Source organism: Saimiri boliviensis, chromosome 12 (genome assembly GCF_048565385.1).
Source record: "Saimiri boliviensis isolate mSaiBol1 chromosome 12, mSaiBol1.pri, whole genome shotgun sequence".
Classification (NCBI taxonomy): domain Eukaryota; kingdom Metazoa; phylum Chordata; class Mammalia; order Primates; family Cebidae; genus Saimiri; species Saimiri boliviensis.
Genome location: NC_133460.1, coordinates 103830692 through 103893812, shown reverse-complemented (window position 1 = coordinate 103893812; position 63121 = coordinate 103830692). Strand labels below are relative to the sequence as shown.

The following is a 63121-nucleotide window of genomic DNA, read 5'->3' as shown; positions in this document are numbered from 1 at the left end:
AGGTATGGGAGTCCTCAGTAAAGTTTTCCTTTTTAATGAAAAGCAGCCCTAAAATCATTTCCTGACAAAGAGCAGCTGCAGAAATCAAGCTGCAGACATAGACAAGCAAGCTGGATGCTTGCACTGGTGAATGCCGGCAGGAAAAAAGCTACCTGGGACTACGTATGTCCACAATGGTGGCTCCACCCTCCCTTCTCTTTGCCAGCACATGTACAGTAAGAAGACAAGATGGTACCAGTCAAGTGGAAAACCCATTTGCATATTAAGATTAGGATAGGGTGGCCGGTCTTCCCTGTGCGCTGTGTAAATGTCACATCTGACTGAACCAATCTGTGGACCCTATGTAACTCAGACACCACCTTCTCAAGCCTGCTGATAAAATCCAGGAAACCCCATCACTGGCCAGTCTTTCCTTTTGGAAGCCCGTCTGTCTCACTAGAGAGAGAGCTGTTCTCCTTTCTCTTTCTTCTTTCTATTAAACTTTCTGCTCCTTAGCCCACAAAAAAAAAAAAAAAAAAAAAAAAAAAAGGTGGGAGTTCTGAGACAGGAAAAGGGTATTCAATATGAACTTTGGATGACAACCATGTGTCAGTGTAGGTTCCTCGATTGTATAACTGTACCTCTTTGGTGTGGGAGGTGGTATGCTGTGAGGCTATGTGTGTTTGGGGCAGGAGGCATGTGGAACTCTACTTTCTGTTCAGTTTTGCTGTGAACCTAAAATTGCTCTAAATATAAAATTTGCTTCTGCTGGGCGTGGTGGCTCATGCCTGTAATCCCAGCACTTTGGGAGGCCAAGGTGGATGGATCATGAGGTTAGGAGTTCGAGACTAGCCTGGCCAATGTGGTGAAACTCTGTTTCTACTAAAATACCAAAAATTAGCTGGGCATAATGGCTCATGCCTGTAGTCCCAGTTACTAGAGAGGCTGAGGCAGTGGAATCACTTGAACCTGGGAGACAGAGATTGTGCCACTGCACTCCAGCTTGGTGATAGAGAGAGACTCCATCTCAAAAATAAAATAAGATAAAATATACGTTTTCTTTTTTGAGACAGAGTCTCGTTCTCTTGCCTAGACTAGAGTGCAGTGGTGCAGTCTTGGCTCACTGCAACCTCTGCTTCCCGGGTTCAAGCAATTCTTCTGCCTCAGCCTCCCGAGTAGCTGGGACTACAGGTGCATTCCACCATGCCCAGCTAATTTTTGTATTTTTAGTAGAGATGGGGTTTCAGCTTGTTGGCCAAGATGGTCTCGATCTCTTGACCTTGTGATCCACCTGCCTCGGCCTCCCAAAGTGTTGGGATTACAGGTGTGGGCCACCACGCCCAGCAAATAAAATATACTTTAAAAAAATAGTATTAAAAAAACTAGCCAGCTAGGTGCAGTGGTTCATGCCTGTAATTCCAGCACTTTGGGAGGCTGAGGCAGGCAGATCACCTGACGTCGGGAGTTCGAGACCAGCCTGTCTGACATGGAGAAACCCCATCTCTACTAAAAAATATAAAATTAGCTGTGCATGGTGGTGCATGCCTGTAATCCCAGCTACTCGGGAGGCTGAGGTAGGAGAATCACTTGAACCTGGGAGGTAGAGGTTGCTGTGAACTGAGATTAGTACTTAGGTCTCTTAACTTCAAGTTGGGCACATGTTAATTTTACTATACCTTGTCTGCCTCAATTGGCCTAGAACAGTCTTGTTATATAAATTCTGGTTATGAGAGGCTCTAAAATGTATTCACAGCTTACCAATTTTTTAAAGTTCTGGTGAACGCCAAAGCCAGTAATCCTTCTGGAATCGTGTGTTATCAGAAGATATCTGAGCTCCTGCTTCTTGCCTGATGTGAACCTCCTTCAGCCAAAGGTGAGACTAGCAGGGAAAGAAAGGGACTAAACTCTCATCCTCTCTTCCCCAAATTTGTTACCGCAGTTTGTTTGTCAAGGTTTAACTTAGGAGGCTAAAGATGGAGGATCACTTGAGAGCTCAGAAGTTAGAAATCAGCCTTGGCAACATAGTGAGAACCTTGTCTGAAAAAAAAAAAAGTTTCAGAAAGTGCGTGCTGGACTTACAAGAGAAATACTATTTGGATGGTAAGTACCTTCAATCCAATACAAACCACCGTTGGAACTTAATCTTGAGTGTGTGTGTGTGTGTGTGTGTGTGTGTGTGTGTGTGTGTTTGCTAAGTTTTAGGAGTTAGGAGGCTTTATACTTTTATACTTGATCTTTTGCACAGTACACTTTGAAAACTGGCTTTTGAATCTTTAGACACTTAAAACAGGTATTTATAGTAATTTAATGAGGACAATCTTTCGATGTCCCAAACAAAAAATTTAAACTGTGTATATTAAACCTTAACTATGCATCTTTTTTTTTTTTTTTTTTTTTTTTTTTTTTTTTTTTTTTTTTTTTGAGATGGAGTTTCACTCTTGTTGCCCAGGCTGGAGTGCACTGGCAAGTGATCTCGGCTCACTGCAACATCCACCTCCCGGGATGAAGTGATTCTCCTGCCTCAGCCCCCCAAGCAGCTGGGATCATGGGTGCACACCACCATGCCCAGCTAATTTTTATATTTTTAGTAGAGATGCGGTTTCATCATGTTAGCCAGGCTGGTCTTGAACTCCTGGCCTCGGTCTCCCAAAGTGCTGGGATTACAGGCGTGAGCCACAGCACCTGGCCTTAACCATGCATCTTAATTTTTGTACTTCCTATCCAATGTGCTAACAGGACAGAAAAAATGACTTAAGGCTGTTATAGTTTCCTTTTATTTAAGAGAGGCTGAGGTTCTTAGCTCAGGAGAGATTCATAGCATGTCTTAAACCACATCAGTGTTTTTCAGGACACGCTAGGATGGACTTGGCAACTAGCATAACATTGCACTGCTGTGCCTAACTTTTACCCCCGAGTGCCAGTGCGCTTATTTCCTGTGCTAGGATTACTTGTAATTTGGTCTGGGGAAGTTTTCTGGGTGGGTGCGCTGCACAAATTCCCTTGTTATTGTTATGAGCATGCAGTGACCTCACTTGGATCCAGGACTCTGCCAGCATTTAAAATCCTGCTCTCTTGCCTAAATTTAAGTATCACAGCTTGATCCCATTACAATGAGGTGGAAGCCAGCAACAGAAGTTTTAAAATCAGAACTCACCCCGCTGGGTGTAACCCTGTTCCCGGCCACCGGTACCCTTCAGGAGCCTGGAAATCCTCTTTTGGCAGCAGAGGGGGAGAGTGCTTGGAAATGCTCCGAGGAAAACGACTTTTAGAGGGGAATAGTGGGGAGCGAAGCAAGAGGCAGCCACCGGACACACTTGGCGTGGAACTGGGGCTGTGGGGTGGGTAGAGGGACAGTGAGCAGAACTGGTAGCTCAGAATAGAAGATACAAAAGAAAGTGCCAACTAGTGAAAGAACTGCAAAAGGACGGGGGGATGGGGGGAGGGCAACTAAGGAACAGTGTAGAAAAATAGCAATTAGTACAGCTAAAAATAAAGACCAATTTAGAGACAAAGCCAGATCCACAAGAAGAAAAATAAAACTCGCCAGAAAGACAATTTCTTGCAAACCAAATGTTCAAGAAAATGGGGGCTAATGGCACCCCCGCTGGAGCTGCTCTGCAGAAGAAATGAAATAATAGGAGACCGTGGAGCGCGCAGCGCCCAGCAGGTGACGCCGTGGGGGCCCCAGTGGTTCCGCTTGTGGAGCCCGAAGGCCCTGCCGGAGACTGTGCCCACGTGTCCCCAAAGTTACAGAAGTGTCCGGAGCGCGCGATGTGCGGGACAGGGCACCGCCGGGGCTGGAACCGGGTGGTGGTGGTGGTGGTGGTGGGGTTCCTGCAGAAATCTCTCAGGTCTCCCAGAGTCCTGGCGCGCGCGCGGCACTGCCGGCGAGAGGGCGCCCACCCGCGGCGGCTCGGCTAGCTCAGCGCACGGGCCCTGGGGACGCCCCACCCTCATTCGCTGGGCTGGAAGGCGCAGCGCTCACGAAGTCGGGGAGCAGCCAGGCCCCGGCAGGCGGGGATCCTGAGGTCGAGAGGCAAAGGCCATGGGCCAGGCCACGCTCGGACTCTGCAGGACCGCGAGGCCTCGGCTTCCCCGCCTGTGACCCGGGAGAGGACCCCGCCTGCCACCCCCGAAGTCGCGCTGAGAGCCCCTAAGCTCGGTGAGCCAGCGGCGCCGTGCCCGTTTCTCCCGGGCTGTAGAAGGCGGGAGACAGCGATGGGCGCGGGAGCTCGAAGCTGGGCGGGGCGGCCGGGGCTGCATCTCAGGCGAGGGCCAGCGACCCCGGGACGCGCTAACCGCCTCGGCTGGGCTACTAAGGTCCGGGCGGCTCGGGCTCCCTCTGGGCCATTGCACCCCATCCCTGGCGCAGGGCGGACTCCGGGCCATCAGGGGTCACCCGGGGTCGTCCTGCTCCGCCCGGGCACCCCGGGGCGGAACCCCGAGCCCCCACCAGCGGGGGCGGGCAGGGCGCTTCAGGAGCGCGCCACGCGGCGTCTGACTGGGAGGAGGGCGGCGGGCGGAGGCCGAGCGCTCTGGGGCGGTGCTGAGCCCGCTCCTCCTCCTCGCCCTCCTCCTCCTCCTCGCCTTCCTCCCGCTCTGCCGCCGCGCCGCCGGGCTGCTCCAGCTTCCTCCCCGGGCGCCCGCTGCGATGTTCAACCGCGCCGTGAGCCGGCTGAGCAGGAAGCGGCCGCCGTCAGGTAAGCGGCTCCGGGGACCCGCGGGCTGGCGGTCGCGGCGCCGTGTCGCCTGCCCGGCCTCCTGCCCGCCCTCCTGGGCTCGGGCGCGGCTCTGCTGTACCTCCCAGATGGGAGCCCCGGCCCATCGCCCCACTTCTCTCCGTTCTGTCCCGCACCTCCGCGGTCCCAGCCGCGACGGGAGCGCAGAGCTCCTCCCGAGCGCCCCGGGGAGGAAGTTTGGTTGAAAGGGGGAACAGCAGCAGTTTTCTTTTTAGCGATGGTCTGGGAGAAAAAGGAGCCCCGAAACATCCCCAAACTTTGGAAGCGGCAAGGGCTCCAGATTCCGAAAGCAGAATGGCTCGCGGGCTTCCCCCTCCGTGGCGCTCTCCGCCTCCGCTGCGGGCGTGGGTGGAAGGATGCCCGAGCGCCCGGGGAGCACGGCTGGACCTGGGCATCCGACTGGGCGACAGGGCCTGGGACGCCGGGGGCTTCGCTTCTGCCGCGAGGAGCCGAAAGGTGGGGTCGTGAGGGTGGCAGAAACCCAAGATGGGGAAGGGCACCTGTGCGGTCCGTGCCAGCGAAGTTCGGACGTTACAAAGGATTCGCCTTTGCTGTCACTCCGAGCCAGCCTGAGCCACGATCTAGGGCAACTTGATAGGACAAAGGCCCCACGGTGAAGGTGAAGTTATGCCCTTGATTCCGGTCCTCCTACTCTTTTTGCTCATCACAATAGCTATGACCTGTGCAGGTATTCGGGTGCGCCAAGGGCCTTGTCCACCGCGTTCGGTGAACTCTCCCTTCATCCCTAGGACAACCCGGTGAGCAAGGAGGGAGCGGAAGCCAGGCGCTGTTAGGTGACTTGCCCCAGTCACACCCAGCAGGTGATGGGGAGGCCTTCAAACCCAGGTTCGCCTGCCGCTGGAGTTCAGAGGCTTTCCCGGGCTTCCTACGCCAAGATTCACTTCTGTTTGGTGCTCAGAGTTTATACGCGTTGGTGCATTTCCTTTCTGCTCCTGATATTTTATGAGGGACATTGTGGACTGGGACCAGACTGGCTGGATCCGAATCTCACCTTAACCATATTCACCAGCCGTGGGACCTCTCTGCAGAATGAGGGTCTGCAAAATGGGCACAACAGTAGCTACCCTCCTTTTCAGCACGTAAGTGGAGCCTGTCTCCCATCCATCAAGTTTTGCAAATAATTGCACTTAGTATGTAGGATTTCATAGGGTTGTTGTAATTATCTTACATTGTTGTCCCGCACGTACTAAGTGCTCCATTAGAGTTAGTGGTCATATAAAACTTTTTGTGCTGTGTGTGAGTCAAATAATTCCCTTGTGGGTGTTAATGTTAACCATTCTCAATGGTTGGCATAGGCCTGTGGAGCCTGCTCAGAGCCTGGACTCGAATTAAACTCTTGGTTCTAACCTTGACTCTGTCATTCAGCAACACTGGGCAAATTACTTGATCTCTCTGGGCCTCCGTTTCAATGATGTGCTGGAGCTGGCTCAAACTGGCTTGCAAAAGCTAGTTGCTAAATATTCAAGAAGTCTGGGAACTGGTTGTTAAACCATAGGTAGCTTGAAAGCAGTTATGATGGGATAGTTACATCATGAAAATCAACAAATGCTAAAAAAGAAGGCTTCCTCTTGACTCAGGAGAGCTGATGTACCAGCATACCTCTGAATCACTTTCTCCATCTGCAAAGTGGGTTTCATAGAGTTATGGGATTAAATACACAAAACCATATGAAACCCCTAGTACAATGCGTGGCACATAATAGATGTTTAATAATTATTAGCTTTTCTCCCTTTTGCCTGTTATAAATAGAGCTGCTATGAATAGCCCTGTACATGTTACTTGTTACTTTGACAAACAGAACCGTTGATTCCTGGGAGATAAATGGATTTAGGGTGATTTTGCATGTAGCCAGGTTGTACCCCAAAAAGACTGAAGGCAGTTTTAGGGAATAAATTGTTTCAGGGCAACAAAATTTTAAGCCTAATAAAACGTGGTTATATCACTTATAAAAAGGTCAGTCTCAGGCCGACCGCAGTGGCTCACACCTGTGATCCCAGCATTTTGGGAGGCTGAGGCAGGAGAATTGCTTGAGCTCAGGAGTTCCAGATAAAACTGGAAAACATGACGAAACCCCATCTCTACAAAATATACAAAAAATATTCAGGCATGATGGTGCGTGCCTGTAATCCCAGCTCCTTAGAAGGCTGAGGAGGATGACTTGAACCTGGGAGGTTGAGGCTGCAGTGAGCTTAGATCATGCAGCTGCACTCCAGTCTGGGTGACAGAGTGAGACTCTGTCTCAAAACAAACAAAAAAAGGAAAGAAAGAAAGATCAGCCACTAAACATCATGGTTGGGTACTGGATGCCTCAACTCCAATAGCCTGATTTTCTTTGGAATTGTAGGTGTAAGGTTTGCCCCCATTATGGGAAATAACCTGAGTTCTTGCCTGATTGGTCATCACCACCTAGCCATCGAAAAGCAGCGTAATGAGAAAGGGGTTATTTTAGCCAGGCACAGTGGCTCATGCCTGTAATCCTAGCACTTTGGGAGGCTGACGCAGATGCATCACCTGAAGTCAGGAGTTCAAGACCAGCCTGGCCAACATGGTGAAACCCTGTCTCTACTAAAATACAATAGTTAGCCGGGCATGATGGCAGGTGCCTGTAATTCCAGCTACTCAGGAGGCTCAGATGGGAGAATTGCTTGAATCTGGGAGATGATGGTTGCAGTGGGCTGAGATCGCGGCATTGCACTCCAGCCTGGACTGCTGAGCGAGACTCTGTCTTAAAAAAAAAAAAAATGAAAAAAAAAAATGAAAGAAAGGGGTCATTTGGGCCTGGGGACAGAGGTACTAAGTCAAAAAGCCAGCCAAGTGATCCTTGGGATCCTGTACTGATTTTTTTTTTTTTTTTTTTTGGTAATTTTGAGTTATTTTTTTCTTTTCTTTCCCTGCCCCCCTTTCTTTCTTTCTTTTTTTGATGGAGAAGTCTAGCTCTGTCACCCAGGCTGGAGTGGAGTGGCATGATGTTGGTTCACTGCAACCTCCACCTCCTGGGTTCAAGCGATTCTCCTTCCTCAGCCTCCCAAGTAGCTGGGATTACAGGTGCCTGCCACCATGCCCAGCTAATTTTTTAACTTTTAGTAGAAACGGGGTTTCACTGTATTGGCCAGGCTGGTCTTGAACTCCTGACCTCAGGATTCGCTCACCTTGGCCTCCCAAAGTGCTGGGATTACAGGCATGAGCTGCTGCCCCAACCTGAATTATTTTTCTTAAAGAGGCTCCTCAAATTCTATAAACTTCAGGCCCCACGAAAGCTGGAGCTGCCCCTGCAGGACCTCTGATTTGAAACTGGCTGTGGCCCTGCCTCCCCTAGCACCTTCTGTTTTACACCTTTCCTACCTTTCAGCAAAATCGCACTGGAGACACTGTCTTTCCGCGAAGGATTTTGAGTTCCTAACCCTCCTTCCAAGATTCAGAGTGGGGTTTCCTCATTCTCCTTCCTGAGGTTTCTCAAAGTGTGTTCTGCCAGTCGTGTGGGTTCAGGAGGGGCTTGATAAAGTGCAGCTTCTCAGGCCTCACTGAGACCCACTGATTATTCTTGGGGACTGTAGATGGGGCAAGAGGGTAGGCTGCATCTTCAACAAGCACCCTGGAGAATTCTCAGGCCAGTGAAATGTGAGGGTCCCCCAAAGGGATTCTGTCCACTCACCCTGCTTAGTTATCAACCTTGAATTGTTAATAACTGGGATATGCCCATCTGAGATGGGAAGCCGAAGCCACCCCACTCCCCACCCCTGCAGCTGCATCCAGGGGTGACCTCTCAGGGGAATTCCCACCCTGCCAGGCAGGCCTCAGCCGTCCCCTCAGGCCTGTCATACAGGATCCCATTAAACCCTTGGGAACAGTTTCAAGTTTATGGCTGGGCTTGTTTTATTTAAAGATGACAGTTTGCATAGCGATTTAATGTCTTTGTTTTAACAACCCTGAAGCAGGGTAGCCTTGGCCGCTGGGGAAACTTTCTCTGCAGAACATCATCTGCCCAGGGCTGCAGGGACAGAGGGGTCAGGCCGAGGGGCATTGTTTTCTACAGGTGTGATCAGCGGTGAGCCAGCTGAGCCTCTGGGACTTGCTCTGGCCACCACCAAGCGCAGCCCATAGCCTGGAGGGTGTGAGGTGCTCACTGTGTTTTATCCACCTTGGCTGATGTGTATTTGATCTGATGTCTCATTTCTTCATGGTTGGAAATGTAGATGTCTAGCCAGATGCTTGGCATGGCCACTTCCTAGGGCTTCCTGGGTGAACGGAGTCACTTCCCTCCCTGGGTTCAGTGAGTCCCTGGACACTGGGCTCTGGGAACCTGCTGCTTAAACTGCACTAAATTTATGCCCCTGAATTTCTTCTGCTTCCCCCAGATAGCTCTCTGCTGCAGCAGCCCTGGGGGTGGTGGAGCAGAGGGGGCCCCCCTGGCAGGCAGCAGTAGTGGTCCCTTGATAAGAGCTGTCAGGCGGCATCCGCTGGAATGAGACAGCCCTTTGCAGACTTGTGGGGACAAACTTCCCTTCCAAGCAAGTTCCCATCTGTCACGGGCCCTGCTAAGCACCCTCAGGTCTACCTTGCTGCCCTGCTGCCTGGTGGGGGGCCCCTTAGCTGACCGAGTCCTTCCCAGTCCCATTTTTCCTGCTCCCTACTCTACCCCTGAAGGGACTGGACAATACCCTCCTGTGCCTTTGCTCCCCCAGCTGTACTTTGTCCTGTCCCAAAGCCTGGGTCTCCCTGCTCCAGCAGCCCCACCCTTATAGGCCCCACTGCCTCCTACCCTCTGCACTTGACAGAGCAGCGAGCCTGAGCAGGAGGGAACCATTTCATTTCTGAGCAGGAGGGAACCATTTCGTCTGGAGAGCTGCAGAGGCCACTAAGGGGCAGGGACTTGTCCGGAGCCACCCATTTCAGAAGGGGCAGACCAGAGAACTCAAGTCCTGGACCCAAGTCCACAGCTACCTAAACACAACAGCCATTTAGAGTGTTTGCTAAAATGTGTTTAGAGAATGAATGTGGAGCTGATAACTCTCCTTCCTTCCTTCCTCCCTCCCTTCATTCCTCTCTTCCTCCCTCCCTCCCTTTCTCCCATCCTTCTTTTCTCTGGTCAGGACATTAGAAACAAACAAAGCCATCATCAAACACCTTTATCATTTCACACAGAAAAAGACATTTTAACACACCCAGTAGTAGGAAAGATACCATCTCAGGTAGAATCTTCTAGAGATTGTCACTCCTGGGGAGAGACACCGGGCACCTGAGGGACAGGAGTGTGAGGAAGACTCTGTGACACCGCACTCCCTTTTGTGTGTCCTGAACTGTGCCCATGTAAAGAAACAGTGATCTATTTAAAAGCAAAAACCAAACAAGCAACCCAAGCCTGTCCTTACTCCACCAGCACAGCTCGCTCGGTAAATATTTCCTGGTCTTCCTTCTCGTTTCTTCATGGACCAGTGAGGAAAACTTCCTACCAGCCTGTGGCACTGTGGGCAGGCGGCCACCTGGGAACTCCTGGCCTCCTCTCCTCAATTCTTTTTAAGTTCCGTGAGAAAATGGGCCCAACCTTTCATTTCTGGCATCTTTCTCTGTGTTTTTCTCTCCAGCCAGACACCCTGGGGTTGAATCCCAGCTCATTCACTTCCTCTTGTTTCTTTGTAGCAAGTTATTTATCCTTGCTGTGCCTCAGTTTCCTGATCTGTCAAATGGGGCCCAAACTTCCAAGGATAGTTGTAGAGTTTTGATGTGATATAGTAAGTGCTCAGTAAATGTCAGCTATTTTTAATAGCTATTTGTCCTCCTTTCTGTGCCCTCTGCTCTCAGCCTGGTGCCTGGCTTTGCTCATTCCTTAGAAAATATTTATTACGGGCCGGGCGCGGTGGCTCAAGCCTGTAATCCCAGCACTTTGGGAGGCCGAGGCGGGTGGATCACGAGGTCGAGAGATCGAGACCATCCTGGTCAACATGGTGAAACCCCGTCTCTACTAAAAATACAAAAAAAACTAGCTGGGCATGGTGGCACGTGCCTGTAATCCCAGCTACTCAGGAGGCTGAGGCAGGAGAATTGCCTGAACCCAGGAGGCGGAGGTTGCGGTGAGCCGAGATCGCGCCATTGCACTCCAGCCTGGGTAACAAGAGCGAAACTCCGTCTCAAAAAAAAAAAAAAAAAAAAAAAAAAGAAAATATTTATTACTATAAAATGTATACTTGAGTGCCAGACATCATGCTGACCCCGAAGAAGACACAGCCTTTGCTTTCAGGAAATGTGCCATCCACCTGACTGACCCTGGAGGAGAAAGTCACTTACTTTGCCTCAAGGGAGGGTACAGGACAGATTGAGGCCGAGCAGGAGAGTGAGGGCAGCTTTACGCATAAGTGTCAGGCCCCAGAGGACCCACAGGGGCTTCTGGAAGTGGAGAAAATCGATGGCAGGGTCTTTGTTTTCAGGCTAGGGCCGCTGGGTCATTTTCTTTTTTCTGGCCTTTGCCTGGAAAGTGGAGAGTCTAGGGAGGCTGCAAATAACAGTTGAGCGTTCTTGTTTCCTTCCCTCTGGTAGAAACTGGAAACCAGTGGCCAACTGTTGTTTAGTCCACTTAAAAGAGGATGTTGAGGCTTGTTTTTTTCTTTGGACCCAAGGGTGCTTGGGAGCCCTCCAGTCTCTGCCTTTCTCACACAAGTTGTCTCTGAGAAGGCAGTGGATTGTTGGACGCGTGGAACTTCTCAGGTGGACCCCAGAGCATGGAATGTAAGGAATGGCCCCCACCCCCTTTCAGTGTCTGCAGTTTGCCTGTCAACTTGGCCCTGGGTGGGGCGGGGGCTGGGAAGAGTGTGCTGTAAGGACACAGAGGTGCACAGGTGACTTTGGAAGGGCCACCGGGAGCACTTGACTTTCTGTGAGGCCCAAGCCCTCGTGTGAAAACACCACGATGCCCTTTCTGAGTGGAGCCAACCCTTTCCACCTGCTTTCTTGCTCCTGACTTGGATGCTGGCAATTATAATGATTATTGAAAAATATTTTTTCGCTTTTAACATTACTTCCTGTTAACTGCAGTTCAATCAAATCTCTCCAGCAGGGGAACTGCATGTAGGCAGGGTAGTTATTCTCAGCAGTTAGATACTGGAGCTGGTAAACACTTAAATAATATTTAGATACAATGTTTCCATGGCCCAGTTTCTCTGGAGCCTTACACAGATCACCAGTTGTAACAAAATGACTCTCTGATTCTAAATTGGGAGGACTTAAAAAAAAATGTAATACACTTGATGTGGTATAGGTGACAAGAGGTTTTAAATAAGTTTTGTGGTGTATGTACTTTCTTTGAAACTTCATTACAAAGTAAGAGTATTTTAAAGGAGTACAGTGTGTGTGCACACGTGTGCATGTGAGTTGTACCAAACCACTTTGGAATTTAGAGTTAGTAGCTCTGCCTTTTCCTGGACTCGAATGTTTAATAGCCTGTGAGATTGGGGGAGTACTTTGGGACAGACCTTCTGAGAATGTTAAGTTGGCTCTGCTGTTGAGGAAACTGAATAGTGAGATATTACTAAAATATTATTTGACTTGGAGAAATTGTCTACACAGGATAATTACACAGACCTTCCTGCAGATTAACAGCAGAAATCCATGCTGTGCGCATTCAGCTCCGTTGAGTGTGACAGATGCCTTTTGAGTATGGATTTCCAAGGAATTAATGTCTGGAGAAGGTCTCTGTGAGATATGACATCATAGCATCTATAAATAATGCATCATAAAAGAAGCTGCAAACAACCAGCCCCAGCCATCTGCACAGTGATGCTTTACCCACCCTTGAAATAATGGCTTTTACTGAAGCCGGAAGCCACATAGGACAGCATAAGCATAAATGGAAAATGCATATACATTGTGTTTGTGTGCTAGATGATTCCACCTGGTCTTATGTGACTTTTTTTTTTTCCTGCATGGATTGGACTCTTACCCAGTTTTCTGTTTTTTGTTTTGTTTTGTTTTTTTCCCCAAAGTGTGATTGTTATTGGTTTCTTAAAGGCTGTTGTGTTCTGGTCTCTGTGAATATAAAGATCAGCAGGTATAAAAACTAAAAATGGCAATAGAGCCTTTGGTAAAGAGCATGTACTCTGGAGCAGGGGTGCCTGGGTTTGGGTTATGATTTTCCACTTTTTAGCCGGGACCCTTATAAGTTACTGTGCCTCAGTTTCTTCATCTGCAAAGTGGGGATAATACTAACCAAATCAGTAGGTTACTATGAGAAGTGAATGATTTAATTCAGGTAAAACTTGAAATAGTATCTAGTACATTGTAAATAATTTGCAAGTTTTTTTTTTTTTTTTTTTTTAAACGGATTCTTGTTCTGTTGTCCAAGCTGGAGTGCAGTGGTATGATGATCTTGGCTCACTGCAACCTCCGACTCCTGGGTCCAAGTGATTCTCCTGCCTCAGCCTCCCAAGAAGCTGGGGATTACAGGAGTGTACCATCACACCCGGCTAACTTTTGTATTTTTAGTAGAAACACAGTTTTGCCATGTTGTCCAGGCTGGTCTTGAATGCCTGGCCTCAAGTGATCCACCCACCTCGGCCTCCCAAAGTGCCCAGATTACAGGTGTGAGCCACCATGCCTGGCCCATTTGCAAGTATTAACCATTCATATTAGCTAATGACAGATTAATCTGAAAATAAATTTGGTGAAAAATACATATTTTGCATGCAAAAAATTTGAAGATCTAAAATGATTTAAAGAGCCCAGGAGCTGGCTGGGTACAGTGGCTCATGCCTGTAATCCCAGCATTTTGGGAGGCCAACATGGGTGGATCACAAAGTCAGGCATTTGAGACCAGTCTGGCCAACATAGCGAAACCCCGTCTCTACTAAAAATACAAAAAATTAACCGGGCGTGGTGGCATATGCCTGTAATCCTAGCTACTTGGGAGGCTGAGGCAGGAGAATCACTTGAACCTGGGAGATGGAGGTTGTATTGAGCCGAGATGGTGCCACTGTACTCCAGCCTAGGTGACAGTGAGAGACTCCATCTCAAAAAAAGAAAGAAAAAAAAAAGAAAGAAAAAACAGAGCCCAGGAGCTAAGAAAACAAAGAACACCAAAAACTTGTATTCATTGCAAAAACGTTTTACAGCTGGAATAAACAATGACAAAAATAAAACTGAGCCTGACAAAATTGAAACAAACAAATATCACAAGCAAGTATTTCCTAGCTGGAGAGATTGTAAAGGTGCTGGAGAACATGCTTGACGTATTTTTCCGCCTATGCATTCCAATCCTGCTTTCTTGTGTAATCTGTCTAAAGTGGAAACTTTTATCAATGAAAAGGGATAGAAGAGTATTGGAACTTTGTGGATCCAAGTGCCAGAAGTTGGGCAGCTGGGAAATCTTGGTTTTGCTTTATTCTTAAGTTCAGAAGTAAACCTGTTTTGCTATTGAGAAAGGTTATTTCTTCTAATATCACTGGACTGGTTGTAACATTCATTCATTCATTCATTTAATTAATTTTAACCTGCTTCCCCTTCACCCTTGGAGTAAAATTTTTTTCTTTCTTTTTTTAATACCTTTTTTTTTTTTTTTTTTTTGAGACAGGGTCTGGCTCTGTCACCCAGGCTGGAGCATAGTGGCGCAATATTGGCTCACTGTAGTTTCTGCTTCCTGGGCTCCAGTGATCCTCCCACCTCAGCCTCCTGAGTAGCTGGGACTGCAGGCCCATACCACCATGCGTGGCTTTTGTTGTTGTTGTTTGTTTGCTTTTTGAGATGGAGTCTTGCTCTGTCACCCAGGCTGGAGTACAATGGCATGATCTCGGCTCACTGAATCCTCCACCTCCTGGGTTCAAGCAATTCTCCTGCCTTAGCCTCCCGAGTAGCTGGCATGCACTAACTCCATCTCTATTAAAAATATAAAAAATCATGCCCTATTTTTTTTTGTATTTTTAATAGAGACAGAGTTTCACCATGTTGGCCAGGCTGGTCTTGAACTCCTGACCTTTTGATCTGCCTGCCTAGGCCTCCCAAAGTGCTGGGATTACAAGCATGAGCCACCATGCCCAGCCTAATTTTTGTATTTTTTTTTTGAGACGGAGTTTCGCTCTTTTTACCCTGGCTGGAGTGCAATGGCACGATCTCGGCTCACCGCAACCTCCGCCTCCTGGGTTCAGGCAATTCTCCTGCCTCAGCCTCCTGAGCAGCTGGGGTTACAGGCACGTGCCACCATGCCCAGCTAATTTTTTGTATTTTTAGTAGAGATGGTGTTTCACCATGTTGACCAGGATGGTCTCGATCTCTTGACCTCATGATCCACCCGCCTCGGCCTCCCAAGGTGCTGGGATTACAGGCTTGAGCCACTGCGCCCAGCCTAATTTTTGTATTTTTTGTGGAGACGGGATTTCGCCATGTTGCCCAGGCTGGTGTTGAACTCCTGAGCTCAAGCAATCTGCCCACTTTGGCCTCCCAAAGTGCTGGAAATACAGGCATGAGCCACCATGCCCAGTGGGTTGCAACATTTAAAGTGAACTGAGATGGCTTAGGAATTCATAACTTAGTGTGTCCCCTGAGCAGGGCACCCTGAGTAGCGGAAGTACCCTCAGTCTAAGCGCTATCCCTGTCTGCTCAGTAACATTGGATGCTGGGGACAGTGACTTGGAAAAGAGAGATATTACCCAGTGAGTAGAGTTTGCAAATGCTGTCTCATCAAGATCTGTCTATACTGATGTCAATCAAGATGGATTTTAAAAGGGTGGGGTGCCGTAGCCAAAAGCCTTAATCAAACTTGAAAGACAATCAGGAAGTCTTAGAAAAATTCACACCATTTCTGGAGAAAATGAAAACTTATGACAGATAAAGAGTAGGTATCTCGGATAGAAGGATCTTACATGCCACTTATGGGGACAGAAGGTGGGCAACAAGGCAAGAAGGAATTTCTCTTTATCTAGGGCACCAAAGCCAGAAAACCAATACCCATGGCTATAAAGAACAGTCCCATCTTGGTGTACTTTCTGAGCCATCCCTGAAAATTCCATGCTCTACTGTAATAGTGTTGGTTGTAAATGTATTTCATGACATGTGATGCAAAGGAGATGACAGCCCAGGAGACGATGGAATGGAAGTGCTCACTCGTTTTCTGTGTTCCCAGGAGCGCTGGGATGCTGTAGACGGGGCCCTGGTGAGGACAGTTGACCTCCCACATAGGTCCCAGTATTGCTTCCATCCAGTGATTCATTAGCTGCATCATCTGGATAGGTCATTTTATCTTCTGGATTCTTGCTTCCCAGTCTATAAAGTAAGGTCGTGGGGGAGGTGGGGCTGGACCACATTGGTGTGTTTCCAGTTATAAAACTTTTTGTTCAAATGAAAACAGACATATAAACCTAATATACAAAAATAATTAGAGTATAAATAAAGGGTGGGGGGTTAGCGATTGTCTGTCAGTGAGGCTAACTGTTTTAACTCTCAGACACTCTGTTGCCTAAATGGTAATCTAATGTGTGTATTTATTTGCAAGACAGCATGGTGGTGAAAACCCAACCATGGTCTGGTTTATTATGGAAAAGAATATCAAGCGTTTTGGAATCCTTTCAGACCAAGGCTGAAAACTTATGGCCAAAGTGGTTCTGCCATGGCAAGAGAAATTTGCAGCTGCCTAGATTGTTCCTGGAACAGTGAACTTGTGTCTCTGTATTTATTTACTTAAGAGAAAATCTGCTGGGGAAATGGAGTAAACTGTCAAACTGTATTCTCTGGGCAAAGAGCAGAATAGTAAATTAGTGGAATGCTTGCCAGAATGAACCCTGCTGCAGAAATTTCTTGTAATAATGATCTTTTAATTGAATTTATACTTTGTTGGAAAGAAACTCAGTGTTCGGGAGCTTGCCACTGCAGCATTTACAAAGAGAACAGGGAACTAATTTAATATCCATGAACTGAAGAGTCACTTTAGAAAAGCATCAACTCCATTTGGTGATGTGTTTAAGTGAGTTTGCTTCATGGTTAGAGGAAAGGATTTGTCCCAAATAAATCTCTTACGTACTCCATCACCAATGAGCATCGAAGCACAGTCCCTGCTGGGTTTCTGGGTTTCTGATTTATTGATGATTGATTGATTGAGACAGGATCTTGCTCTGTCATCCAGGCTGGAATACAGTGGCACAGTCATGGATCACTGCAGCCTTGACCTCCTGTGCTCAAGCTATCCTTCCACCTCAGTCTGTCAAAGAGCTGGGACTAAAGGTGCCTGCCCCTATGCTCAGCTAAGTTTCGTATTTTTTGTACACACAGTATTTCACTGTGTTTGGCAGGCTGGTCTCAAATACCTGTTCAAGTGACCGACTCACCTGGGCCTCCCAAAGTGCTAGGGTTATGGGTGTGAACCACCGAGCCCAGCCTAGTTTTAAAATATTTTATAGAGATGGGATCCCAGTATGTTGCCCAGGGGCTGGTCTTGAACTCCTGAGATCAAGCCATCCTCCTACCTCAGCCTCCCTAAATGTTTGAATTACAGGCGTGAGCCACTGTGTCCAACTGGCCTGGTTCTACTTTACTTAGCCCATGTCAGCCAGTGAATGTCTGAAATCTAGGTAGTGTCCCCAGGTGCTTGGATTCTGAGTCCCAGGGGATCAAGAAATCAACATGTATTTTGATCCCTCATAGAACATCAGAGATCATAGGAGCTGTTAATATTAAGTCAGTCCAGTGTGCTCTGATAGAGATTTTCTCCAAAAACATTTTTAGCTGTGTGGCCCCCTAGCTATTTGCAGCAATTAATAATTATGAGACTCAATTTTTAAAAAGTGTAATTTAAAAGTGATTCACTTTGCTGATTTTTTTTTTCTTTGGCGGGGATGGAGTCTCACTGTGTCACCAGGCTGGAATGCAGTGGCATGATCTCAGCTCACTGCAACCTCTGCCTCCCAGGTTCAAGTGATTCTTCTGCCTCAGCCTCCCAAGTAGTCGGGACTACAGGTACACACCACCACACCTAACTAATTTTTGTATTTTTAGTAGAGATAAGGTTTTACCATGTCAGCCAGGCTGGTCTCGCAAACTCCTGACTTCAGGTATCCACCTGCCTCAGCCTCCCAAAGTGCTAGGATTACAGGTGTGAGCCACTGCACCCAGCCTATAAATTATATTTAACGCAGTGTTTTGTTTGTTTGTTTGTTTTCCGAGATGGAGTCTTGCTCTGTTGCCCAGACTGGAGTGCAGTGGCACAATCACTGCTCACTGCAACCTCTGCCTCCCAGGTTCAAGCAATTCTCCTGCCTCAGCCTCGTGAATACCTGGGATTACAGGTGCCCACCACCATGCCCGGCTAATTTTTGTATTTTTAGTAGAGATGGGATGTCACCATGTTGGCCAAGCTGATCTCGAACTCCTGATCTAGTGATCTGACCACCTCAGCCTCCCAAAGTGCTGGGATTATGGGCATTAACCACCATGTCCAGCCAGTGCAGTGTTTTAAAAGATCAAAATTAATGCAAAAACATCCATGTTGAACAAAATATCTGAAGTTTAAATAAAGTCAGGCAAAGTAACAGTGATGCTAAGCCATATTGGAGCCTGAAGCAAAAGGAAAAATCAGTATAACCAATTCTGTCTTTATTTAAAATTTGGGTATTTTAGCCTGGTGCAGTGGCTCACGCCTGTAATCCCAGCACTTTGGGAGGCCGAGGCAGGCAGATCATGAGGTCAGGAATTCAAGACCAGCCTGATCAACACCGTGAAATCTCGTCTCTTCTAAAAATACAAAAATTAGCTGGGTGTGGTGGCGCATGACTGTAATCCCAGCTACTTAGGAGGCTGGGGCAGTAGAATTGCTTGAACCTGGGAGGCGGAAGTTGCAGTGGGCCCAGATCATACCACTGCATTTCAGCCTGAGGGATAAAAGGAGACTCTGTCCAAAAAAAAAAAAAAAAAAAAAAAAAAATTGGACATTGTTTTCATCATGGATTTTTTAGCATAAATCTTGATTTTTTTAAAAAAAAAATGTTGCCTGAAATGATCATTTATCTTGATGCCTGGATATTCTGGCAACCCTCTGACATTCTGCACCATCTCCTGAATCCTATCCTGCAATGAGTTTTTAAATCTCTGTGTCAAACTCAACAGCACCTGCTGGAGATATAAGATGAGGACATACAAGAGGCTTCAGACTAGTGGGAGTCAGTCATATCAATTGTCACAGCACAGCACCACAATTGTACGGCTGTGCACAAAGTGCCATGGGGCAGCAGTTGCTGTTGAGTCAAGGTTCTCTGGGAGGAGGATTTGAGTGAGACTTGAGGGCTGTCTCCAAACTGGTCAGTGGACACAAGAGTAGGGGAAGGATTTGGTTGGAAACGGCAGGTCCCTTCACCTCGAGCCTCAGTTTACCCCAACTATAAAATGGAGGAAATAGTAGTGCCTGCCTTACAGGGTGGTGTGACAAGAATGAGTCTATCACATTAAGCACCTAGAACAGAGCCTGGCACATAACTTGGCGTATGTCAGCTGTGATGGCAATCACAGTGCTGGCTATTGCATGCAGATTTCTTAAAATGACAGTGTTCTTTTGGCCACATATGCAGTCTGAGATTTGCTTTGCAGACATCCACGACAGCGATGGCAGTTCCAGCAGCAGCCACCAGAGCCTCAAGAGCACAGCCAAATGGGCAGCATCCCTGGAGAATCTCCTGGAGGACCCAGAAGGCGTGAAAAGATTTAGGGTTTGTCTCTTTCATTGTTAATCGGGATGGATGCAGTATGTGTGGAAGTTTAGATGCATGCAGGGGAGAAATAGGCAGTTCAGCATTGTCTATCAGCTTAGCACTCTCTGTGCCAGCTCGAGAGATCAGTACTGTCTATCCCAGCTTGAGGGTGAGACTTTGTCATCTGTCATGACCATGTTGGCAACACTGTCACAGATAATCCTGGACAGACACTGAGGGGCATGAGCAGCCTGTGTCTGGTTTTTGTGTAGTGAGGTGGGAGGGGAAGCAGGGTGTGGGGAGAAGATACATGCCCATTGGTGGAGTCTGTATGAGGAATTCCCAGTTCTGGGTATCTCTGATGTGAAGGCTTGTTCTCTCGTGCTTGGGGGATTCTCAGAATGCATTGTTGACAGAGTGAGAGAGGCTGCCAATGTGAACTTGGTGAAGGGACCTCTGAGAGCAGGGCTGATGGATGGGGAACTGTCAGTGCCACTTAGAAATAAGTTTTCCCCGGCCGGGCATGGTGGCACACTCCTGTAATCCCAGCACATTGGGAGACTGAGACAGGCAGATCACAAGGTCAGGAGTTCAAGACCAGCCTACCAATATGATGAAACCTGTCTCTACTAAAATACAAAAATTAGCCAGGTATGATGGTGGGCGCCTGTAGTCCCAGCTACTCAGGAGGCTGAGGCAGGAATCACTTGAACCCAGGAGGCAGAGGTTGCAGTGAGTCGAGATCGCACCACTGCATTCCAGCCTGGGTGACAGAGCAAGACTCTGTCTCAAAAAGGAAAAAAGAAGAAAGAAAGAAAGAGAGAAAGAGAGAAAGAAGGAAGGAAGGAGAAAGGAAGGAAGGAAGAAAGGAAAGAAAGAAAAAGAAAGAAAGAAAGAAGGAAGGAAGGAAAGAAAGAAAGACAGACAGAAAGAAAGAAAGAAAGAACTTTTCCAACTAGCAGAAGCCCCTGTTGCCAGTTGGAGGACCACATGTGAATTTTGAGAATGAGTTCCGATCACTTCTGTCTTTAAGTCTTGGGTCAGGAATAGGATGAGTTCTCATGCAGCTGGTCTCTGTTGGGGCTCCCAGGAGGGGAGTGGCAGGTGGTACTTGGTTTCTAGTTCCTGGTCACCAGGCTACTGTGAGCAGTGTTTGCAACCCAGGAGGTCTCTGCTCAGCAGAGTAGCTGACTGTGCCACGGACTGCCCAAGATCTGCCAAAAGAAAACACACATACCTCCAACTTAAAATAGTTTTTATCATGGTGCTTTAGACACGCTTCATGTGTTTTCTTTTCTTTTGTTTAAAAAAAAAAGAGCCTGATTTTAGAGGAATGTACTTTGTTTAAACACTGTCTGGAAGGAACTAATATATCTTCCACTTTAATTTACTTTTTGGTAATTTATTGTCAGCTTAGAAATATGAGTAGATTCCTGCTTCATCTGTACTCTTCGTTACAATTTCAAACCATTAAAGTCAAATGCACATGAAATTCTAGCTTTAACATTAAACATACGCATTTGTTTTTGAGAGTGGAGTTTTCCGAGGGTAACTGAACCATGTTCCTCTGTTGAATTTTGCCGTATCAGTCTTTGAAGGGAAATGCCATTTGTTTCATTTTTTAAAAATGTGGGATACTGTGTAACTCTTTTTCTTTGTATCCACAGGAATTTTTAAAAAAGGAGTTCAGTGAAGAAAACGTTTTGTTTTGGCTAGCGTGTGAAGATTTTAAGAAAATGCAAGATAAGAAGCAGGTATTTCCTCCACTCTGTAATCACTTTTTTGACTTTTTTTTTCCATTTCCTTATAAAGTTACAACTGCCTTTCCAATAGATTCTGAAATTGCCTAAAGAAACCTGATTCACATTAGTTTTGGGGGAAGATTTAAGCTCCAGATCAAGTATCTTGTGTCGATCAAATATTAATCTTTTTATTTTTTATTTTTTTGAGACAAAGTCTCGCTTTGTCACTAGGCTAGAGTGCAGTGGCAGAATCTTGGCTCACTTCAACCTCTGTCTCCTGAGTTTAAGTGATTCTCCTGCCTCAGCCTCCCGAGTAGCTGGGACTACAGGCATGCCCCACTATGCCCAGCTAATTTTTGTATTTTTAGTAGAGATGGGGTTTCACCATGTTGGCCAGGATGGTCTTGATCTCTTGGCCCTGTCATCTGCCTGCCTCAGCCTCCCAAAGTGTTGGAATTACAGACATCAGCCACCATGCCCAGCCCTTTTTTTTTTTTTTTTTTTTTTTTTTTGAGATGGAATCTTGCTCTGTCACCAGGCTTGAGTGCAGTGGCACAATCTCAGCTCACTGCAGCCTCTACCTCCCGAGTTCAAGCGATTCTCCTGCTTCAGCCTCCTGAGTAGATGGGACTATAGGCGCACACAACCACACCCAGCTGTTTTTGTATTTTTAGGAGAGACAGAGTTTTACCATGTTGGCCAGGATGGTCTCGATCTCTTGACCTCGTGATTTACCCACCTCGGCCTCCCAAAGTGCTGAGATTACAGGTGTAAGCCACTGCGCCCAGCCCATTAATCATTTTTAAAAGGATGAGTGAATCCATTTTTAAACGGAGCTGTTCAAATGGACCAATATTTAAAATAAAAATAACAACTTATGTCATTTAGAATTTCTCATACCATTTTTTTCTTCATGAATAAGTTATGAGGATGTTTCCCCCAGAGTTTGACATGTTAGCATTTTTGGACGTGGTAAAACAATATGCAGATGTGTAATGATGGTAAAAGCACAAGATGCATCAGAGGGATTGTCGATTATTCAATATACCATTCTGAGCGTCTCATAGTTGGCGAGCATCCTGCATAGAAAGTCTCTGACTGTTCTCCTGGGTAGATGTGTCCTCTTTGCCTTCATTCCCAATGTTAACTGTTGGGTCTAAGGGAGGTGGATGAGATTATGGGGAAGGAGGCTTGTGCCCTGGGTGGGTTTATGAGGCCTGGTCCTGTATCTTTCTAAGAGGCTGCTGGCTAAATGTCTGCAGGAGCCAGTAAGTCCTGTGAATGAAAGAGGCTCCTGGTGTGAGGCTGGAGGGAGTGGTGGGGACTGGAGCCAACTGAGGACAGCCCGTCTGCCTGCACAGTCTGTGGCTGGTGGTTTAGGGCCTGTGGCTGGTGGTTTAGGGCCTGTGGCTGTCTGGACTTTCCCTGCTTCAGGTTCTGTCTTCACCAACTCACTAACGGCAATCTCCTAGATCTTTGCTTGCCCTGGGACCCTGATGGCCTTTCTTCCCAAGGCACCTCTTCTATTCTTCCTAGGGCTGCCTGTTTTTCTAAAGAAGCTGGACATTTGGATCCATATGTGAAACCAGATGATTTTTAAATGTTGGAACTCATTTTAAAAAATTTAAACCCTTGCCTGCCAAACAAAACCTACCCACGGGCAGATGCGGCTTGTGGGTTGCCAGTTTTTGAGGTTTCATCTCCAAGAGCTGGAATCCATGGGCCAGGAGCTGTGAAGTGTCTGCAGACAACTGCTTGGAAAATGTACATCATGGGTTTATTTAACGGCTTTTCCGGGCGCAGACGCACATCCCCCCAGATGGCACAGTGCGGCCTTTTCTCCGCCACCTTCCTCTCCGGAGGTGGCAAGGGAGGATTCTAAGATGGAGTCTCTTTGGCTTGAACTTCCCAGGCCTGCCTGAAAAGCCATTGCTGGGTGTGACCCTCGGATTTTGCTTTCTGGCTTTTTCTCTCCTTTGGGTGAACTTGGCCGGAGCCTCCTGGGTGGAGAGGGGGCCTCAAGGGAAAGTGAGAAGCAGGTGGGGGGGGATGCTTTGGAATGTTAGGATTCAGGCTAAGGGCCTTCAGAACAGGAGCCTCTCTGTTGTCCTTTGTCCCCAGCACCAAGGACAGGGCCCGGGGACCATCAGCGATAAATGGTAGACTCTGCAACTACTGCAACCAGCCTCACCGTAAAATCCTAGCTCAGAGTCAAGCAAGCAAACAGATGTCCTTTCCCCTGCCTTCTTCTTTTGACTATTAGAGGTAGGAGAGGCCTGGGGGTGGGCCAGCCCACGCTTGCAGTGTAACAAGGAAGTGAGGTCCCCGCAACACGGCAGAACTAGGATGTGAACCAGCCCCCATGAGGTCACCTGTTGTTCCCTGCACACCATGCTGCTCTGTGCCTCCGTTCAGTTGAACTCCCTGAATCTTTGTGAAGTGCCTGCTTGATGCCCGGCACTGAGCAGGAGGCAGCCCAGGGACAAGACAGGTGAGCAGCACCAAGGAAGGCGCCTGGAGGGAGCAAGCCTGTGCAGGTGCTAGGATGGGCGTGGAGATGGGAAGTGCATGTGTCGTGGGAGCAAGGCGAGGGCAACAGGGAGGGATCCAGGGGAAGTGGCTTTTTAGCTGAGACTTGGAGGGAACGCCCTCCCTCCATTGAGATGGGAGGGCGTTCCCGGGAGCAGCGACAGTGTGTGGGCAGGCAGGGCTGGCGAGAAGAGCTGAGGGAAGACCAGAAGGAATGAGTGGCATGTTTGAGGGGGAGGCTGCTGTGCTGTGCTTCAGGCTGGCAAGGAAGCCACACCTGGGAACCTGGGTGCCAAGGTGAGCAGGGCCGGGAAAGCCCCTGCAGGACTTTAATGGGGTGGTTGGGAGGATGGGGTCAAACTTCCGACGTGCCTCCTCCAGCCTTTCAGGTCAGGCAGGTCTGGTGTTGGGTTGCCCTGCTCTGTCCATGTCCTACAGAGAGAGCTTCAGAACGGGCAGCCCCTTTCCATGCCTGTACCCCGACACATCCAGCATAGGACTTCTTTTCTCTTCTCTTCTCTTCTTCTTTTTCTTCTACTTCTTTTTTAATTTTATATTATAATTATTTTTTTTGAGACAGGGCTTCAGGCTGGAGTATAGTTCCACGATCTTGGCTCACTGCAGCCTCCACCTCCTGGGTTCAAGTGATCCTTCTGCCTCAGCCTCCCAAATAGCTGGGATTACAAGTGTGTGCTACCACGCTTGGCTAATTTTTGTATTTTTTGTAGAGATGGGGTTTCACCATGTTGGCCAGGCTGGTCTTGAACTCCTGATCTCAAGTGATCTGCCTGTCTTGGCCTTCCAAAGATTGGGATTGCAGGTGTGAGCCACTGCGCCTGGCCCAGCTTAGGACTTCTCTAGAAAGTCTGTGTCCTTAAGCCTGGAATGCAACCGGCAATTGCTTTGGTGCAGTGAATGCCACCGTCCCGTCACTGCCTGAGAATGCAGATTGGGTGGAGGCATTGGTGATACCTGGGGTGTTTGTCCTGGAGTGTCTGGGCCCCAATGTGAGTCATCGTTCCCATTAGAAGATGCAGGGATATGATCTGAGTAGTTAAGCAGCAGCTTGCCTGAGGCTGGGCACAGTGGCTCACGCCTGTAATTCTAGCACTTTGGGAAGTCAAGGGGGTTGGATCACTTGAGCCAAGGAGTTCAAAATCAGCCTGGGCAACATGGTGAGACCTTGTCTCTATAAACAAATACAAAAAAAAAAAATTAGCTAGACATGATGCTGTGCACCTGTAGTTGCCTGGGGTGATTGAGGCTGCAGTGAGCTATGATCATGCCACTGCACTCCAGCCTGGGTGACAGAGTAAGACCCTGTCTCAAAAGAAAAAAAAAAAAAAAGAATTCAGAGCCACATTTCTGATGCCAGGCATCTCCTAGTGAGTCCTGCTGCTTGGGAAGTAAAGCCCGGGAGTAAGCTCTAAATTACTAATTTACAAAAGTCAGGGGGGCGGGGGCGGGGAACATAGGCACTGGGAGAAGTCACCTAACTGAATTGCTTTGTTCTTTTTTTTTTTTTTTTTTTTGAGACAAAGTTTTGCTCTTGTCACCCCAGCTGCCCTGGCTGGAGTGCAATGGCACGATCTCAGCTCACTGCAACCTCCGCCTCCTGGGTTCAAGTGATTCTCTTGCCTAAGCCTCCCGAGTAGCTGGGATTGCAGGTGTCTGCCACCACACCTGGGTAATTTTTATATTTTTAGTAGAGACAGGGTTTCACCATGTTGGTGAGGCTGGCCTCAAACTCCTGTCCTCAGATGAGCCATCTGTCTGGGCCTTCCAAAGTGCTGGGACTACAGACGTGAGCCGCTGCGCCCGGCCAGTTCTTTTAAATCCTCTATTGTGCACTTCACCTAACTGGATTTCATAGTCAAACTTATCACATCTGTTCCAGCAGGGAGACCATGGGAGGATTTTTCTTCCCATCCAAGTACTAACCAGGCCCAACCTTGCTTAGCTTCTGAGATCAGATGAGATCTGATCGGGCACACTCAGAGTGGCATGGCCGTAGATGGGAGGATTTTTTTCTCTCCGTCAACTAAGGCCATTGAGGAGTCAATGCAAATTCGGCTGTTATCTCCGTTGTTTTAATAGAACCTGTGTTGGTTCATTCCTTGACTTCCATTACCCAGCACTCACCGACTCTGTGTATCTGTGTCATTTACTTGTCTGTCTTCGTGTGGTTTGTCTTGTGGGCTCTGGGAGCGGTGACCGCTTCTTCCCCAGTGTCTCTGGGGGCCTAGACCCATGCCTGACATATGTGAACTTGACTTCCTCTTTGTGGGACGAAGGCATTCCATTTCCTGGATGCAGGTCCTCTTCTCTCCTGAGTCATTCCCTCATTTGGGGAATAGCACATGAGAATGACTTCTTCCCTCCAGAATGACTCACGAGAGAAGAGCCCAAAACACAGCCGGCATTAGCTTCTCGAGAAAGGGGGCCAGGCAGGTAGAGGTGTAAATGCCTGTGAGTGGAAATGTTATTTTTTTCCTACCCTCCCACCTCATTGGTAATCTGACAGAGCATACAGTTCTGAGGTGGAACGAACTCAGAAGTTTGAAGACGTCTCGTAGTCTACTTTTGTTGAGAATCAGTAATTTATATGTAAACTGTTCTGTTTTCTTTCTTTTTTTCCCTCTCTGGGATATTATAGGATCTCTTTTCTTTTCTATTTTTCTTTTTTGTCCCTTTTTCTTTTCTTTTCTTTTTTTGAACAAGGTTTCACTCTGGAATGTAATGGCACAATCTCTGCTCACTGCAACTTCTGCCTCCCAGGTACAAGTGATTCTCCTGCCTCAGCCTCCCCAGTAGCCAGGATTACAGGCACTCGCCACCACACCTAGCTAAGTTTTTATTTTTAGTAGAGATGGGGTTTCGCCATGTTGGTCAGGCTGGTCTTGAACTCTTTTTTTTTTTTTTTTTTTTTTTTTTGAGGCAGAGTCTTGCTTTGTCGCCAGGCGCCAGGCTAGAGTGCAGTGGCGCAATCTCGGCTCACTGCAACCTCCACCTCCTGGGTTCAAGCAATTCTCCTGCCTCAGCCTCCGGACCTCAGGTGATCCACCTGCCTCCACCCCCCTAAGTGCTGGGATTATAGGCATGAACCACCACGCCCGGCATTTTCCCTTTCTTTTTGAGACAGGGTCTCACTCTGTCACCCAGGCTGGAATATAGTGAGATCACAGCTCTTTGCAGTCTGGACCTCCTGGGATTAAGCAATCTTACCATGTTGCCTCGGCTGGTCTCAAAAGAAATCCTCCTACCTCAGCCTCCCAAAGTGCTGGAATTACAGGTGTAAGCCACTCCACCTGGTCAGGATCTTTTCACCAATATTCTAAAATTGTTCAGTCAGGGGCTTTGGAGGTGGAGACAGAGTTCAATCTTTTTGTGGATTCTTTGTGGAGTCTTATAATCTGGAAATGTGTAGTTCTGGGAAATGGTCTTATGTTGCTATTATTACGATCATCATTTTAGTAATTTTTTTTCCTTCCGTTGTCTCTGGTCTCTTTTCCAAGGATGATCTTTCACCCCTGCGTTGAGCCCTTAATTTTGTCTTTTATTCTTCCTATTTTTAAATTTTTTTTTTTTTTGGTTTTTGGAGGTTTCAACTTTATCTTCAAATCCTCCTATTGAGTTTTTTCTGCCTTTTTATTTTCTCCAGACAACCGCCCTCTAGTCTCTTCTTGGTGGGGCACAAGCCTGCTATGTTCCTAAACTAAATGTATTTCTAATTAACCATGTCAGGAGAAGTTTGCTAGGAGGGTCTGTATTTGGAATTTCCCCGAATCCCTTTATTCAGTTTGGCATCTCATTCCTGCCGTCCTCTGTGCCTCTGTTCTGGAGCCTCCCTGGGTCTGTTTCTTGAGAAAAGAAAACTCAAGTCTTCTGTTGAAGGTGGGGAGGGAGCCACCTGACTGCTCAGGGTTGGCAGAGGGGCTGGAGGACCTGGAGGTCTGATGGCTTCTTTCTGCCGCCCTCATCAGTTTCATCTGGGCTCCCAGTGCCCCCAAGCTCCTGCCATCTCTGGATGTGCTTCTCGTTGGCACCCCCTCCCCACCTGTGCAGGGGCTTCGGTTTGTTTTTCTGTGTCTGCAGAGTCATCTGCTGTTCCTCTGACTGCTATCCATTTCCTGAGCCAGTTCTTGAAAATATTCTCATATCATTTACTGGACATTTTCTTTGCCTCATTTTCTTTCTGAAATTGATATGAAAAAGTTAGTGTCTTGATCCTTTCATTTTCCTAGGAATTCTCTCCTGCATTCCATCTCTGGCAGAGGACGGGGTGGAGAAGAGCCGGAGGCCAGCAGATGGGATGGGGGTGGGGATTGGCTACAGGGGATTGAAGTTTCCAGCTTCCCAGAGTAGTGGCTGTGGGGTCTGCCAGCCAGGAGACCACTCCTTTAGTTTGTGTTAATTCAAGGTGTTGGTGGGATGTCCAAGTCTATGTTGCTAGAAACCAGTTGGCTATGTGGGTCAGTGGCCTGGGGAATGGTTGGGCTGAAATCTGGGAGGAACATGGCATTAGAGTTGTCAGCCAAGGTGAGAAGTCTGGGAAAGCCCAGAACTCACAGAGGGGATGGGGAGACAGAAGCTGGGAGACAGACACAGGGAGGTGTTGGGGATCCTGAGAGGACAGGCTCTTACGAGGTGGGGAAAGTGAGAAGAGAAGACAGTGGTGCTGAGCAGGGCTGGGGCCAGCTCGCTCCAGAGGAAGGTCTGAGGGGCCTCTCCTGGGGGGCGTCAGTGGGCTGGTGGAGCTGCAATGGCTGGGCAGAAGCCTGGGTGTGACAGAGGAGAGAATGGGAGGGGCGATGGAGACATGGGTGCATGCTTTTATTTTGAGATATTTCAAAAAGGAATTGGGGCCAGGCACAGTGGCTCATGCCTGTAATCCCAGCACTTTGGGAGGCTGAGGCGGGTGAGTCATTTGAAGCCAGGAGTTTGAGACCAGCCTGCCAACTTGGTGAAACCCTGTCTCTACTAAAAATAGAAAAAATTAGCCAGGCGTAGTGGCGCACACCTGTAATCCCCACTATTGGGGAGGCTGAGGCAGGAGAATTGCTTGAACTCGGGAGGTGGAGGTTGCAGCTTGGGCAAGGGCGGCTCTTTTATTTTTCTGGTGGGAAAGTTCAAGCATGCTGCTAGGGGAGGGAGGGGCTGTTATGGGCAGTGCTATTCTGAGCTTTGGGCTCCTGGTGTCTTTACAGTTTATCTGCATAGACGTGTGTGTCTGGAGCTGATAGGAAAGTGAATTTGCTTCTCCTGATCATGCACCTGCAGGGAGCAGGGTTCGAGAGCTGACGTCTGGCTGAGCGTTGTCACAGCCGAAGCACTGCCAGGCCTCGAAGAAAGGCCTCAGCCTCATGGGGTGCCTGGAAGGGCACAGGTGGGGTGCAGGTGCTCCATGAGTAGTCCCCGAGTTGATGGGCCCAGGTGGGGCCCTTCTCCAGCACCTGCCAGGACACCTTCAGATGCTGGGCATGTCGGGTATCCCCAGGGAGAAAGAGGCTCTCTGGTCCAGGCTGTGGCCAGCCACGTGAGTCAGGGCCGTCGAAGAGAAGCTGTCCATCCTTCCAGGCCACAGATGCAGAATCAACTCCACCAGTTCTGTTCCTACCCAAACAGTAGCTAGAATAGAGTTAACAAAGCTCTGGAAAAATCTACCAAAATATCTGCAGAGACTGGTTCTTCTTTTTCGCTCATGTCCTCGGCCTAGACACCAGGCCTTCCCGTGACTGGCTTGTGGTCACAGCGTCAGGGTTTCCCTTTTCAGTCATACTTCCTAGCCCAGCCGAGATAAGCTGAGCCCTGGAGCCGCTCACGGTGGGTATCTCACCGGCCAGGGCCTCAGCCCACACTGTTCTCACACTAACTCCGGAGGGATGGCCAGTGGGAGAGGGCAGGGCTGAGACCCTCGAGGCTTGAATTCCTGCGGTCCTGGAACCTACTTCCTCTCCCCAGTCCCCATCTGCCCCACCTCAAAGACTCAAGCCACTCACTGAACTTCTCTATTCAGAATTACTCAAGATAGCCTGGATTCATGTGTGTATGTGTGTGCATGTGTGCACGTGTGTGTGTGTGTGTGCACGTGTGTGTGTGTGTGTGAATATTCAAGGGAAGGGGAGGTCTAAAGAGATTTCTGTCCCCAGAACTCTGCATGGAGTTTGCTCATCTGCCTGGCTGAAATTCTCCTTTCATGAAGTGGCTTTAAAACAGGAAGTGGTTTTCCAAAAGTGCTGCTTCCTGACAGAGTGGGGTTGGTGGGTGGGAGGCTGTGGCTTCATGGAGCCGGTGGGTTCTTGGAGAGACGAGCAGGACCAGCGCCTAGTTGGTACCCCCTTGGGTCTCGAAGGCAGCCCCCAGACCTGTCTCCTGGATAGCCAGGCTTGTCTGGAGAGACGTCTGTGTCACCGAGTCTGGCATGGATGCATTGCTTCTGTTGACGGTAAAGGCAGGGTGGACAGCATGGCTTTGGGCGTTCACGCAACCTGCGCTGTCTGCCTGCAGGTGCTGGCGAGGCGTGCTTTCCCGCAGGACATGACAGGGCCACGCTGCGGCTTCGCGGAGTCTTTTGTCCTCAGTCCCCTGAACTAGAAAAAGGGTTACTCTTCCTTCCTTTCACGAACCAGCTGTCAAAACCTTTTGGTAACCACCTTCCTTAAGGGCAGGTTTGCAGAGCCTGGGATTTCCTAAACCAAGCTCCACAGCACATGTGGACCCCTAGGTGGGCTCATGGAGAGAAAGGCAGTTTTCCAGGCCCCCGCCCCCCCCCCCCACGTCATAGCTGTGTGGCTGCCTTGTAGAGGCATTTGTTGTCTGCCTTGCTCTGTAGGGTAAGGTCATGCTTTAGAGTCTAACGTTCAGAGAAACAGCCCCGTTTTTGCCGTTGGTGAGGTATGAGCACAGGAAGTCTCCTTTCTCTAAAAGAAAATAGAGCCGTCGGGGAAGTCCTGGAGGAGAAGGCTCTTGTGCCTGCAGCCCTGCGGTGAGGCACACTGTCCTGAAGACACAGTTCTTGCTGTGAGGTCATCTCCTTACCATCAGTGAGTGCCCTGAGCCAGCCTCGGTGCATTTCCGGTGAAACAGGAAGTCGGTGCTTCCCAGCAGGATGGCACTCAGACTTGAGGGCGGGCAGCGAGTGTTTTCTCCACTGGCCGTGCTCAGTCTCTCCTTACCTAAAAGGAAACGCACCTGCCTGGGAGGGCCGCAGACTGCGCCACCTGGAGGGGCCAGTATGTCTCTCGGAAGTGGAACTGAGCAGAATTCAGAGGCCTTGGATCCAAACAGTCCTGAGGCTCCCAGAGGCTCTCAGATAAGCCATGCCACCTCTCCTGCCCTCTGTGTCCTCATGGCGCTAACAGGAAAATGCTCTTTGCTGCATCTCCAGGAGATTAAGGAAATGGGACCACTCCAAGCAGGTGTCTGCAGCCTAGGTAACTGGTAGGGATAGGCATGCTTTAACTTGATTTTTTTTTTTTTGAGACAGAGTCTCATTCTGTCACCCAGGCTGGAGTTCAGTGGAGCAATCTTGGCTCACTGCAACCTCTGTCTCCTGGGTTCAAGTAATTCTCCTGCCTTAGCGTCCTGACTAGCTGGGATTACAGGTGCACACCACCACACACAGCTAATTTTTGTATTTTTAGTAGAGATGGGGTTTCACCATGTTGGCCAGGCTGGTCACAAACTCCTGACCTCAAATGATCCACCTGTCTTGGCTTCCGAAAGTGCTGGGATTATAGGCGTGAGTCACTGCGCTCAGCCACAGGATGGTTGTGAGTGGTACTGAGTACTCTCTGCGGGCCGGGATTCTTTCTGTCATCGCTTCTGAATGGATAGTGCCACAATTTTGTTCCAGGAGATGTGGCTGCAGATGCATGAAGGGGGTAGGGGCTTGGTGGTGTGGGCTCTCACAGATAGAAATTCTCTCTGGAGTGGCCTGAGAACGCCCGGGCTGCAGGGGATACCTTTCTCTTGCCACAGCAGCTCCTCTGGGCCTGGCTGGAGGGGACAGCAGGGCTCAAGCCAGGAAGGCTGGGTGTGCAGATAGTACACAGGCCCCATCTGTCTCCTCCAGATGCAAGAAAAGGCGAAGGAGATCTACATGACCTTTCTGTCCAGCAAGGCCTCATCACAGGTCAACGTGGAGGGGCAGTCTCGGCTCAATGAGAAGATCCTGGAAGAACCACACCCTCTGATGTTCCAGAAGCTCCAGGACCAGGTAACCCAACTTCCCTGCCTGCACCTTGATATGAAAACTTATAATAATTCCATGCCTGGAAGAATTTGGTGCAACACCAAATGTTAGACTCCCTGGAAACCATCTCATCCGGCCGGGCAAACTGAGGTACACTGAGGGGCCATGGCTGGTGAGAGCGGGGACTGGGATCCTAAGCTCGAGATTTGCCCCACAGGAGTCTTCCCCAGGTCTGTCTCTTCTTGGTCTACACACAGTTTGAACCAGCAGGTTCATCTGCCTTCTCAATCCAAATTAGAGGGGAGGTTGGCGCTATTTGAGGAACCTGTACTGAGAAAGCAACCTATAATTACTGACACTAAGAATAGATGGAAAACTCCAGAAAGCAAGCAGGAGGACTCAAAGTGGCTGGAGACTCAGGATGTTTCTGTGCAAATATCCAGACACCTCCACATACTTCTGGTGGCCCAGTACTGCAGGCTGTTCACAGTTCGTCATGTAGCGCCTGAGTCATAATGAAAAGGCTACCATCCGGCAGCATGTTCCATGTGACTTCTGATTCACATTTGGCTCTTGGAGGAGACCAGTGGAGGGCCTCCTGGAAGTGATGACTTTGAGCCAGTAGGAAGGATGCATGGGCATTGATTTGCGGAGGTAAAGGGAGGGGAATGCATAGTGAAAAGGGAATTTTTGTGACCGTAGCCAAATGAAGACATCGACCCCATCCTGGACCTCAGAATCTTTTAAACGCTGCCTAGTACACTTTAAAATGTAGCCAGAGTTGAGAACTTGGACTGACTGCTCTGCTCTAGGTATTCTCAATAATGATAACACTAACTACCGTTTAGTTTTTGGTTTTAGAGTCTCATTCTGTTCCCCAGGCTGGAGTACAGTGGCTCGATCTCAGCTCATTGCAACCTCCACCTCCTGAGTTCAAGCAATTCTCCTGCCTTAGCCTCCCTAGCAGCTGGAATTACAGGCCTACACCACCATGCCCAGCGAATTTTTTGTATTTTTAGTAGAGATGGGGTTTCACCATGTTAACCAGGCTGGTCTCGATCTCCTGGCCTCAAGTGGTTTGCCCACCTTGGCCTCCCAGTGTTGGGATTACAAACATGAGCCACCGTGCCCGGCCCTAACTACCATTTAGGACTGCCCATTGAGCTGCTGCCTCACTTGGTGTGTGTTGTCTCCTTGATCTTCAGTGAGTGTTATTATTTCCATTTTGCTGATGAGGAAAGCAAGGTTCAGGGAGACTAAGTGGTTTGTTAGCATTAAGTCATGTAGGGAGCAGAACGTGCTGGAAGCCAGATTCACTCTCGTCCACCTGCCTTCAAAGACCACACTCCCCCCATGACCCCCGTGGCCTGTGTTGCTGGTTCTCAAAGCTCCGTGAGATCCCTGGAATAGAGGGATTGGAAAGGCCTGGTGAACGCAGGTCAGCCCCCTTCCCAGGACTGCAGGAGCCAAGGTAGGAGTGAGGAATGGGAGAGTTCTGACTCTGGGCGGTGCTCTGAGAGGTCCAGCTCGCCTGCCCAACAGCTCAAAATGGAGCTGGACCTCTATGAGTAGGCATGCCCCTTAGACTCATTCAGTGGGAGACTTAGCCAGTACAGAAAGGAAGAAACACAAGGGACAGAGGCTGATTTTTTTGTTAATGACAAAGAAATTTATTTATTTATTTACTTATTTATTTATTTTTGAGATAGGACTTCCCTCTGTTGCCCAGGCTGGGGCACAGTGGCATGAACCTCCCTGGCTCAAGTGATCCTCCCACCTCAGCCTCCCAAAGAGCTGGGGCCACAGGTGTGCGTCACACACCCAGCTAATTTTTGTGTTGTTTTGTAGAGTTGAGCTCTCACTATGTTGCCCAGGCTGGTCTTAAACTCCTGAGCTCAAGCGAGTCTCCAGCTTTGGCCTCCTAAAGTGTTGGGATTATGGGCAAGAGCTATTGTGCCCAGCCTCAGAAAAATTAAAAAAAAAATTAGTTATAAATATTTTTCTTTCTTTTTCTTTTCTTTTTTTTTTTGAGACAGAGTTTCACTCTTGTTACCCAGGCTGGAGTGCAATAGCGCGATCTCGGCTCACTGCAACCTCCGCCTCCTGGGTTCAGGCAATTCTCCTGCCTCAGCCTCCTGAGTAGCTGGGATTACAGGCACGCGCCACCATGCCCAGCTAATTTTTTGTATTTTTAGTAGAGACGGGGTTTCACCATGTTGACCGGGATGGTCTCAATCTCTTGACCTCGTGATCCACCCGCCTCGGCCTCCCAAAGTGCTGGGATTACAGGCTTGAGCCACCGCGCCCGGCCGCATAAATATTTTTGTAAATAAAAATTTACTTAAAAAATAATTTTATAAAAAGAAAAAAACAAAGTGCTGTAATCCCAGCACTTTGGGAGGCTAAGGCAGGTGGATCAGCTGAGGTCCGGAGTTTGAGACTAGCCTGGTCAACATGGCGAAACCCGCTCTCTGCTAAAAGTACAAAAATTACCCAGGCTTGGTGGTGAGTGCCTGTAATCTCAGCTACTTGGGAGGCTAAGGCAGGAGAATTGCTTGAGCCTGGGAGGCTAAGTCTGCACTGAGCTGAGATAGTGCCACCACACTCCAGCCTGGCAACAGAGTGAGAAAAAAAATTTTTTTTTAATTGGAGAGAGAGAAAGAGGCACGAAGTTTCCTCCTAAGGCATAATTGGGTGAAAACAAGGTATTTGGAATCAGAGCTGATTTCACAGTGAGTCTCTGTGTGAAGAGCCCCTGGGTTCTGTTTTGCTTTGAAAACTGTCCCTCCTGAGCCTTGCTGTCACTGTCAAAATGCGTGCTCAGCACCAGCCCCGGGTTTTTTGCTCACAAAGCCTCCCTTGAGAGCTCTGTTTTCCCAAGTGAAGGAGAGTGAAGCTGAGGGAAACATGTTTGGAGCCACAAGATTCCACAGAACTTTCAAAAGCCTCTCCCGCCCTTTGCTTTGCTGAGCGCTGCTGGGCTTTATGGTGGAGCCATAGAACAGCTGCTTTCCGAGTTCAGGTTCAGCACCGCCTCCCCGGGGAAGTGCTGGGGGACTTAGCTCCTCATCACCACGTGTGTGGGAGGGTCTGCTGCTCTCTGAGTTTCTCATAGGGCAGCTCTGACTTTGTAGGCACAGCTGGAACCTAGAGGGATGGGAAAATCTTCCCTGAGCCTCAAGCTAGATGTGCCAAATCCCATGCACCCTGTTTAAAGGAAAGCTTCTTGAGTTTTCAGGCAGGTCCTGTTTATTCTTGGTTTGCAGACAGTTCTAACAGGTTTTTCAGATCATAGCAGATTTGAAGTTGTGGTAGAGACTATGGAGTGATGAGCAGCAAGAGGTGATCACTGACAGCCAGGGAGGACACAGAAACGACCCTGAACCCAGGCACAGCACCGAGGCCTGAGCCTCTGGGTGTGGTGCCTCCATTGCCACACGCCACACCATGGGCATCCCTATGCTGCAGGACAGTGACGTGGTAAGTGAGCCTGGCAACCCCAAACGGTCAAGTAGAAGTTCAGTTGAGGTCAGTGTATTGTGTGAAGAATGCATTATTCATTTTAACAAGCATTTCATCAAAAACTTTTTTTTTTCTTTTTTTGGAGACATGGTCTCTTGCCCAGGCTGGAGTACAGTGGTACGATCTCCGCTCACTGCAACTTCTGCCCACTGGGTTCAAGAAATTCTCCTGCCTCATCCTCCTGAGTAGCTGGGATTACAGAAATCTGCCACCAGGCCTGGCTAGTTTTTCTATTTTTAGTAGAGATGGAGTTTCACCATGTTGGCCAGATTGGTCTCAAACTCCTGGTCTCAAGTGATTTGCCTGCCTCAGCCTCCTAAAATAGTGGGATTACAGGTGTGAGCTACTGCACCCAGCCAAAGACATCTTAAGAAAAGTTTGAGGGACTTAAAATGTTGCTACCGCCGGGCACGGTGGCTCAAGCCTGTAATCCCAGCACTTTGGGAGGCCGAGGTGGGTGGATCACGAGGTCAAGAGATCGAGACCGTCCTGGTCAACATGGTGAAAGCCCGTCTCTACTAAAAAAACGCAAAAAATTAGCTGGGCATGGTGGCGCGTGCCTGTAATCCCAGCTACTCAGGAGGCTGAGGCAGGAGAATTGCCTGAACCCAGGAGGTGGAGGTTGCGGTGAGCCAAGATTGCGCCATTGCACTCCAGCCTGGGTAACAAGAGCGAAACTCTGTCTCAAAAAAAAAAAAAAAAAAAAAAAATGTTGCTACCCAGAAAATTCGTGTAAGTGGTGAGATGACTCTCTGATTTAACTCAGTTCTGCAAGCTTGGTGTGCCCAGCCCTTTGGTGGCAAAGCCAGGAGAAGAAAGAGGTGGTGCTGTGGGCATTTCCCTAGTACTTTAGCCTAGAGTCAAGGCTGCCATTGGGCAAATTTAGGTTGGAGGAAGCAGGAGAGAAGGGGGTTCTTACAAAGCGGTGGTTTCTTCTGGGAATTGCTCCCTACAGTGTCTTTTTTTCTTTAAAAGCATCTATTCCTGGGAGATCTGATTCAGTCCTGGTTGGTCTGCTGAATTTGTTGTTTTATTCATTCCTTTATGTTACAATTATGAATTGAAGCCCTATTCTGTACCAGGGACTGTGCTGCGGACTATGTGTACCACAGGAAATTAGCACCCAGGAGGGCAGGGAAAGATCAGTGCTAAGAAGGAAATGCAGCAGGGGATGGACTGGGAGGGACTGGCAAGGGCCTGCTTGGGTCGGCACTCAAGGAGGGCGCCCTGGAGAGGTGACGGGGCCCTGAATGACCAGTGAGATCTGGAGGAGAGGACCTGGGAGCCAGGACCGTCCAAGGAGAGGCAAGTGCAAAGGCCCTGAGGCAGGAGCAGCGGGTGTGTGTGTGGTGGGGGGGTCAGCATGGTCAGAATGCAGCGAACAAGGGGGTGGTGGAAGGTCAGGCCCCGAGGCCCCGAGGCTGTGGTAGACAGTCTAATTGCAGGGATGTGAAAAGTGGCTGTTTATAGAATGTGCTGGTTGGGCGGTTGGGCTGGTAAGGCTTGGACCTCTTAAAGGCTGAGCACCTTGGCTCAGGTCCCTAGCTCAGGGCTGAGTCGGTCTCGCACCAGTTGGGCAAGAGAAGGCAGATAGCTCCATGCAGAGCCAGCTTCGTTATTAGAAAGTCAGACATGAAACCCTGACCTCCCGAGTGTGGCTCACCCTGTGTCTGGGGGGCGAGGGTGGCCTGACTTCTGTCCCTTCCTTTCTCCCCACTACCTATCACTCCCTGGATGTGGAGCTGCCAGATTTATCACAGTGCGTGAGCTTGGCCCTGAGCACCAGAGGCAGAAGTGGGGGATTCTGGTCCAGCCCTGCCTCTGTCTGACCCCAGGAGGGTTCTGTTTCTTAGTGTGACTTCTGTGTCCTCGTCTGTGACACGGGGCTCTGGGCAAACACTCTGCTACCTCTCTGAGCTGCGCTGCAAAGCAGTCTATAGTGTTCAGTGGCCTGGTTTTAAAAAGTCACTCCCTGATAGTCACTCCCTGATAATCACAATCTTATTTCCTTAGATCTGACTTCTCTTAGATCTGATGCCCCTACCCCAACTTGACTTTATTTATTTTTTTTTTGAGGCAGGGTCTCACTCTGCCACCCAGGCTGGAGTACAGTGGTATGATCTTGGCTCACCACAGCCTTGACTTCCTGGGCTCAAGCAATCCTCCCACCTCAGCCTCTCAAGTCGCTGTTACTATAGGCAAGTGCCACCATGCTCAGCCATTTTTTTTTCTTTTCTTATTTTTTTTGAGACAGAGTCTTGCTGTGTCACCAGGAGGCAGGCTGGAGTATAGTGGCACAATCTCAGCTCACTGCAATCTCTGCCTCCAGGGTTCAAGCAATTCTCCTGCCTCAGCCTCCTCAGTAGCTAGGACTACAGGCGCACGTCACCACGCCCAGCTAATTTTTGAATTTTTTAGTGGAGATGGGGTTTCACCATGTTGGCCAAGATGGTCTCGATCTCTTGACTTTGTGATCTGCCCGCCTTGGCCTCCCAAAGTGCTGGGATTACAGGTATGAGCCACCGCACCCGGCCTGCTCAGCCATTTAAAAAAAATTTTTTGTACATACTGGGTCTCACTATGTTGCCCAGGCTGGTCTCAAACTACAGGCCTCAAATGATCCTCCCATCTTGGCCTCCCAAACTGTTGAGATTGGAGGTGTAGGCCACCATGCCCAGGCTTCTTTCACTTTAGAAGTTAGTAACTGTGAGACTGCAGGCAAGATGTGCTCCCTCTCTGTGCCTGACTTTCCTCATTTGTGAAGCAGGGGTTATAATAATAAGGTATTCATGAACTCCTGATCTCCAGTGATCTGCCCACCTCAGCCTCCCAAAGTGCTGGGATTACAGGCACGAGCCACTGTGCCCTGCCTATTTTAATTTTTTTTTTTTTTGGATACAGGGTCTCCCTCTGTCTTCCAGGCTGGAATATAGTGGCACCATCGTGGCTCAAGCCATCATCCTACCTCAGACTGCCTAGTAGCTGGGAATATAGGTGTGTGCCACCACACTCGGCTAATTTTTAAAATATTTTTTCTAGGGGTGGGGTTCCTCAGGCTGGTCTTGAACTCCCTGGACTCCTGGGATCAAGCAATCCTCCAGCCTTCGCCTCCTACAGTGCAGCTGTGATTAGAGGCGTGAGCCAGCGTACCCGGCCTAAAATTTTCTTAAATTGTTGAATTAGTACATGCTCATTGTTAGGATAAAGAAAAGAAAATTCACGTATCCAGGAGGGTTTGCAGTGAAAAGCTGAGATCCCCTAGTCTTGCCCTCGTCCTCTCTCCCTAGTGGGAAATCATGACACCATTGGGCCTTTTGGGCTCTACTCACACATTGAAGAATGGAACACACTGACGTCTGCTCCGTGACTTAAAGTTGTTCCATGTGAAAGATTTAAAACACATTTCTCCTCTGGCATATTTCTTAGCCCCGGCTTACACCTTTCCTGCTCAGAAGCCTTTGGTTTAAGTTCTGCAGAGCAGCACGAAATAGCCGTGAGCATGATGAAGATGGAAAGGTCCAGATCACGGCACATGGCAATTTTGTGGCTTTCTCAGTCCACAGAAGAGAAGGGCATGGGCTTGGAGGAGTGAGGTGCTCATTCTTCTTCCATGACTGTGAGGGGTCCCCATGCCTACACATAAAAGCAGATTGTACATCTGCTAGGATGCCTTCCCGAGGCTTTGGGTCTGGTACTAAACTCTAGCCTGGAAAAGCAGAGCGGAGGTGGTCTTCTCCACTCAAAAGGAAGTCCTTATCCTCTGGCGCTTTAAAAAAAAAAAAAAAAAAAGGAAAACCAGCACTTTGGGATGCTGAGGTGGGTGGATCACCTGAGGTCAGGAGTTAGAGACCAGCCTGGCCAACGTGGTGAAACCCTGTCTCTACAAAAAAATACAAAAATTAGTCAAGTATGGTGGCACATGCCTGTACTCCCACCCACTCAGGAGGCTGAGGCAGGAGAATCGCTTTAACCTGGAAGGAAGAGGCTGCAGTGAGCCAAGGCCACGCCACCGCGCTCCAGCCTGGGCAACAGAGTGAGACTCTGTCACAAAAAAAAAAAAAAAAAAAAAGGAAAAGACTTGGGTGGGATGCTAGTGCTCCCAGCCACATCCTTGACAGAGAAAGCAGCCATGAATGGGGTCTGTTTTAGAAATGCAGTATCTTTGAGTTTCCCCAGAATGTAAGGAGGTGAGAAATGCTTCCTTTTCAACATAAATAAGAGGGGTGGACCAGCTATCGAGGACCTGGGACGGGGAGAGAGGGGCTGCCCGGCCTATGGTGATCATTTGAGGGCCCACAACCTCCCCTGCCCCATTATTTCTCCAAACACGACCTTGGCCTGAGTGCCCCTATATGACCATGGTTCCCTCTCCTGAGCTGTGGTAGTGGCCAGAGCCAGGGATTTGGGACATGTCAGTCTCATGGGTGCCGGGTGACATTTGCTCCAAAAGATCAAACCCAGGGCAGAAATGGGTATTTTCCAGCATACTTCACCAGAAAGGGCAGGTGTGGTTTTTTCAAACGGAAGGGAAGTTAACTGTCTGCGTACACCGTAGGCATCTGCCTCACGAGGGTCAGGGCGGGAAGGGCAGTATTTGAAACACTTTGGGATGTTTTTTGCAACTTTAAAATTGTATTTGGGGCCAGGCACAGTGGCTTAAGCCTGTAATCCCAGCACTTTGGGAGGCCAAGGCAGGCGGATCGCCTGAGGTCAGGAGTTTGAGACCCGCCTGACCAACATGGAGAAACCCTGTCTCTACTAAAAATACAAAATTAGCTGGATGCGGTGGTGCATACCCATAATCCCAGCTACTCGGGAGGCTGAGGCAGGAAAATTGCTTCAACCTGGGAGATTGTCCCAGTCTGGGCAACATGAGTGAAACTCTGTCTCAAAAAAAAAAAAAAAAAAAAAAAAAAAAAAAAAAAAAAAAAAAAAAAAATCAACTGGGAAAAAAAAAATTAGCTGGGCATGGTGATGTGTGCCTTTGATACCAACTGTTCAGGAGGCTGAGGCAAGGAGAATCAGTTGAACCAGGGAGTTGGAGGTTGCAGTGAGCCAAGATTGCACCGCTGCACTCCAGCCTGGTGACAGCCTGAGACTCTGTCTCAAAAAAACAAAAACCAAAAACAAAAGGTATTTGGGGGAGGAGGAGGGGAGAGTGGCACTCAGAGGAGCACTCAACTTGCCTTTCAATGACAAAAGGCAAAATTAAAATGCCTCTTCGCCCAGCAGAAAGTGAGTCATGTCATTTGGGTCTGGAATTTGAGTTGTATGGATTGTAGAAGAAAGCACACAATCCACTCCACACATGTGACAAGCAGTGACCCTGTAACCCGTGAGCCTGGGAGAGGATTTCGTCCAAGCAAGGTCTCTCTGCTCCTGTTGGTGTCCGGACTCTTTCTGGAGTTCCGATCCCGCCCCTGGCACACTGTACATCTCTGGCCGGTCTGTCTACAAAGCTGGAGTGCCGTGCAAGGTGACAGAAGCTTCTGTGTGGCCCATCCTGGTGCTCTGGGGCAAGGGCTGACTTGAGCTGCTTCATCTGCTCATCTGCTCTCTGCCAGGTGCCCTCTGGCCTCCTCCTGGGTGCAGCCTGTTCCCACCTGAAAGGGAGGTGGTCTTCTATTACCGGGAAGAAGCGAGGACTGAAAAAAAAAGAAAGAAAAGGAGGTGGTCTTTACTTTAGGGGGCGGGCACACCCGTTTGCACCTTGCCCCAACAGCCTCGTCCATGCCTAGCCACTTCTGAGGACTGGAGGGACAGGAGCTTGCTTTCTTCTCCCTTTCTGTCTCTTGCATGGGTACAAAAGCACATCTGTAGTCCATGTGTGGAAAGAGGATGCATTCTAGAGCTGCAATTCAGGGACAGTGGTGCTTCCAATTTCTTTCAGTGATTTTCATATAAAACGAAACCAAGTTCTTAAAGCAAATATGATATCCCACTAATTAAACTTTCACTGCTCTAAGGAATTATTTTTTCTTCTTGTGCCTGATTGAAATAACATGGCAGAGGGTTTTGAAGAGAAGCAAGGATGCTTGTTTTGTTTAGGTCTTCTGTACTTGTTTTCTGAGAAGTGTTAAAATATTTATTAGGCTTGAAATGCAATGAATGGAGACAGTGACACAATATTCATAGAGGGGCCTTCAAGGCTGGTTGAGCTCCTCGTTCCTGCACAGATGAGTACATCAAGGGAAAGTCCTGTCCTGGAGCAGCACATTTTGAACAGTCTGAAGTTGGAGCACTGCGTGGATCTTTTTCTTTGCAAAAAGGGCAAATCCTGCTCAGTCACAGCACTGTCTGGGATCTGGAGAGGAGAGGTGCCTTGGTGATATAAGGACCTTATTTTTGCAGGACGGTTGTGCAGAGTTGCACATCTGCAGGAAGCCTCTTTCCTCATTTTTGTCTGAGTCTCACTTCCAGCAGCCTGTAGGATTGGATCCCAAGGCAACGATGCTAAACAGTTTACAGTCCAGGCATGCAGCTCGCAGATGTGGGGATGCCAAAACCCCAAACCTCGCTAAGCCACTGCTGTCTTGGCCAAAAAGAAAAAGAGATACAGAATGCAGTTCAGCTGCCAACTTGAGTTTCCTGCTTCACTGGCAGCCGTTCGTAGGACAGATGGCCGCCTCTGCTCTGCTCCTGCGTCTTCCACTCACCTCCAGCCTCCCCCTTAGCCCAGATGGCTCCATTTTTCTCTTCCTTGTGGACATTTAAGGAGTCTCACCGTGTTGTTCAGGTGCCCATGATAGTCCAGCCCTGGTGAAGTCAATTTTCCTCCTCAGGAAGCCCTGCTTGATGGCACTGTCTGGGACCCCTTAGGCCTCCTTCATTTTCTGTACTTGAGCAGGGGTGAAGTGAAACCAGCAAGCTGACTAGATGAGCCTCCTTGGGCTGTTGTAAGCAATGACCCCCAAGCCAAGTGGCTTCAAACAGCAGAAATGTATTCTCTCAGCAGAAATGGTTTGAAAATCTGACATCAAGGTGTTGGCAGGGCCCTGTCCCCCACAAGGCTCTGGTGGGTGGGGGGTACTTCTTTGCCCCATCCAGCTTCCAGACTGCTGGTGGCTGCCAGCCCTCCTTAGTGCTCCTTGGCGTGTGGCTGCATCACGATCTCTGCCTCTGCCTTCACACACCTTTCCTCTGTGTCTCTCTGTGTCCCCTCCTCTTCTGATAAGGACACCCAGTCCTTGGATTTAGGGCCGACCCTAAATGGAGAATGATTTCATTTTGAGACCTTAAGCAACCCTCTTTTCAAATGAGGTCCATTTTAAGATTCCAAGTGGATGTAAGTGTAGGGGAGCACCATTCACCCCACTACTGACCTTTCGCGATATTTATTTCTCACTTAGACACATGGATATACCCTTAAAGAATGTATGTGGAGCTGGGCACGGTGGCTCATGCCTGTAATCCCAACACTTTGGGAGGCTGGATCACCTGAGGTCAGGAGTTTGAGACCAGCCTGGTCAACATGGTGAAACCCCATCTTTACTTAGCCGGGTGTGGTGGTGTGTGCTTGTGATCACAACTACTCAGGAGGAAGAAACAGGAGAATCGTTTGAACCTGGGAGGTGGAGGTTGCAATGAGCCGAGATCATACACTGCACTCCAGCCTGTGTGACAGAGTGGTACTCCATCTCAAAAAAAAAGAATGTATTTGGAATCATTGTTTTTAGACAGGGTGTGTTTTAAAATTTAGTATCAGTCATTTAACATTCATGGGAAGTTTTCCAGGTTAAACTCTTCTTTGCAGCCCGTGTTTTTATTGTCCTGCCGTGCAAATGGCAGATGGCCTCATGGTCGGGAGTGGGGACTCCAGAGCCTGCCGGGGCTGGCCTCCCGCCCGTCTGTTTTGCTCACTGTTACATGCTGAACTTCGTCTCCCTAATCCATATGTTGAAGTCCTAATCCCCAGAATGTGACTTTATTTAGAGACAGACCTTTAAAGGGGTAATTAACATTAAACAAGGACATTGAGGTGGGCCCGAATCCAATCTGACTGGTGTCCTTACAAGAAGCAGGGGACCCCTAGGCCACCCTCTTTTTTTTCCTGAGGTAGGACGGGCGTGGTGGCTCTCACCTGTAATCCCAGCATTTTGGGAGGGCAAGGTGAGCGGATCACCTGAGGTAGGGAGTTAAAGACCAGTCTGACCAACATGGTGAAACCCTGACTCTACTAAAAACACAAAAAAATTAGTCAGGCGTAGCAGCGAGTACCTGTAATTCCAGCTACTCAGGAGGCTGAGGCAGGAGAATCGCTTGAACCCTTGAGGCGGAGGTTGCGGTGAGCTCCATTGTGCTCCAGCCTGGGTGGCAAAGACAGACTCTATCTCTCTAAAAAAACAAACAAACAAACAAACAAAAAAAACAAAACAAAACCCAAAGCCCAAAAACAAACAAAAGAAGAGGAGGTAAGGACACACGTCCATGGGGGAGACCCTGTGAGGACGCAGGGAGAAGGTGTGGTCTACAGGCTAAGGAGAGAAACAACCCTGGTGGCACCTGACCTAGGTCTTCCAGCCTCCAGAACTGTGAGGACCCTCTAAGCCCCTCTCCTCCCCTGTCAAATCAGGGTCCTCATAGCGCTGCAGGGAGAACTGAACGAAAGGACGCCCACACGCTGCCCAGCGCAGGTCTGGAGGGCACTGTGGCCGCGTTGGTACTAGCCCAGTTCACTTTCCCAGCCTCTGCTGCTGCACAGCGAACGATTTCTGTCCACACAGTGGTAAACATTTACTGGACCCCAGTCGCAGCTACTTCCGCTGTGATAGATAGGGCTCTGGCCAGCAGCTAGCTGGGCACACTATCTCTGGCCGCGTTCTTGGAAGAAAGTTTTAGGTGAGTTATCCCTTTTCTTTTCTTTTTTTTTGAGACAGGATTTGGCTCTGTCACCCAGGATGGAGTGCAGTGGGGTGATCTTAGCTTACTGTAGCCTCAGCCTCTCCAGGCTTAGGTGATCCTCTAACCTCAGCTTCCCTAGTAGTTGGGACTACAGGCGGGTGCCACCAAGCTGCGTTAATTTTTATTAATTTTTATTTTTTTGAGACAGAGTTTTGCTCTTATTGCCCAGGCTGGAGTGCAGTGGTGCGATCTCGGCTCACCGCCACCTCTGCCTCTGGGGTTCAAGTGATTCTCCTGCCTCAGCCTCTGGAGTAGCTGGGATTACAGGCATGTGCCACCACACCTGGCTAATTTTGTACTTTTAGTAGAGACAGGGTTTCTCCATGTTGGTCTGGCTGGTCTCAAACTCCCAACCTCAGATGATCCACCTGCCTTGGCCTCCCGAAGTGCTGGGATTATAGGCATGAGCCACTGTGTCCAGCCAAATTTTTGTATTTTTAGTAGAGACAGGGTTTTGCTATCCACCTGCGTCAGCCTCCCAGAGTGGTGCTGAGATTTCAGGCATGAGCCACTGTGCCCGGCCTTAGTTGCATTCTGTATCCTCTAAGTCACCTTTGCTGAGCCCTGTCCCAGGAGCACCCTGTTGCTGTGGTCTCCTGAGCCAGGCCTGGGAGGTCCTCGGCTGGTGGCAGTCAGAAGTCTGCCTGTGCACCCCATGTAGACCAATCAGGCTTCCCACAGCCCAGGCGCATGAGGGCTTTGGGGACGATATCCGCTCCTATCTCCAGCCTGCCTGGGTCCAACAGCCTTGGCTGCCGCCCAGTCACTGCAGCAGCATGGGAGAGGGGCAAGGCTCCCAGAGCAGGAAGCCTCTGCATGAAGGACTTCTGCACTTGTGGGGCATTTCACACCTGCCCCAGCAGGAGTGGCCCTTACACTCTTGGTTCGCAGCTCCCTCCCCTTAGGCTTGCTGGCAGCCTTGGGATCTCAGGGCCCTGAGCTTCCTCCCGGCCAAAGCAGCCTCCTTCCCTCCCCCTCCTCCTCTGCCCTGGGTGCCCCCAGCACTGGCTTTTTTTCTTTCTCTCCTTTGAAGTCTGAGCCTCAGAGCCACTACAGGCAAACAGGATGTTCCTCTCCCACATGTAAAGACTTCGCACGAGAAGCTTGGGTCGCACTGCATCCTGCTCAGAGCGATGGGTCCCATCTATGTGGACCTGGGGTGGGAGTGGGTACAGGGCTGAGGCTGGGTGCCAGGCGGGCCCCTTGTGCACCTGGTTCATTAGTCACATTTGAGCGTTCATTGGACTTTGAACTAGGTGGGCATCTGAAAGTTCCCAGTGGGGGCTCTCGTGCCTGCAAGGGCTGAATATGCAGGTGTGACGCCTGCTTAGCACATTGCCGGGGACCATGACAGAGTGATGCTACTTCTCATCGCCCACCTCACCCTTAGCCATGATTTTTGTATTTGCTGGCATTAAAAAAAATGTTTTTTTCTCCAAACCTCAGCAAATTCCAGTCACACCTGGAATTACTGGATGGCTGCAAGATGGATGAGTGCCGTGGCATGGCACAGGACAGGAGCTTTGCGGGGCAGCTTCAGTCTTGCTGAGCAGCCAGAGGACTCAGGCAAGACTAGAAGGGCACCAGGTGATGTTTAACAGTTTAAAGAAAAGCTAAAGTCCCAGGTCTTTCTCTGGGTTGTGGGCTCTGTCTCTAGCAGAGTGACTCAGGCGGTTCTGCTGTGGTTGAAGCCATCTTGGGAAGAGGAAGGTGTAAAATGTGAGCGTTCCAGTTGCCTCCTGAGGCATCTCCCACCTCCAAGCAGATGTTCTGAGTCCTTTGAGTCCCTCGGATGTTTGTTTTATTTTTCATTTTTATTTATTTAATTTATTTATTAATTTATTTTTGAGACGGAGTCTCGCTCTTGTTGCCCAGTCTGGAGTGCAATGGTGCGATCTAGGCTCACCCTGCAACCTCCACCTCCCATTTCAAGTGATTCTCCTGCCTCAGCCTCCCAAGTAGCTGGAATTACAGGCATACACCACCACACCTGGCTAATTTTGTGTTTTTAGTAGATACGGGGTTTCTCCATGTTGGTCAGGCTGGTCTCCATCTCCTGACCTCAGGTTCTCTGCCCTCCTCAGCCTCCTAAAGTGCTGGGATTACAGGCATGAGCCACTGCACCTGGTCTTTTTAAATTTTTATTTTTTGAGACAGTCTTGTTCTGTTGTCCAGGCTGGAGTGTAGTAGTGCAATCTCAGCTCACTGCAGCCTCTGCCTCCTGGGTTCAAGCAATTATCCTGCCTCAGCCTCCCGAGTAGCTGGGATTACAGGCACATGCCACCACACCTGGCTTATTTTTGTATTTTTGGTAGAGACGGGGTTTCACTATGTTGGCCAGGCTGGTCTCGAACTCCAAACCTCAAGTGATCCACCTGCCTCTGCCTCCCAGAGTGCTGGGATTACAGGTGTGAGCCACCACGCCCAGCTTCCTCAGATGTTTAATTTACAAAATAGTTTGTGTGTGCTGGGAGAGGGCAGCCTTAAAAGATGTCAGGGTTTCCTACCCACTTGACAACCCTGCCTGGCAGTCAGAGACATTCTTGACATCTCTGGAACTTTCCATTTGGTTGAGCCTGTGTTTGTGCCATGTACCAGGGTGAACCGTGTGGATTTTTAGTTGCAGAATGTTCTGAAAGTTAAGTGGAAAGATCTGAGAGAGATAGAGACAAGGGATGAGAAAAAGATCATGCCCCTCGACAGCTGGAGAAGGCTCTGTGTTTCTCCTTTCCCTGCCCCTTTCATGGGGCAAGGGAGGAGATGGCACAGGATTGGGTAGGAATGGGGGAAACTGGAATGCTGGCCACAAGGATTGTGGCCCAGAAGAGAGATTCGGTGGAGGCCAGAGGAAGCTACTGTGCCTGGGGACAGCCATCTGAGCACCTGCCATGCCGGCGGGGGCAGGGCTCTAATCTGGGGGTCTTCAGCTCTGTTGGGGGTCCTCTTCATCCACCCGACATACCTTAGAGTTGTTTCATTCTAGTTATGTCACAGATGTTGACATTCTGCAGCCGGCTGCTCTATTCCTTATTTGGGACCTGTTTCCTTGCTAAGATTATAGTTTCACTGCCCTGCCTGCAGTGAGTACACCTCATTTTGACTCTTGGCGCAATAATAGGTTTGTTTGAGATCTCGGATGCCAGACTTACTGGGAGTCTTAACAATACTGGCATCATATGATACATCAGTGATCTTTTTAACACCACTGCCTCTACAGAAATAGTTTCTATTTGGCTGTCTCAGCTCTTGGAGAAATACATCCTTGTGTTATCTACGCAAGTAAAATGGAGAGTCTTGAAGGACTTCTTGGTACAAGGCTCTGAATCAGTGCTGCGTGAATCTGTACTTCTATGGAACATAAAGGCATATTTGTTCATACGACTGTCTATATATTCCATTGAGATTATTTCATAATGACCAGAAATATCCAGGAAATCTGCCTTGTCTAGCATATGACTTATTTGAGCCTTTTTAGTGTATCCTTCGCACGTATCCGTATTCTTTGGCACATGGCAGGTATCTAATACATATTTGATAGGATGATTTATGGCCTGGATTAGCCTAAGTCTTCAGACTTTTTCTTCTTTTCCTCCTTAGATCTTTAATCTCATGAAGTACGACAGCTACAGCCGCTTCTTAAAGTCTGACTTGTTTTTAAAACACAAGCGAACCGAGGAAGAGGAAGAAGATTCATCTGATGCTCAAACTGCAGCTAAAAGAGCTTCCAGAATTTATAACACATGAGCCCCCAAAGAGCCAGGACTGGAAGCGTTAAGAAGCAAAGGAACTTCCTCTCAGGACCGCGCAGGGTTTATCATTGCTTTGTTATTTGTAAGGACTAAAATGTACAAAACCCTTCCACGGGATATGTGTGTTTTATTAACTGCTTCACCAGTAAGTTTTGCATGATGGCTAAGCTAATATAAAAATAATAATAATAACTTGGAAGTTTTCATTCACAAAACAGAGATTCCTTCAACACCGGACACTTTGAGCATTTTGTAGCTTCATTAAACTTCATGTAAGGCCACAGGGTGAAACATTTCACTACCTTTTACCTTGTAAGTGTTTGCTCTGCCTCTGGCGAGCGGACACAGGTCCACAGGTCACTTGGTCAATTAACTCAAGCAGGAATTGTTATGACAGACCTAGGCTACTGGGGGTATTTCCTGCCAGTTCCCTTTTGGGTTAAATACTCCTTGAGAGCAAGCTCAGTGCTGGAAGAAGAAAATGAATCACAGACCACCTCTAAAGATTCGGGAAGCTTGTGTGCGAGTGTCATCAAAGGGTTATTATTTCTTGTGCGTGGGTTGGTCCTGGTTTTGACCACAACCCATGACATTTCATGCAACACAGATAAATAGTTCATCTTGACGGAAACAAGATCTCAACCAGGAAGGAAAAAAAAAAAACACACAAATGGGAAATTGTCCAGGGTCCCCATGGCAACCCAAGGTATTGTTGAATGGGATTGTAGTACAGGCATGTGCTGAGGATGGATTGGTGGGACCCCTGGACCCTGTATCGGGAACACATCATAATCCTTTCCTCCATGCCCCTGCCCTTTGCTGGACTTGCTAACTCTGGCTTGAGACCTCAACAGGGAAGATAAATGCTGCCTATGAGCAGGCTCTTCCTGGGTGGGGAGGCTGTGAGTGGAGCAGGCTCGGGCCAGGCTGCCCCCACCAGCCCAGGTAACTCCACTTTCAGAGCAGAGCCCACCAGGGCCAAGGCCAGGCTCAGCTCCCTTTGGTGAGTTGTTCCTGCCACCAGACCTTTTCCAGGATGTTTGCTAAGCCCTTTCTATTTGTACAAAGTGACCAGCCTCTGTTGCGTATGAGCCTCCCGCCTCAGACTTTCCTGTTTGCAAAATTCCCTGATGTTGAAGGTGACTACAAACCAGAATACTTATGAAGAGAATAGGGGTGAGCTTAATAAGTAAACTGGGATAATGCCTATGATAAGATCTAAACTGGGTCTGTTCTGGGTTGCAGTTACCCTCCTGATGACTGTCCGCCACATGAGCTCTTGGGCAGCTCCCTGGATTCCCTAGCCTTGCTGTCTAGACACGGTGGTCGAATGTTTCCTGTCCTTCCATCCAAAGCCTGGGAAAGGAATGGCCCTCAGGGAGCCATTCACTGCTGAGCGCTAAGTAACCCAATGGCATTCATCAGAAACAGCAAACACAGGCTTCTCCACCCTCCTCAGGTACTTCCCAGACAAGCCTACTCTATGCCTGTCTTCTCTCGGCCTGTTTCCAGAACCTGGGAAGGAGATGGTGATGCTGAGAATGACACCCAAGGGCCCGTGATCAGAGAAATTCAGTTCATTTTCAAGTAGAACAGAGCGGATTGATGCATTTGTTTTTTATTTTTTTCAGATGGAGTCTTACTCTGTTGCCCAGGCTGGAGCTCAGTGGCATGATCTCAGTTCACTGCAACATTTGTCTCCCAGATTCAAGCCATTCTTGTGCCTCAGCCTCCTGAGTAGTGGGAATTACAGGCACCCACCACCATGCCCAGCTAATTTTTGCATTTTTAGTCGAGTTGGGGTTTCACCATGTTGACCAAGCTGATCTCAAACTGCTGACTTCAAGTGATGCGCCCCCCTCAGCCTTCCAAGGTGCTGAGATTACAGGTGTGAGCCACCATGCCTGGCTAGATTGATGCATTTTAAAGGGTCAAGATTAAGAGCAACACAGGTTCTCTAGCTCAGCTTTCAGTTTATTAACCAATGCAGTTCGGTTATTCAGGGGTGTGGGGACGGCCCACTGTACCACTGCAGACACAGGGAGGCTTGGGGTGACCTGATTGTCTCCCTTTGTAGAGCCTGTCGTGGGCAGGTCCCAGAGACTGAAGGTGGCTTAGGAGGTCTCTCTCTGACTTTTCCCCTTTTATCAATGGGTACAGAAACACTTTGAGATGGCCATCTCTTTCTAAGAATTTGAATAAGGCAAATAGCCAGGGTTAGCCAGAAGACTGGCCATTACAAGAAAAGACTTCCCCCGACCCCCGACTTAGGAGCTGCCTGAAAAGCTGAATGCCAGCGGGGAGGCGAGCCTCAGAGTTTAAGTACCGCTTACTCCTACCAGCGTGAACTCGTGCCACTCCCTCTGGCTGGCTCCTGCCCGATTGCCTGCATCTATGCCAGCCGCAGAACTGAGGAACGTGCAGCGCTTAGTGTCCTGAAGCAATTGCAGACGTGAGGCTGAAGTGTAGGGGATCCAAGTAGCCAAATAGATGCTTCTGCCCAGCCCCTTTGCTTTCATCACTATGCCCGTTCATTCATCGATTAGTTTGAAATTGTGCCGGGCATGGTGGCTCACACCTGTAATCCAAGCAGTTTGGGAGGCCAAGGCGGGTGGATCACCTGAGGTCAGGAGTTTGAGACCAGCATGGCCAATGTGGTGAAACTCCATCTCTACTAAAAATACAAATATTAGCTGGGCATGATGGCGCATGCCAGCAATCCCAGCTACTCAGGAGGCAGAGGCAGGAGAATCGCTTGAACCCAGAGCCAACGGTTGCAGTGAGCTGGGATCACATCACTGCACTCCAGCCTGGGTGACAGAGGAAAACTCTGTCTCCAAAAAAAAAAAAAAAAAAAAAGAAAGAAGAAGAAGAAGAAATTGTGTCTTCAATGTACCTGAACTGTACTAGGTGCCAAGATTCACTGGGGAAAATAAAGTAGCCATGATGATCTGTGCTTCAGCGGGGTTTACAGATGTATGAACATGTAGGTTTTCTTATTATTTAGGCCTAATGAGGCCAACAGGTCAGGAGACAACTGCCATTGGAGAGATGCTTTGTTACCCACAGTTCCTAAGCAGAGGGGGCACGCGGTAATCATGCAGGGCCGTGTAGGGGGAGCGCCAGGGTCAGGAGGCAGCCCAGGGGGAAAACGTGGGCAAGAACCTTTACTGTGGTTTCTTTGGAAAAGGCAAGCAGGGTAAACAGGCTTCAGATGGGCTGGTTTGAGTCATTTCAGCAGGCTCTGGGGGATAGGGACTGTTCCTAGTTGTCTGGCCAGCCCCTGGGGTGCTTAGGGCAGATGGGTAGTGGGCTACAGTGTGAGAGGCCGATCAAGGAGGCATCTGGGTTACATGCTCTGGATTGGTTGCTTTGCATATGAAAGGCACACTATTTGTTTACTATCTCTAGGAATTAGGGGGCCCTGCCTAGGAAGGGCAGTCTTTCCAGTGTCGAGAAGGCCCCAAGTGTCAAAGCATAGGAATAAAAAGTCATGCTCGTGGCTGGGCTGCGGTGGCTCATGCCTGTAATCTCAGCACTTTGGGAGGCTGGGGTGGGTGGATGACCTAAGGTCAGGAGTTTGAGACTAGCCTGGCCAACATGGTGAAACTCTGTCTCTACTAAAAAATACAAAAATTAGCCAGTGTGGTGGCGCACACCTGTAATCCCAGATACGCAGGAGCCTGAGGCAGGAGAATTGCTGGAACCTGGGAGGCAGAGATTGCAGTAAGCCAAGATCACACCACTGCACTCCAGCCTGGGCGACAGAGCGAGACTCCATTTGAAAAAAACAAAAAAGACATGCTTGATACAACCATCCACAGGGGTCTCAGACTCCCAGCCAGCAGGCCATAGATGCGTTTTGCTGTTTCAGGGGGTGTAAGTTTTAAATCTTTTTGCAAATGGCTGAGGCAGAGCATGAGTATAATCTCTAGTTGGCCACAGGCCCCACCATTCCCTATTGCCTTACAGCAGGCCACTCCCATATTTGTGTTATCAGCTGGCTCCATAGTTTGTACTCTGATTTCTAGTTCCCATGTGCAGAGAGCACAGCCTAGGCAGCCTTGTCTTCTGTGACTTTGCAGTCATTCATTATACCTCCAGATCCACTCTGCTTACCTACTGGCTTTCTGAGAGTAAGCTGTGCTCCATTTCTAACTGTGGTCCTGCACTGTCCTGCCTTCTCAATTGCAGAACCACCACTCTGAGGTGTGAAGGGAATCACATCACACTTGTGGAACCCCTTTCCAGGTGCTTCTTTCCCATTGCATCATCACAAAACCTTAAAAAGTGGGGGGACAGGTATTCCTCCTGTTTTAGAGATGGGAACACCAGAACGGAAGACGCGACTCACATGAGCATGTGCTTGTGAGTGGCAGAGTCTGCGATGGGAGCCAAACCTTCTGTCTCCTGACCCAGATCCCTTTTTGGTCCATCCTCTGCCTAGACAGGGCCCCCGGGGGTGAACACTGGCCTTTTGGGAAAGATGCTCATCCACTCATACCACGACAGATGTTTAATGTGCACCTACTACATCCAGGCCACATACTAGACACGGGAATGTCAGGGATGAAAGAATGAGGCATTAACCCTGCCCTTGGAGAGCAACTGGCCAGGAGAGGATGTGAGGTCTGCACCAACAACTACCATCAGAAAGAAAGTGACCAGCAAGCCCCGGGAGAGGGATGGAAGGGACGTTCCTGGCTGGTTGGGCTCATCTCTTCAGTTACGAGCGGGGTTGTTTTGCCTTTCCCAGTGGATGTTAAGCTTCATGTTGACACTAGCAGTGAAGTGATTCTTTCAAACAAAGTGAGAATGAGTGCTCTGTGCTTTGGGGGACACGCTTTTTATTTCAGTTTTAAGTGAACTCCAGATAATAAAGTGACAATCAGTTAGCTAAGTTCCCCTCATGGCTTGCTAATGAGGACATGTGTCCTTTTGTGTGTGATAGAGTTAAGGGCTGATTAATTGGTACCCAACTCTCAGGCCTGGCTCTGAATTTAGGAGGATGCTTTGTTTACAAGCTTTGCAAACTACTCATGACTCACATTCTGTCATTATTTACTTTCACTTTGGCTGCAGATGTTCTAGAACTTGCATTTATTTCAGTGCTAAATGGTCTTGTAACATTAGCTTCCAGGGTTTTAAAAATTGTTTTCTTCACAGGGTTAGTTGCGTACAAGGCAGTGAGTACTGTAAAAAGTCTGGTGCCCAGGCAGGGAGGGAAGAAACTTCATGCACAGCTGGAGCCAGGGGTAGAGGCACTGTGTGGAAATGGTCCCCAAAGCTTGGGCAGAGCCCAGGGCTCCCCTAGGATTGCCACAGATACGGCAAGCTCTGCACGTCCAAAGTTGCTCAGGTCTCGGAGTAGGGATCAGAGGCTTGAGCAACTTTGCACTTGCAAGTGAGGGCCTCAAGGTGAGGGTCTTGCACAGGTGGCCTGTACTGCATGCTTGGCTTGGGGGTGTTCCCAGTGCAGCATCTGCCAAGAAATGGGGCCCTTTTCCTGATTCCCACGAGGCCACTGTGTAGGGGCAGCTGGAAGTGGCCTGAGCGTCTCCTCTGTCCTGCACTTCAACATCTGATCATCAGTAAGACCTCTAGATTCTTCTCCAAAATATAGCTTCACCGTGTCCATGCCTCCCATCTCCATGGCCATGGGGCCTGACCAGGTCACCTCATCTCTTGCCCAGAGGCTGTGGCGGCAGCCTCCTCCTCGCTGGTCTGTCCTCTTCACTTCACACCCCTCCCCCTCATCTTCATCTAGTATCCTTTTTTTTTTGGAGACTGGGTCTCACTCTGTTGTCCAGGCTGGAGCGCAGTGATGTGGTCACAGCTTACTGCAGCCTCAAACCCCTGGGCTCAAGTGATCCTCCCACTTCAGCTTCCTGAATAGCTGGTGCTATCGGCACACATCACCACACCTGGCTCATCTGCAATTTTTTTTTTTTATAGATGGGGTCTCCCTATGTTGCCAGGCTGGTCTGGTGATCCTCCAGCCTCAGCCTCCCAAAGTGCTGGGATTACAGGTGCAAGCCACTGCTTCCAGCCTAGTATCCAGCTTTTAACAAACAGCCATGCTGCTCATTCTGCTTAAGCCCCTTTTGTGCCTTTTTCTTGTTTTCAACATAAAAATTCAAATCATAACCAAGGCTCAGGAGATGCAGCTCAGCCCCACCTCACCCTGCATCCTCTGTGACCGGCCCTTCCAAGCCTCGTGGACCTGAAGCAGACCGCGAACAAGGCAGGATGCTGTTTCCTGCAGCCTTTGCGTGGGCCACGGCCTCTGCGCGGAGTGGCTTCCCACTGACCCTGGTGTGACTGTCCCCTTCTCATCCTTCAGGCCTCAGTCTGTGTGTTAGCTCCTGAGGAGGAGACCGAAGCCCTCGAAGCAGCTGCTCCTCCTTCATGCTCCTGCCTGGCCCCTTCAGAGCCAGTACATGGCTGTCTGACTGTTACCAATTTGTGGCCTCTCCTGGCAAGGACAGGGACCAGGTCTCTTTACTGTGCTCCCCGCAGCCAGCCTGGTGCCTGGCCCATGGTAGCCATAAGCAGGCACTCCAGAAATGTTCCTGGAGTGAGTAAATTAACACCACATGGGTCAGGATCTAACATTTTGGTTGACCTCATTCACAGCCCAGCACGCCAGGGTCGTCTATGGGTCATGGCCAATCTATGTCATTGTCATAAAAACACAGATTGGAAGCTGGGTGTAGTGGCTCATTCCTGTCATCCCAGAACTTTAGGAGGCCGAGACAGGCAGATCTTGAGGTCAGGAGTTTGAGGCCAGCCTGGTCAACATGGTGAAACCCCATCTCTACTAAAAATATAAAAATTAGCTGGGCATGGTGGTGGATGTCTGTAACCCTAACTACACAGGAGACTGAAGCAGGAGAATTATTTGAACCTGGGAGGCGGAGGTTGCAGTGAGCCAAGATTGTGCTACCGCACTACAGCCTGGGTGACAGCGTGAGACTTCGGCTCAAAAAAAAAAAAAAAAAAAAAAATCCACCGATTAGAGGGAGAGCAGCCCACCCTTTCATGAGCACCTACCCTTTGTGTAGAGGGTGTGACTGCCACTGTGTTAGTGGAGAAGTGAGCTCCAGCGGCATCGAACCTGCACCAGGTCACCACGACTCACAGTGGGGCTAGGACGGGAACCCAGGTCTTTTGGATTCCCAGAACCTGCCATCCATCACTACACCAGGCTGGGCTTATCCAGCTTAGAAAATCCTTGGTCATTCCTGCTAGAAAATGGGACTCTATCTCTGTTCTCCCGGGGAAAAGGCTGCCACCCTGCCAATCTCAACCCATGCTACCCTTTCTTCTACAGGACACACAGAGGGCCCGGCCCCAGCCAGGAAGGCAGAGTCAAAGATCCTTTAAAAAGTCCGGTTTGTGTTTGCAACCAGTTTTTTTTTTTTCCTTTAGGGATATATCACGAGCATCTTTCCACGCCAATAAACATAATTATATACAATCCAAAAAGAGTCCTGTTTTGAGATTATCTAGGAAAGATAAATGTTTCCCTTGTGCTAATTCCAGCACCGTTTATGTGCTGCTTTGCAACAGAGGCAAACTGTTTTCTTCTTATTTAAGCATTTAAACTCTGTTTTTTAAACTGTTATGGCATACAGATCGCTAAGAGTAACAGATGTCTGCTTGATAGTGTTGTTTCCCAGGAAAAGAATCTGCTGCTTCTTGGTCTCCAGAGGAAGGATGACTTGGCAAGTATGTGGCTTTTGGTCTCCTGTTGCCCCTCTCGCCCTCATAAGGATGGAGGAAGAAACAGAGCGTCACAGGCTGCCTCATAAATAAATATCTGTGTCTGCAGATCCTGGCTGATTGCAGAGGCAGAGGCAAGACGGATCTCCCAGGAGGCTGCCCCTGTGCCTCTCAGAGGGAATACTTTTTTTTTTTTCCTAAGGGAGCGAGATTACTCACTATGACCTGAAAGCATGAAAATGTGGGTCCACCTTTACTGAATTTGTAGGTTTCCCCAGAACCTTAGCACTAAAAAAACCTCCGTCAACTATTATTATTATTATTATTATTATTTGAGACAGAGTTGTGCTCTGTCACCCAGGCTGGAGTACAGCGGTGTGATCTCGGCTCACTGCACCCTCCACTTCCCAGGTTCAAGCAATTCTCCAGCCTCAGCCTCCCGACCAGCTGGGTTTATAGGCGTGCACCACCACGCCTGGCTTAATTTTTGTATTTTTAGTAGAGACAGTGTTTCACCATGTTGGCCAGACTGGTCTCGAACTCCTGACCTCAGGTGATCCACCCACCTCAGTCTCCTAAAGTGTTAGGATTACAGGAATAAGCCACCATGCCCAGCCTCATTATTTATTACTATGATTTTAGTATTGGTTAGCATGAGAATTGTGTTTACATTCATGTCATGAAGTTCGACAGCCTAAATTCTATCCCAGCTCCCTCGCTTACTAGTCCTGTGAGCTTGCGTAAGCTACCACGCATCTTTCCAAGCCCAAGTTTTCTCACCTATTAGATGGGATCACATTATAATATAATAATTATAATAATGATAGTTATAGCAGCCTTAGTCTGTTTTGGCTGCTATAACAAAATACCTTAGACTGCGTAACTTATAAACAACAGATATTTATTGCTCACAGTTCTGGGGGCTGAGAAACCCAAGATAAAGACTCTGACAGAATGAGGTGTTTGGTGAGAGCCTGTTACTCATCAACGGTGCCTTTTACGTCCTCACACGCCGGACACATGCTGAGCTGGAAAGGGCAAGCAGGTTTCCTAGGCTCTCTGGGCACTGATTCCCATTCATTCGGGTGCTGACCTAGAGCCTTCATGATCTAATCACCCTTGAAAGGCCCTGCCTTTTTTTTTTTTTTTTTTTTTTTTTTAGAAAAAGAATAAAGAAGAGGAAGAAAGAGAAAGAGGAAGAGGGAGAGAGGATGGGGGTATTGCTTTATTGCCCGGGCTAGAATGCAGTCTAAATATGGGTATGCCTATAATTGTCCTTAATAATGGAGATATAAAAGAAAATGAGGGAAGAGAATAACAAACAAGGAGCCAACCAAGATTTCTTTTAAACTTCTAAGTTGATATGATGTGGTACTGATAAGAGTGTATATTTTGTATATTTAAAGTGGAGAGTTCTATAAATGTTAATTACATTTACTTGTTCCAGATCTGAGTTCAAGTTCTGAATATCGTTGTTAATTTTCTGTCTCATTGATCTGTCTAGTATTAATGTTGAAGTCTCCCACTATTATTGTGTGGGAGTCTAAGTCTCTTTATAAGTCTTGTATGTCTGCGTATTCCTGTATTGGGTGCGTATGTATTTAGGATCTTTAGCTCTTCTTGTTGTTGCATTGATCCTTTTATCATTATATAATGTCCTTCTTTGCTTCTTTTGATCTTTGTTGCTTAATTGTAACTTCTGCTTTTTATTTATTTATTTTAGCTCTCTGTTTGGTTGGTAAATCTTTCTCCATCCCTTGTTTGGAGTCTTTGTGTATCCTTGAATGTGAGATGGATCTGGATGCAGCATACTGATGGGTTTTAGTTTTTTATTCAAATTGCCTGTCTTTGGATTGGGGGATTTAGTTAATTTAAATTTAGAATTAATAATAATATATGTGAGTTTAATACTGCCATTAGCTGGCTATTTTGTTCATTAGTTGATGTAAATTCTTCATTATATTGATTCTCTTTCTGATAATTTTTTTAGAAAGGCTGATACTGTTTGTTCCTTTCTATGTGTGGTGGTTCTTTCAGAAGCTCTTGTAAAGCAGGCCTGGTGGTGATGAAATCTCTGAGTGCTTGCTTATTCACAAAAAACTTTATTTTTCCTTCACTTGTGAAGCTTAGTTTGGCTGGATGTGAAATTCTGGGTTGAAAGTTCTTTTCTTTAAGGATGTTGAATATTGGCCCCCACTCTCTTCTGGCTTGTAGGGTTTCTGCTGAGAGATCTGCTGTAAGTCTGATAGGCTTCCCTTTGTGGGTAACCTGACCTTTCTCTCTGGCTGCCCTTAGTATTTTCTCCTTCATTTCAACCCTGGTGAATCTGACGATTATGTGCCTTGGAGTTGCTCTTCTTGAGGAGTATCTCTGTGGTGTTCTCTGTATTACCTGGAGTTGAATATTATCCTGCCTTACTAGGCTGGGAAAATTTTCCTGAATAATGTCCTGAAGCGCATTTTCCAGCTTGGATTCATTCTCTTCGTCACATTCAGGTACACTTATCAAGCGTAGATTAGGTCTTTTCACATAGTCCCATATTTCTTGGAGACTTTGCTCGTTCCTTTTTATCCTTTTTTCTCTAATCTTGTCTTCTAGTTTTATTTCATTAAGTTGGTCTTCGACCTCTGATATCCTTTCTTCTGCTTGATCAATTCGGCTGTTAAAACTTGTGCATACTTCACGTAGTTCTCCTATTGTGTTTTTCAGCTCCATCAATTCACTTATTTTCCTCTCTAAATTGTGCATTCTTGTTAACATTTCGTCAAATCTTTTTTCAAAGTTCTTAGTTTCTTTAGATTGTGTTAGAACAAGTTCTTTTAATTCACAGAAGTTTCTCATTATCCACATTTTGAAGCCTGCTTCTGTAATTGGAACACAGTCGTTCTCCATCAAGCCTTGTTTCGTTGCTGATGAGGAACTGTGATCCCCCGCTGCGGGAGAGGCGTTCTGATCTTGGGCATTCTCAGCCTTTTTTGGCCGTTTTCCTCCCTTCGTTATAAATTTATCCGTCTGTGGTCTTTGAATTCACCGTCTTTGTAATTAGGTTTCCAAGTGGACATCCAACTTACTGATTCTCAGCGCCGAAATCTGAGCAACCCACTGCACCGACCAAATCAGCGGCGTTAAGATTAATGGTGCTTTTCCGACTCTGCACCAAGAACCGTCGCTCCAAGGCACCGGCAAAACCGCCTCGCCGGTCACAAGAGTCGCGCTGGCGACCCGTGGGGCTCCTCCGCTGGGAATCTCCTGGTGGGTGAGCAACAAGAATTCATGTGAAGGTGTGGCGTCCTCTCGTTCTTTGCGCTTTCAGTGGGAGCTACAATCCCGAGCTGTTAGTGATCAGCCATCTTGGATCTCAACCCCCCCTTTTTTTTTTTTTTTTTTTTTTGAGACAAAGTCTTGCTCTGTCACCCAGGCTGGAGTGCAATGGTGCAATCTCAGCTCACTGCAACCTCCGCCTTCTGGGTTCAAGCGACTCTCCTGCCTCAGCCTCCTGAGTAGCTGGGGTTACAGGTATGTACCACCACGCCTGGCTAATTTTTGTAGTTTTGGTAGAGACGGGGTTTTGCACTGTTGGCCAGGGTGGTCTCAAACTCCTGACCTCAAGTGATCCACCCGCCTTGGCCTCCCAAAGTGCTGGGATTATAGGTGTGAGCCTCTGCACCCCAGCTGGCCCTGCCTCTCAATACCATCACACTGGGGATTAGGTTTCAACATGTGAATTTGGAGTGGGGGTGGGGATGGCACAAACATTCAGACCCTATCACTATATAAAACCCAGTGAGATAATACATGCAACGTGCACAGCACAATGCCTTGCACACAGCGGCTTAATAAACCTTCGTGATTATTATGAGGCCACCAAACCAGGGAGAGGTCATGTGGTCTGCCTAAGGCGGAGCAGGGAAGGGTAGCAGATTCCCGGCCGGGTCTGAGTCTGGATCCTTGCCTGGGGCTCTTTCACTGTCCCCCCCAGCACCCCTCCCCCCAGCTTCCCACACACGTACACGATGTTCCCCCACGTTCGAGTCACTGATGGACCAGCAGCCAGCTGGACCTGAATGTCATTCAAATGATTGCAGGCTCGAAACCAGGGGTGGAGTGAGGGACTCTCAGGAGAGGGTTAGGGCCCAGAGGGGGACATGCAGGGGGAAGCCAGTGAAGTGAGAGGGAGAGCTGGGTGGCAGGTGACCCAGCAGCGAATATGGCTCAATTTCCATCCTGGAGCCGGGCTGTTGCCTCTCCAGACATTTTGCTTCCGAAGGAAGGGGAAGAGAATTCAGTAGGCATTCTTTGGAGGAGCCGCTTGGATCTCAGTGACTTTTTCTTGACAAGAGCCATGGTTTCCTAGGGCAGAGCTGCCCGCATGCTTTTCTGGGAGGTCCCGGGCTCCCCAGGCTCCTCGGAGTAGAAGGAACTCTGGGGACCCCGACAGCCTGCCTGAAATTCCTGGCTTGAGCTCACGGGGGAGCTAGTGAGCTGTAGAGGGAGCCGCTGCCGCGATTCTTGCAGGTCCTGCAGCAGGGGAGGACCCTCCAAGGCCCTGGGGGCCCATCCTCTTCGGACCGACACCCTCCAGCTTTTCTCCTTCTCTCTCTTAGAAGGGTGCTCTGGGGAGAGCCTCTTCTTAGGCTGGGACTGGGCAGGAAGGCGGGGCAGCTGCTCCCATCCTTTCTGGCCCCCACAGTTCAGGCAGTTCACCTCCCGCAGGAAGATGACGTTTTGAGGCATGGGCTTGCGCTGACGTTTTCTTCTGCCTCCTTTTATTGGTTTTCGACACCCCCCTCCCCCGCCGCCACCCCACTCTCTACTTGGGCCTTTGCTGGCTCCAAAACCCTCTCAAATATTCCACCAAGGCCATTAGTGGGAGACCTTTGTTCACTTCATTCACTTTTTAAATCAGTGCTATATATTTTTTTAATGCTCGGAAACAATGTTTTGATGTGAGTTTATTACTTGAAGAACTGCAGGACTTTATACAGCAAACTGCCTGGGACTAAAGTTAGATTAACAAAGAGATCAGTAAATGACTGCCTGTGTGCACAGAGGCTTAAGGCTCACTATGGCTCAGATACTAAACTTCTCTCTTTCCCACCACTTTATTTTATTTTTATTTTTGAGACAGAGTCTTGCTCTGTCATGCAGGCTGGAGTGCAGTGGCATAATCTTGGCTCACTCTAACCTCTGCCTCCCAGGTTCTTGTGCCTCAGCCTCCCGAGTAGCTGGGATTGTAGGCACATGCCACCATGCTTGGCTAATTTTTGTTATTTTTAGTAGAGATGGGGTTTCACCATGTTCGCCAGGCTGATCTCGAACTCCTGACCTCAAGTGATCTGCCACCTCAGCCTCCCAAAGGGCTGAGTTTAGAGGCGTGAGCCACTGACTGCATCCAGCCTGGGGTGCAGGTTTTTTTGTTTGTTTTGTTTTGTTTTTTAGAGATAGAGTCTTGCTCTGTCACCCAGGCTGGAGTGCAACGGCGTGATCTTGGCTCACTGCAACCTCTGCCTCCCATGTTTGAGTGATTCTCCTGCCTCAGCCTCCCAAGTATCTAGTACTGCAAGCACACACCACTACCCTGGCTAATTTTTGTCTTTTTAGTGGAGACAGGGTTTCACCATGTTGGCCAAGCTGGTCTTGAACTAACCTCAGATAATCTACTCGCCTCAGCCTCCCAAAGTGCTGGTATTATAGACGTGAGCCACCGCGCCAGGCCTGGGGTGTGGTTTTTAAGGGGCCCTGTGTTTGTGTGTTTGGGCTTCGGTAACAAAATACCTTCGACTGAATGGCTTAGAAAAAACAGACATTTATTTTTCCCAGTTCTGGAATCTGGGAAGTCCACTACCAGGGTGCTGGCAGATTTGGGGCCTGGCAAGGACCAGCTTTGTTCATAAATGGACATGTCTCCCTGTGTCCTTGAATGGTAGAAGGGGCAAGGGGCTCTCTGGGGCCCCCTTGATAAGGGTAAAAATTTCTTTTCTTTTCTTTTCTTTTTTTTTTTGAGATGGAGTTTCGCTCTTGTTACCCAGGCTGGAGTGCAATGGCGCAATCTCGGCTCACCGCAACCTCCGCCTCCTGGGTTCAGGCAATTCTCCTGCCTCAGCCTCCTCAGTAGCTGGGATTACAGGCACGTGCCACCATGCCCAGCTAATTTTTTATATTTTTAGTAGAGACGGGGTTTCACCATGTTGACCAGGATGGTCTCGATCTCTTGACCTCGTGATCCACCTGCCTCGGCCTCCCAAAGTGCTGGGATTACAGGCTTGAGCCACCGCGCCCAGCCAAGGGTACAAATTTCATTGGTGAAGTCTCCAGCCTCATGACCTCCAAAAGGTCCTACCTCTTAATACTTTTGGTTTTTAGTTTCAACATGAATTTGGGGGTGAGGGCACAAACATTCTGATCATAGCAAGCATCTTCTTGAGAAGTCCCTCCAGGTGGAACGTGAGACGTGAGCTGGGGACTGTGGTGATGCTGGGGGTGGGGTAGTGAGGGTCGTGGGCCTCCCACTGGGCTGTCTTCCTCCGGCCAACTCTGGTGTCTCAGTTTTCAGCAGATGGATAATCCACACACCCTATCCTCGCCTCCTCATCCAGTCATGTGGAGTGAAAAGAAAGCGACCCCTCCTCCATGTGTGTGCTTTTTGGGGTTGTATTCTCTGTTTTTCCATTAGGGAGATTGTCTACTTCACAAAAGCTTCAGCAGCCAAGGTGCCATTTTGCTCATGTCCGATCCCGTGGCAGAGTTGGGAGGAGTTTCAGTGGAGTTGTCTGTATTTTGACATTACTGACTTTTCAGTGCTGACAAATCATTTTGCTCAATTTGCCACTAACCCATCACTTTCTTTTGTATTTATTATTTATTATTTTTTTATTTATTTTTTATTTTATTTTTTTACCCATCACTTTTAACAAATTTTTTATTAGGACAATTTCAAAATAACCTGAAAGGTAAAAGTACAACCATAACAAAACCATTGCCTTGACTTAATAATGAACGCTCTGCCATATTTCTTTTCTCTGCTCATGTTTTGCTGGCAAACTATTTCAAAGAAAATCAGACATAATGCTTCACCTAAAGCAAGGACATTTAGTACACCTGATAAAATGAACAATAATTCCCAATATCATCTAATACCGACTCCATATTCAAAATTCCCAAGCTATAGAACATTTTGAAATATCCTTTTTTTTAAAAAAAAAATATTATTTATTTATTTATTTTGAGACACCCAGGCTGGAGTGCAGAGGTGCGACCTTGGCTCACTGCAACCTCAGAAAACAGAGGCCAAGCTCTCTGCCAGTGCCTGACTTGACTTGGGTCCCTGGAGCTGTTCACACCCTCCGAGTCCTGTGGCCATCTCTGCTCT

The 63121-nt window shown here is 48.6% G+C and overlaps 1 protein-coding gene across 2 annotated transcripts; it reads left to right on the top strand.

Moving 5' to 3' along the window:
• Positions 1-4549: 4549 nt before the first annotated feature.
• RGS10 (regulator of G protein signaling 10) lies at positions 4550-48219 on the top strand. 2 transcript variants are annotated; one of them, XM_003922146.3, is made up of 5 exons: positions 4550-4679; positions 19290-19408; positions 21058-21144; positions 31736-31879; positions 47876-48219. In XM_003922146.3, exons 1-5 carry the CDS (start codon positions 4631-4633, stop codon positions 48020-48022), a joined length of 546 nt encoding a protein of 181 aa, XP_003922195.1. In that variant the 5' UTR covers positions 4550-4630; the 3' UTR covers positions 48023-48219. The 2 variants fall into 2 exon arrangements, with proteins under 2 accessions (XP_003922195.1, XP_074239062.1); XM_074382961.1 differs by lacking the exon at positions 4550-4679 and adding an exon at positions 10989-11459.
• Positions 48220-63121: the final 14902 nt, after the last annotated feature.

Coding starts and splice junctions, on each gene's coding strand:
- RGS10 (XM_003922146.3), top strand. CDS start 4,631: ATGTTCAACCGCGCCGTGAGCCGGCTGAGCAGGAAGCGGCCGCCGTCA. Junction 21,145..31,735: donor AAATGCAAGATAAGAAGCAG/GTATTTCCTCCA, acceptor TGTCTCCTCCAG/ATGCAAGAAAAGGCGAAGGA. Junction 31,880..47,875: donor TCCAGAAGCTCCAGGACCAG/GTAACCCAACTT, acceptor TTTCCTCCTTAG/ATCTTTAATCTCATGAAGTA.